The sequence below is a fragment of the Apium graveolens genome, chromosome 3 (assembly GCF_009905375.1).
Source record: "Apium graveolens cultivar Ventura chromosome 3, ASM990537v1, whole genome shotgun sequence".
NCBI lineage: Eukaryota > Viridiplantae > Streptophyta > Magnoliopsida > Apiales > Apiaceae > Apium > Apium graveolens.
In genome coordinates, this window is record NC_133649.1 from 309,237 (window position 1) to 370,184 (window position 60,948).

Below are 60,948 nucleotides of genomic sequence, written 5' to 3' on the forward strand. Positions count from 1 at the left end.
AATTTGAATATCAACACGTCAATATTTGTTATCCTTTCACTATTAAAGATGGTAGCTGATAGTTCCATAACCGAGTTTTCAATTATTATTCACAAAGGGTATTTGTTGAAGTCTGTTTCCGTTATCTTGAGCTCTTTATAGAATAGTCATTAATGATCGTCAAAAATTGTGAAAGGAGAACATGCCTAACAATGAAAATTACACAACCAAAGAACATGTTAGGTGACATAATTTATAGGAATTTATCAATTCATATATAACATAGTTGAAGATATCAATTGCAATCACAAACTACTAAAATGCAGGAAAAAATAACATCTAGGCTTTTTAAAAATATATGCAACTTAATACATAACATTTTTCCAGAATCAATTGCATTAGCAAAGTCATAAATTGAAAAAACGGGGCAAACCATGTATTTTTCGGACATAAACAAATTCATCACATTGTTCAACATGTATTGCTGCATGTAATTCCTTAAATTAAAGTACATCTAGATGAGGTGTTTTAAGCATCAACCAATGCACCAATTTGACTTATTTTTAAAAAGTATCAAAATGTAGCAAGTAAATACATTACATGCTTAGAAACTTTTACTGCAACCTAAACTTCATAAAATGGATCTCCATGTAATTTTTGCAAGTACAAATTAATTCCTTTTTTGGAATAATTTTTTTAAAGTTATACAACATATAACTGATGACAGAAATGCTTTAACAAATGACAAGATCATTGCAAACCGATCCTCCTAAACTGCAAGGAGCTCTCGATTTTCCTCAACCATAACTAATACAATAGTTTAAGTTAATTATTGCAAAGTTCGCAACCTAGTGACTGAGTACACAAATGTTTTGACAAGATTGTTGCAACCTGAACTTCCTAAATTGTAAGAACCTCTCGATGTAATTTTTAAAAACATAAACCAATAAAATAGTTCTAGTTAACTATTCAAAATTGTGCAACCTAACGAATGAATTTACAAATCGTTTAACAATAAAATTGAAACCTGAACCTCGTAAATTAGAAGGGCATCTAGATGATCCTTTCGCAACCATAAATTAATGAATTACTTTTACACTTTCTTTTTAAAATTATGCAACTTATTTAAGAACTGAATAACTACTTTTCTAGACACATCAATCGCAACAAAAAAAAAGCTAAAATGAAACATCATTTAGCTTAGACACTTAAAAACATAATCTAATTAAAGAAATTTGTTACACATTATTCAAATGTATGCAACTTAATAACTCAATCATATTGAAAATCAAAAACCTCTTATACAACTAAAATAATCAATTGCTCAAACTCAACAATAAACTTCATAATCCTTTCATAATACAAAACAAGTATATCTACAATTTTCATATAAAATCAGTAATTAGAAGTTACCTTTCTACGATTTGAATAAATTTGAAGAAATAGTTTGACTTTCGATATCAATGATGAAGTACAGATAAATTGTCAATTGATTTTTAAGTTTGTCTTCTATGAATATGTACATAATCGAAAGAATCTATGATGTTTGTTGACGAAAAAGACAGTTGCAGATTGTTGATGATGAAGAAATTGTGGAACGAAGTGTACGGAGGAAGTCCAATTTTCTAATTTTTTATCTTCTTGTATTGTTGTCGTATTTGTGCAATATAAATTGTTTATTAACGTAGATTTGCAAATACTTTTAAAAACTGTAATTATTTTTGCAAAACTTTTTTTTTTAGTATATTTATGAAAAATCCCCTAAAAATATAATTAAAAACAGGAAAATGAAAGAAAGAGAAGTCTATATGAACATATCAAAATATGATTTGTAAATCTCTTCTACTCAACAACTCAAGTATCTTCCACACAATATTTGAACAAAAACAATAAAAACGTATATTATTTATATGGGTTATTAAATTAATATATAAATATGATTAAAAGCTCAAGATATGAAACTGAAATAATAATATAAAAATTATTAATAAGAAAATATTTAATATTATAATTGAGAAAAATATATAAGAAATTTATTTTTATTAAAAAGTATTTATTCAAAAATATCTAACAAAATATCTCTTAAAAATTGTCACTAAACTACATTATTGCAAAACTAATATAATATCAATGTTATAAAATTCGGGAATCGAAAGATATCGGTCGAGGTACCGATTAGAATTTATCGGAGATCTGGGATTAATCAGATGCACTTTATATTTTAAATTATATTTAGTTTTAATATCCTTATTTTAGTAGTAATTTATAAGTTAATACACATTTATCATATTATATAATTATCATTATTTATGTTTAATTAAAATTCTATATTACCGATTAAGAAAAATACATAAATATTAATCGTATTTCAAAAATCGAATCGGTATCGTGCCTTTTCGAGAATTAATCGATAAAATCGGGAATCTTTAGAATCATGGATAATAATGTATATTCGACAAAAAGAATGTATAATAATGTAAAACATAGGTCCTTATTATATGATATGCATAAAATGGATCTTATCCAGATTTTTGATAGTTATTGTCCATTTACTATCAGTTTATTATGGATCGTTATATCTTTAAAAAAATTGATCATGACCGTTAGAATTAAAATAAATAAATAAATTGGAATGAACTCGCTAAACAAGAACTTGTTAAAAATTGTTTCGTAGACAAAATTATTTATACCAATAATTTAGTTTATCAGTTTTTAAGTTTTGGGAAAAATAATTTACTTGTCAATAAGGCTTTTCCTGATAAAATGAATTAATTGTAACTAAATTTAATATTATAAGATGTCGTTCATATAATTTTTATTCAATTTAACATTAATTAATAAGATTTTCCCTATATTTTGTTTTTGTAAAAAATTATAAGATTTTTAATTTTATATGAAAAAAAGAAAGTACTATTTACAAGTAGCATCAATTGAGCATAAAATAAAAGTTGATCTAAAATTTGATATTACAACTCATTGCATAAGTATTTTTTTTTCTTTTTTTATTGAAGTATGTGTTTCTTTATTTTTTTGTCTAAGTATGTATTCTTTCTTATTTTAACATTAATTAATAATTTATTTAATAGTTAATATTAATGTCAGTCTATAATAGTTAACACACCTAATTTATTGTCGGAGAAATTAAGAAAAGTAAACAACTTTCCATGTAGTTGCTTACTTGGCACAGGTAATATTATACCAACGGCACTAGGAACGACACTAGGACTAACAGCGGAATAACTAAGATTTATTACAAATAAACAAATTGTATTAAATTAAATAAGAATCCAAATAGAAGTTCTCAAACCCAGCCCATAAACCCAGCTCACGTACTATATAAACATTAATAATTTTGAATCATTAACAACATTAGAGAATTGTCGCAGACTCACGATGGACAGAGAGGAATGTGACATTTGCGAAGGACTAAAGGTAGGGTTTCGCTTTGCGCCCAATATCTCATCCCTATGATCCAAAAACAACCACTCCCCTGCGATCGTATCATCAAACAAGCTGATGTTTACGGAGCCTCGACGCAATGCGAAGTTTTCAGAGACGATGATCTCTTCTGGCAGTCAGCATCATCCGGCAAGAAGAAGACTATTTACGTGTTCACTAAGTTGTCCAAGAACGGTAAGCGTGTTTCGAGGAGAGCTGGTCGTGGCACTTGGGTTGGTCAGAGTAATAAAAAGATTAAGGACAAGAAGAGTATTGAGGTTCTTGGAAGCAGAGGAGCTTTTAAGTACAAAATAGACAAGAAGGTGAGTAGTAATGGTGAGAGTGATGATAAGTGGTGCATGTATGAGTATACTCTGGATGATAAATTTTCGAAAAAACTTAGTTTACCAGAATCAGTTCAAGACTATGCGATATGCGAGATTATTAAGCGAGGTGATGATAATGCCAGCGAGTACTCTGTTAATCTACTGGAATCATCTAATCAATATGATACTGATTCTTCAGTGGTTATGGGCGAAGTTAATCAGATACTAACAGATTGACAACGAGTTCCCAACATTATTGATACTTATTCTCTCATGCATGTGGGCGAAGTTAATCAGATAGTCCCGGTTGCACAAGGAGTTCCCAACACTGATCACGAGCCTTGGTTCGATGCTGATTTTTCAATGCCTATGGGTGAATTTAATCAGATACTACCTGTTGCAGAAGGAATTCCCAACATTGATGACGAGTCTTGGATTGATGATATTGATTTTACAATGCCTATGGGTGAATTTGATCAGATACTACCTGTTGCAGAAGGAGTTCCCTACCTTGATCATGAGCCTTGGATTGATACTTATTCTTCGATGCCTGGGGGTGAAGTTAATCAGATACTACCAGTTGCACAAGGAGTTCCCAACATCGATCACGGCCCTTGGATTGATACTGATTTTTCAATGCCCATGGGAGAATTTAATCAGATACTACCTTTTGATCAGCAAGGAGTACTTCCCAACATTGATCACGAGCCTTGGATTGTCGATGACAGCAATTATTCGCAAGCAGAAAATCCTCAACATGTTATCAATCAGAATAATCCTAATATTTTAATGCTTCCTGGAGAGACTGATCAACCAATCCGGGTTGCAGAAGGAGTTATCCACAATGTTCCTGCACCGGATTATCAACCTGAGACTGTAATCGGGAACAATCAATCATCAGCGACTATTCCATTGATGGATGAAGGTGAGCTCGAATCACTAGTTTCGCTTTTTGCTTCATTACCAGGGGAAGATTTCGACGACTACATGCAGAGAAGCTCGATGAAGTGAATTTGACAAACAAGAAAGTAAAACAACGGAACCAACTACACAAAACAATGTTTGTTTAGGGTTCTCTTAAGTAGTGCAGTATCTTTTTCCTACATTAGGAGTTTTTTGCTTTTGAAATACTTTTAGGTTTTCTATTCCAACATTGTTGTAATTGGTGGTGTTATTTAAACTTTCATTTAGCTTTTGCAGTTTCATATTTCTACCTGTTTACATAATTTTCATCTTAAATTTCATGTAATCTCTTGATTCGGTATATCTACTACTCTGCTTTCATTTAATAACTCTATCATGTTTCAAGTTGAAAGCTTTTGTCAAGGACATCAGCAAGGCAACAATTTAAATGCGAACAATCTAATCTTTGCGAAGGCTTGCAAGAGTTATTCCCCCACACTTTGCATTAGGTTTGCTACTTTCTTTTGTGAAGTATATTGTCTCTTCAGGGGCATTATTTCAAACTTTTATCAAGAGATTGATTTTATCTGGATAACCTCTATTCTTCAGGAGGCAAAGTATAAAAAGGATTTTCCATGTAAGGTTTACACGGTTTCTCTTTGGAGGGTAGTGCTTTTCTTACATTCTGCATTTCACAAGTCTGCTTGTCTAGAGCTTGTATTATTTCAAAAGCATACAGCACTGAAATTCCTACCTATCTGTTTCCAACTAAGTTCAACTCGTTTCGGCTACAGAAGGTTCTGAGTTCAGACTCGTTGAACAAAATTAGTTACATAGTAGTATAAAGGCATTGTAGGGGTAAGTGTTTTTATCCGTAAGGTTATGAGAAATAAAGAACTGCCAAAACATCGATTAAAAATTTAATCTACGGTTCCATTAAAGTCGAAACAGCACAATCATTTGATCATGGTACTCCTGTATGTGCTTTAGATTTCATGAAATTCTGACTTCTGAGTTCTGACTCGGAAACAAGCTCCCTACAAAAATAAGGATAATACTGCGTTATTATGAATTTCTCTTCAACAAGTCGACGCTTTAACTAATTACAACTATTCACACCTATGCAATGATGAAAAGTGAAAACAATGCCTTTACTTTGTCAAAGAAAAGATTCCCCTTGTTCTGTATAAGCACTGTTTAATACTAATCAACAACACAATACAAGCAGATTAAGGTATGCAAATGTGTAGCAGCAGCCCACTTTAGGAGAAGGAAGAATTGCAGAAAGAATAAAGCCGATGTAGAACTTATATTCAACGAATGTAGCGATGATTGTCGTATACAAATGACATTCTTGGCGTAGTTATAGTGCATATACTTTTTCTCAGGTAAACGGCCAAAAGAATGGCATTAGGACTAATATGCATTGGTTTGATCCCACTATTTAGTTTTCTGGGTAGGATGTAGTCATATCCTTTGACCTCTATAGTATCGGTATACCTTTTAACATTTTTTCTTAGTAAAAGACGTTTTTACCCTCCGATATTGGCCGATATGTCGTTTTATCTCCGAAAATGGCTAAAAGGAACGATACCTAATACTACAGGGGTTAAAATGTATGACTTCATACTTTTGAGGCTGAATACTTTAGGGGTCAAAAGGTCATTAAGCCTAGGAGTTTTTTGCTTTTGAAATACTTTTAGGTTTTCTATTCCAACATTAAGCGACTCCTGTAACCATATTTTTGTTTTGTTTGGGAGAAGGTCAATTTGTGACAATTAAACCTCATATGCTATTGTGGATATGAATGCAAAGTGTGAGTTGATGGATGAAGTGAGTAAAGTTACTGAGAGGATGAAGGTGATGGATGTTGTTTCTTGGACTGCAATGGTTACTGGGTATTTTGAGGTTGGGAGGTTTGAAGATGCTTTGAGCTTGTTTGAGATGATAAAAGTGGAGAAGAGGTTTGGTATTGACGGGAAGTGGAATAGGAAGATTGGAGAGGATGGATTTTGGTTGCATTTAGGCGATTTTTGCTCTGATTTTAGTTAATTTCATGGTTACTTTTGTGATATTAGTATTGGACCTGCAGGCACACTTATTTTTCGTCATTTGCAACCACTTGCAACTTATTTTGCAACTAAATGTTATTTTCAACATATTTTTTCAAATTTGCATTTATGGTTGCATATATGGTTGCTAGCAGTGGTAGGTATGGTTGCAAATACAACCTTCATCTTTAAGTTAACCTTTGGATAAGAGATACTTCAGTTTATGCCAAGTATCTCAACACTGATCACAATAACAAGTTATGCTATGTAAAAGATTCCTTAGAAGAGGGTCACATTTTAGATTCTGATACAGTAATCTCCCATGAACAAAAGTGTCAAATAGGTAAAACCATAATTAGTAGTTGATTGTTCCAAGTATTAAAACAATAAAATGATATGCAATGTGGAAACTAATAAGTAAGCACACAAAGAGGGATTAGTTAAAGTACCTATGATAATGATCATCATCAAAATCATAACCAATGGCCTCTTCAGAGCAATTAGTTAGCATCTTTAAGTTATGCTTTTTTCATCAATGCTATTTTTATGTCTGATCATACATACCCCAAGTATCTCAACACTGACCACACTAACATTTGAGTAATTGTTTAGAGGTTCACCAATTCCATAATTGGGTTTTAGAAATTGAGTAAGACTGTAACATTTGCGGTTACATCTAAAGTTACATAATTTACGTATTAGATAAATTTTTAATTTTTAAAGTTGCATATGTGGTTGAAATCTAGGTTTAAATTATTTCTATAAGGTTAATTTACAGTTATGGTAAGATTATATTTAGAGTTCCATAATGGTTATATTAGATATTAATAATCTAGTAATTTTTATTGTTGCATATGTTGTTGAATTTTAGGTTTCAAACATGTATATAAGGTTGCATTAAACATGTTATATTTAGGATTGCATAAGTAGTTTCATAAAAAGTTACAAACAATATTGTATGTTGCTTTTTATAACAACATAATATTAAATGTATTGCATTTGAGGTTTCTTTGAGTTGCAAATGTAATTGAGGTATCTAGTTGAGATTTCTTTGAGTTGTATTTGCAGTTGAATAATGGGTTTATAGTTTCGTATTTATATGAGTTGCACCAGTAGTTGAATTTTGGATTTCTTTGAGTTACAAATATAGTTGCAGTTAAGGTTTCTAGTTGAATTTGAGATTTATTTGAGTTGTATATGCAGTTGCTCATAGTTGCTCATAGGATCTCTCAATGATATTGTCGCAACCGTAAACTAGTGAACTAGTTTGAAATAAGTTTTAGAAAATGCACAACCTAACTATTGAATACACCAAAATCTTCGATGTAAGTAATATGACCAAGAGCAATTTCAGATAAATCTTAAATCAAATTTAGAACCAAATTATAATTTAATCTTGGACCCTAATTTAATAGTTTTGTAATATTTAGAGTTCAATAATTCCGTACTGGGTTTTAGAAACTTTTATAAGACTGTAATATAACGTACAGCGATTTTATAATTTATAATTTAACCCTAAACCCTACAATCCAAACATTTTATGCTAAACATTGAGTTTCATAATATGTTTACATATTAAATTTTAAATATTTTGTAATTTCATATGTGGTTGCAATCTAGGATGAATATCATGTGTATAAGGTTGTATAATATGTTTAATATCAAAATCTATCACATTAGGTTGTTTATCATGCATGCTTTTTTATTAGACTTAGAGTGTATGGAGAGGTTGCATTGAGAGTTACATAAGTGGTTGCATAAATAATGTCACAAACATTATATGCAATGTTGCTTTTGTGGTTGCATTGAGAGTTGAATCATGTACATAAGGTTGCATAAAGAGTTCAATATGTAGAACTATCACAAGATGGTATAGTACAAATGCTTTCATAAACCTTTTAATCATATTTCTTATTCAAATAAAAATGAAGCCAAAACTGAATTTGTGTTATACAACATGAAACAACTATTTTATGCCAATTGGTGTTTCCTTGGCTTCATAAATCTGAAATTTTGATAAATCTCGATGGTGTTTGTCAATGATCACCTCGTCTTTCTTGTGATGTATAATATATTCTTCTACTGTTTTTCAGTTGGTATTTGTAGTATTTCTACGAAAACTAGGTTCGCGTAATCTACTTAATCTCCAATCATTATGGTATTTACTTCATCACTGATATCATTTGTTGCGTTTGATGGTATAACCCATTATATTTGAATATCAACACGTCAATATTTGTTATCCTTTCACTATTAAAGATGGTAGATGATAGTTCCGTAACCGAGTTTTCAATTATTATTCACAAAGGGTATTTGTTGAAGTTTGTTTCCCTACTTGAGCTCTTTATAGAATAGCCATTAAAGATCGTCAAAAATTATGAAAGGAGAACATGCCTAACAATGAAAATTGCACAACCAAAGAACATGTTAGGTGACATAATTTATAGGAATTTATCAATTCATATATAACATAGTTGAAGATATCAATTGCAATCACAAACTGCTAAAATGCAGGAAAAAAATAACATCTAGGCTTTTTAAAAATATATGCAACTAAATACAGAACATTTTTCCAGAATCAATTGCATTAGCAAAGTCATAAATTGAAAAACGAGGTAAACCATGTATTTTTCGGACATAAACATATTCATTACATTGTTCAACATGTAATGCTGCATGTAATTCCTTAAATTAAAGTACATCTAGATGAGGTGTTTTAAGCATCAACTAATGCACCAATTTGACTTATTTTTAAAAAGTATTAAAATGTAGCGAGTAAATACATTACATGCTTAAAAACTTTTACTGCAACCTAAACTTCATAAAATGGATCTCCATGTAATTTTTGCAAGTACAAATTAATTCCTATTTTGGAATAATTTTTTTAAAGTTATACAACTTATAACTGATTGCACAAATGCTTTGATAAATGACAAGATCATTGCAAACCGATCCTCCTTAACTTAAAGGAGCTCTCGATTTTCCTCAACCATAACTAATACAATAGTTTAAATTAATTATTGCAAAGTTCGCAACCTAGTGACTGAGTACACAAATGTTTTGACAAGATTGTTGCAACCTGAACTTCCTAAATTGCAAGAACCTCTCGATGTAATTTTTAAAAACATAAACCAATAAAATAGTTCTAGTTAACTATTCAAAATTGTGCAACGTAACGATTGAATTAACAAATCCTTTAACAATAAAATTGAAACCTGAACCTCGTAAATTACAAGGGCATCTAGATGATCATTTCGCAACCATAAACTAATGAATTACTTTTACACTTTCTTTTAAAATTATACAACTTATTTAAGAATTGAATAACTACTTTCCTAGACACATCAATCGCAACAAAAAAAGAAGCTAAAATGAAACATCATTTAGCTTAGACACTTAAAAACATAATCTAATTAAAGAAATTTGTTACACATTATTCAAATGTATGCAACTTAATAGCTCAATCATATTGAAAATCAAAAACCTCTTATACAACTAAAATAATCAATTGCTCAAACTCAACAATAAACTTCATAATCCTTTCATAATACAAAACAAGTATATCTACAATTTTCATATAAAATCAGTAATTAGAAGTTACCTTTCTACGATTTGAATAAATTTGAAGAAATAGTTTGACTTTCGATATCAATGATGAAGTACAGATCAATTGTCAATTGATTTTTATGTTTGTCTTCTATGAATATGTACATAATCGAAAGAATCAATGATGTTTGTTGATGAAAAAGAAAGTTGCAGATTGTTGATGATGAAGAAATTGTGGAACGAAGTGTACGGAGGAAGTCCAATTTTCTAATTTTTTATCTTCTTGTATTGTTGTCGTATTTGTGCAATATAAATTGTTTATTAACGTAGATTTGCAAATACTTTTAAAAACTGTAATTATTTTTGCAAAACTTTTATTTTTTTAGTATATTTATGAAAAATCCCCTAAAAATATAATTAAAAACAGGAAAATGAAAGAAAGAGAAGTCTATATGAACATATCAAAATATGATTTGTAAATCTCTTCTACTCAACAACTCAAGTATCTTCCACACAATATTTGAACAAAAACAATAAAAACGTATATTATTTATATGGGCTATTAAATTAATATACAAATATGATTAAAAGCTCAAGATATGAAACTGAAATATTAATATAAAAAATGTTAATAAGAAAATATTTAGTATAATAATTGAAAAAAATTATAAAAAAATTATTTTTCTTAAAAAGTATTTATTCAAAAATATCTAACAAAATATCTCTTAAAAATTGTCACTAAACTACATTGTTGCAAAACTAATATAATATCAATGTTATAAAATTCGGGAATCGAAAGATATCGGTCAAGATACCGATTAGAATTTATCGGAGATCTGGGATTAATCAGATGCACTTTATATTTTAAATTATATTTAGTTTTAATATCCTTATTTTAGTAGTAATTTATAAGTCAATACACATTTATCATATTATATAATTATCATTATTTATGTTTAATTAAAATTCTATATTACCGATTAAGAAAAATACATAAAGATTAATCGGATCTCAAAAATCGAATCGGTATCGTGCCTTTTCGAGAATTAATCGATAAAATCGGGAATCTTTAGAATCATGGATAATAATGTATATCCGACAAAAAGAATGTATAATAATGTAAAACATAGATCCTTATTATATGATATGCATAAAATGGATCTTATCCAGATTTTTGATAGTTATTGTCCATTTACTATCAGTTTAATATGGATCGTTATATCTTTAAAAAAATTGATCATAACCGTTAGAATTAAAATAAATGAATATTTTATAACCAACGATAATTAGGTATTTTATATTAAATAGAATATCCTACCCTTTCAATGATTTAAACAAAAAATAAGTAGGTATTCTAAACCGAATATAATAATAATGCAAAATTCGTAATTACTATTTTCTTCAAATTCTAGATCATATTTGTTGAACAAAATTTATAAACCATCACTGAATTAAACATTAATTCGTGAGATTCGCATGAGCTGTAAATCGTAAAAATCTGATGTACAAAACTCAAGATAGAGCCGAAATAAAATCAAATGAAACTCAGTAATTTTTTTGTTTGTTTAAAATTTAATATATTTTTTTACTATTTTAAATTAATGAACAATTGTTAAATAAAAAGTAAAATATTCGTGCATTGCATGGCGAAACATTAAAAATTTGGTAGTCGGTTAGTCGGTACCGTATTTGAGTTTATATAATACTTGAATTTGATCATATAATGGGTGTGAGGATAAAATAATTTAAAATTAAATTAAATATGATTCACATACTTTTGAACGAGGATAAAACTTAGCGTTTAATTAAAAAATAATTATATTTTGTAAACACACATAAAAATAACAATAATACTATATGTTTCAATTTGAAATATTTCTTTTCAAAGTTATATACATTTAAATAAAACTATCAAATTATATTCTTATATAAATATATATAAGGGGCTTTTATCCAAATTTTTATTAGTTATGAAACTGTACAGATTTAATATGGACACTTAGATCTTTTTGTAAATATATGAGTATATATGTATAATTATTCATATCTTAATCATATAAAATAAGAGTAAATAAATTTCGCAGCCTAAAAGTTGTCATTCAATTATTATTTAGAAAAATATAAAAAAAATTGCATCGCATTGGTTAGTAATAAAAAGAATAAGACGTGAGGAATGAACTCGCTAAACAAGAACTTGTTAAAAATTGTTTCGTAGACAAAATTATTTATACCAATAATTTAGTTTATCAGTTTTTAAGTTTTGGGAAAAATAATTTACTTGTCAATAAGGCTTTTCCTGATAAAATGAATTAATTGTAACTAAATTTAATATTATAAGATGTCGTTCATATAATTTTTATTCAATTTAACATTAATTAATAAGATTTTCCCTATATTTTGTTTTTGTAAAAAATTATAAGATTTTTAATTTTATATGGAAAAAAAGTATTATTTACAAGTAGCATCAATTGAGCATAAAATAAAAGTTGATCTAAAATTTGATATTACGACTCATTGCATAAGTATTTCTTTTTCTTTTTTTATTGAAGTATGTGTTTCTTTATTTTTTTGTCTAAGTATGTATTCTTTCTTAGTTTAAGATTAATTAATAATTTATTTAATAGTTAATATTAATGTCAGTCGATAATAGTTAACACACCTAATTTATTGTCCCAGCAATTAAGAAAAGTAAACAACTTTCCATGTAGTTGCTTACTTGACACAGGTGATATTATACCCAACGGTACTTGGAACGACACTAGGACTAACAGCGGAATAATTAAGATTTATTACAAATAAACAAATTGTAATTAAATTAAATAAGAATTCGAATAGAAGTTCTTAAACTCAGCCCATAAACCCAGCTCACGTACTATATAAACATTAATAATCTTGAATCATTAACAACATTAGAGAATTGTCACAGACTCACGAACGATGGACAGAGAGGAATGTGACATTTGCCAAGGACTAAAGGTAGGGTTTCGCTTTGCGCCTTCACCACACGAAGTCTTGCTCCAATATCTCATCCCTATGATCCAAAAACAACCACTCCCCTGCGATCGTATCATCAAACAAGCTGATGTTTACGGAGCCTCGACGCAATGCGAAGTTTTCAGAGACGATGATCTCTTCTGGCAGTCAGCATCATCCGGCAAGAAGAAGACTATTTACGTGTTCACTAAGTTGTCCAAGAACGGTAAGCGTGTTTCGAGGAGAGCTGGTCGTGGCACTTGGGTTGGTCAGAGCAATAAAAAGATTAAGGACAAGAAGAGTAATGAGGTTCTTGGAAGCAGAGGAGCTTTTACGTACAAAAGGTTCTGAGTTCAGACTCGTTGAACAGAATTAGTTACATAGTAGTATAAAGGCATTGTAGGGGTAAGTGTTTTTATCCGTAAGGTTATGAGTAATAAAGAACTGCCAAAACATCGATTAAAAATTTAATCTACGGTTCCATTAAAGTCGAAACAGCACAATCATTTGATCATGGTACTCCTGTATGTGCTTTAGATTTCATGAAGTTCTGACTTCTGAGTTCTGACTCGAAAACAAGCTCCCTACAGAAATAAGGATAATACTGCGTTATTATGAATTTCTCTTCAACAAGTCGACGCTTTAACTAATTACAACTATTCACACCTATGCAATGATGAAAAGTGAAAACAATGCCTTTACTTTGTCAAAGAAAAGATTCCCCTTGTTCTGTATAAGCACTGTTTAATACTAATCAACAACACAATACAAGCAGATTAAGGTATGCAAATGTGTAGCAGCAGCCCACTTTAGGAGAAGGAAGAATTGCAGAAAGAATAAAGCCGATGTAGAACTTATATTCAACGAATGTAGCGATGATTGTCGTATACAAATGACATTCTTGGCGTAGTTATAGTGCATATACTTTTTCTCAGGTAAACGGCCAAAAGAATGGCATTAGGACTAATATGCATTGGTTTGATCCCACTATTTAGTTTTCTGGGTAGGATGTAGTCATATCCTTTGACCTCTATAGTATCGGTATACCTTTTAACATTTTTTCTTAGTAAAAGACGTTTTTACCCTCCGATATTGGCCGATATGTCGTTTTATCTCCGAAAATGGCTAAAAGGAATGATACCTAATACTACAGGGGTTAAAATGTATGACTTCATACTTTTGAGGCTGAATACTTTAGGGGTCAAAAGGTCATTAAGCCTAGGAGTTTTTTGCTTTTGAAATACTTTTAGGTTTTCTATTCCAACATTGTTGTAATTGGTGGTGTTATTTAAACTTTCATTTAGCTTTTGCAGTTTCATATTTCTACCTGTTTAGATAAATTTTATCTTAAATTTCATGTAATCTCTTGATTCAGTATATCTACTACTCTGCTTTCATTTAATAACTCTCAAACCCAATTTTCTTTTTCACTATGAGGCGAATATTTTATTTGCAGAAGGTGATAAAGTCTGGACATCATGTACAATGATTCTGGTTGAGGTTTTCGTCGATGGCGGTTGTGACAAACAAGACGTTTTCTGCAACTTCTCTTCACATCATCAAACTCCCAAGAGAATGGAATCTGCAGCAGTTGATAAAGTAAAACTCGGTTATTAATGATTATGTCGAGTGTGGTGTTCATTGCTAGGCTAATAGGGAACACGGTTAGAACCGAACACTAACAGAAAATAAATGAGCGAATGAAGGAAGTAAGACCTGATAAGAGTATAGAAGGGATGCATATTTAGGCATTTTTGATTAGTTTTACTGGTTTTTGTAGTTAAAAGTTGCGAGCAGCCTTGTTCTTTGGAAGATCCATCTCGTGTTAGTATTTTCATAATTATTGGCATTACTTCTATTCCAGAGAAAAGTTTAAGATTATAGCAAGATAACGTGCAACCTATATATCCTCTCTAGCATTCATCCACATGTTATTATAATTAGTAGAGAACTAATCGAAACAATCCACGTGTTTTGAACAAAATAGAATGAAAGATATCATAAAAGAACTGACACCGGAGCAGAGATATGGCTTGATTCAGACTCAGAAAGCCTCACCTGCTGCATTGCTGGCAGTACCTTTGCTCTCCGCCTTTGCTTATCAGAACAGGGATCTTTGAGTGACCCTCGCAAACCCTGTGGCGCCTATGGTACTCCCTGCACTTATTGAGGTCTTCCAAACACCCATCCACTAAACACGAGGACTTTTTTGCGTAACTGAAAGCACATACCTTCTTCGATTCTAAAGGTAATGGCAGTGATGGTAACCCCTTTGGCCCCTGCAATCTGTCCATTGCTCCATCTCGCACATCTCCTAATGTACTTGGTCTTTGATCATAGCAAATCATCACCATTCTTTGACAATCACGCATACGCTACCATTAATTACACACTTTAATTGATTTTCTTTGTTTTGCTTTTTTTTTCTCTTCTTAACTCAACATGTTATAAATCAGAATAATCCTAATATTCCAATGCTTCCTGGTGAGACTGATCAACCAATCCCGTTTGCAGAAGGAGTTATCCACAATGTTCCTGTGGCCGATTATCAACCTGGCACTGCAAACGGGAACAATCAATCATCAGCGACTATTCCATTGATGGACGAAGGTGAGCTCGAATCACTAGTATCGCTTTTTGCTTCATTACCAGGGGAAGATTTCGACGACTACATGCAGAGAAGCTCGATGAAGTGAATTAGACAAACAAAAAGTAAAACAAGGGAACCAACTACACAAAACAATGTTTGTTTAGGGTTCTCTTAAGTAGTGTAGTATCTTTTTCCTACATTAGGAGTTTTTTGCTTTTGAAATACTTTTAGGTTTTCTATTCCAACATTGTTGTAATTTGTGGTGTTATTTAAACTTTCATTTAGCTTTTGCAGTTTCATATTTTACCTGTTTAGATAATTTTCATCTTAAATTTCATGTAATCTCTTGATTCAGTATATCTACTACTCTGTTTTCATTTAATAACTCTATCATGTTTCAAGTTGAAAACTTTTGTCAAGGCAACAATTTAAATGTGAACGATGTAATCTTTTAAAACCTAATGGATATGATCCTAGTTCTATAAGTTTGCTCACTGAAGTAGATTTCCCTATATATTGCCTACAAATTCGATAATGTTATATAAATTTAAGAACTTTTTCTACTGATACAACATGACAGAGTTCACAATGTTAAAGACAATTTAAAAATCTCAAATTATCGGCAATTGAGCGTAATGCTACAAAAAGTGAAGAATTAGAGAGTCTAAAAGTGAGGTTTAACCGTACCATCACCGATTTTTTCACAAAATTCTACGACCTCCAAATTTTAAAGGTGGATCCGCCATACCACATGAACGCATATGTATACACGTTTCAGGCCTTCTGGGCCTGATGTATTGATAGTGGCTCTATGGCTGTATACTACTGACACTAAGTTGGTGCCTGGTGGGAGATCAGAATTGGAAAATTGGATGGCTTTGGAAACGTGTATTTGTTTGGGCATGTTTTGGCTAGAGATTGCTATAAATTCCATGATCTCTCTAATCCACAGTCCACAGATCAAAATTTTCCGAAAAGTAGTGTGAGACATGGAGTCATGGAAATATTATATGCAGTCAATAGCATGGTGGAACATGAATACATTCATCCCAGAAATTAACAGTGCTGCACATAATTCAAAATAAAGCAAGCACATCAATTACATTGGCAGAGACATCATTACATAGAATCCTTAACATCACTATTATTCCAACAACAAAAGAACAAGAAACTTATACTGAGGATGTAAAAGCTAGCTTAAGAATTCCCTGAAGAATTAGTCTCAGGTCCACTTCCTCTGGTGGGCGGTCGCCTTGGAGGCGGTTGGAAACGCATTGTCATGTCTTCCTGGGACAGATAAATACAACAAAATTACAGTGAATACTTTCAAAACACTATGTTACTGCAGCAACTATAATGATCATGTCCCCACTCTGTTTTTCTCTCTCATGTTCTCTCTCTCACTTGTGTTCTCTCTCTGGTGCTCTCTCTCTGCACACACACAAATATACATACAGGTTCTTATATTCAACTTGTTCTCAATTAAATTCTGAACTATTCTAGTTTATTGATTCTCGTAATTCACAATTCAATCAGCACAACCTTGTTCTTAGTGATTTATGTGCAGACTTTAAGATTAGGGGGATGGGTTTTTGGGATTTTGCGTTCATGGGTTGTGGTTAAGAAAGGGTTTGTGGAGTGTAATGTGTTTGTTTGTAATGTGCTTACGATGATGTATTTTAAGAGTGGGGTTTTGAGGGATGCGCGGAAGGTATTTGATGATATGTGTCATATAGGGGTTGAGGATGTTGTTTCGTGGAATTCGATTATGGCTGTGTACGTGTAGAGTGGGGGATGTGAAGGGTGCGTTGAGGTTGTTTGAGAGGTGGGGAGAAGGGGGAGTTTGGTGTGAGGGTGGATGCGGTTAGTCTTGTTAATGTTCTTCCTGCTTGTGGGGTTGAGAAAGTGTGGAGGAGAGGGAAGGAGGTTCACGGGTATGCGCTTCGGAGTGGGTTTCTCATGATGTGTTTGTGGGGAATGTTATTGTGGATATGAATGCAAAGTGTGAGTTGATGGATGATGTGAGTAAAGTGACTGAGAGTATAAAGGTGACAGATATTGTTTTTTGGAATGCAATGGTTACCGGGTATTTTCAGGTTAGGAGGTTTGAAGATGCTTTGAGCATGTTTGAGATGATAAAAAGTGGAGAAGAGGTTTGGTATTGACGGGAAGTGGAAAGAGGAAGATTGGAGAGGATGGATTTTGGTTGCGTTCAGGCGATTTTTGCTCTGATTTTAGTTGATTTCATGGTTACTTTTGTGATATTAGTATTGGCCCTGCAGGCGCACTTATTTTTCGTCATTTGCAACCACTTGCAACTTATTTTGCAACTAAATGTAATTTTCAACATATTTTTTCAAATTTACATTTGTGGTTGCATATATGGTTGCTAGCAGTTGTAGGTACGGTTGCAAATACAACCTTCATCTTTAAGTTAACCTTTGGATAAGAGATACTTCAGTTTATGCCAAGTATCTCAACACTGATCACAATAACAAGTTATGTTATGCAAAAGATTCTTTAGAAGAGGGTCACGTTTCAGATTCTGATACAGTAATCTCCCATGAACAAGAGTGTCAAATAGGTAAAACCATAATTAGTTGATTGTTCCAAGTATTAAAACAATAAAATGATAGGCACTGTGGTAACTGATAAGTAAGCACACAAAGAGGGATTAGTTAAAGTACCTATGATAATGATCATCATCAAAATCATAACCAATGGCCTGGTCAGAGCAATTAGTTAGCATCTTTAAGTTATGCTTTTTTCATCAATGCTATTTTTATGTCTGATCATACATACCCCAAGTATCTCAACACTGATCACAATAACATTTGAGTAATTGTTTAGAGGTTCACCAATTCCATAATTGGGTTTTAGAAGCTTGAGTAAGACTGTAACATTTGCGGTTACATCTAAAGTTACATAATTTATGTATTAGATAAATTTTTAATTTTTAAATTTGCATAGGTGGTTGAAATCTAGGTTTATATTATTTCTATAAGGTTAATTTACAGTTATGGTGAGATTATATTTAGAGTTACATAATGGTTATATTAGATATTAATAATCTTGTAATTTTTATAGTTGCATATGTTGTTGAATTCTAGGTTTAAAACATGTATATAAGGTTGCATTAAACATGTTATATTTAGGATTGCATAAGTAGTTTCATAAAAAGTTACAAATAACATTGTATGTTGCTTTTTATAACAACATAATATGAAATGTGTTGCATTTGAGATTTTTTTGAGTTGCAAATGTAATTGAGGTATCTAGTTGAGATTTCTTTGAGTTGTATTTGTAGTTGAATAATGGGTTTATAGTTTCGTATTTATATGAGTTGCACCGGTAGTTGAATTTTGGATTTCTTTGAGTTACAAATGTAGTTGCAGATAAGGTTTCTAGTTGAATTTGAGATTTATTTGAGTTGTATATGCAGTTGCGTAGTTACTCATAGTTGCTCATAGGATCTCTCAATGATACTGTCACAACCGTAAGTTAGTGAACTAGTTTGAAATAAGTTTTAGAAAATGCACAACCTAACTATTGAATACACCAAAATCTTCGATGTAAGTAATATGACCAAGAGCAATTTCAGATGAATCTTAAATCAAATTTAGAACCAAATTATAATTCATCTTGGACCCTAATTTAATAGTTTTTTAATATTTAGAGTTCAATAATCCCCTACTGGGTTTTAGAAACTTTTATAAGACTGTAATATAACGTACAACGATTTTATAATTTTTAATTTAACCCTTAACCCTACAATCCAAACATTTTATGCTGAACATTGAGTTTCATAATATGTTTACATATTAAATTTTAAACATTTTGTAATTGCATATGTGGTTGCAATCTAGGTTGAATATCATGTGTATAAGGTTGTATAATATGTTTAATATCAAAATCTATCACATTAGGTTGTTTATCATGCATGCTTTTTTATTAGACTTAGAGTTTATGGAGAGGTTGCATTGAGAGTTACATAAGTGGTTGCATAAATAATGTCACAAACATTATATGCAATGTTGCTTCTGTGGTTGCATTGAGAGTTGAATCATGTACATAAGGTTGCATAAAGAGTTCAATATGTAGATCTATCACAAGATGGTATAGTACAAATGCTTTCATAAACCTTTTAATCATATTTCTTATTCAAATAAAAATGAAGCCAAAACTGAATTTGTGTTATACAACATGAAACAACTATTTTATGCCAATTGGTGTTTCCTTGGCTTCATAAATCTGAAATTTTGATAAATCTCGATGGTGTTTGTCAATGATCACCTCGTCTTTCTTGTGATGTATAATATCTTCTTCTACTGTTGTTTCAGTTGGTATTTGTAGTATTTCTATTAAAATTAGGTCTGCGTAATCCACTTAATCTCCGATCATTATGGTATTTACTTCATCACTGATATCATTTGTTGCGTTTGATGGTATAACCTATTAAATTTGAATATCAACACGTCAATATTTGTTATCCTTTCACTATTAAAGATGGTAGCTGATAGTTCCATAACCGAGTTTTCAATTATTATTCACAAAGGGTATGTGTTGAAGTCCGTTTCCCTTATCTTGAGCTCTTTATAGAATAGTCATTAAAGATCGTCAAAAATTGTGAAAGGAGAACATGCCTAACAATGAAAATTACACAACCAAAGAACATGTTAGGTGACATAATTTATAGGAATTTATCAATTCATATATAACATAGTTGAAGATATCAATTGCAATCACAAACTGCTAAAATGCAGGAAAAAAATAACATCTAGGCTTTTTAAAAATATATGCAACTTAATACAGAACATTTTTCCAGAATCAATTGCATTAGCAAAGTCATAAATTGAAAAAACGGGGTAAACCATGTATTTTTCGGACATAAACAAATTCATCACATTGTTCAACATGTATTGCTGCATGTAATTCCTTAAATTAAAGTACATCTAGATGAGGTGTTTTAAGCATCAACTAATGCACCAATTTGACTTATTTTTAAAAAGTATCAAAATGTAGCAAGTAAATACATTACATGCTTAGAAACTTTTACTGCAACCTAAACTTCATAAAATGGATCTCCATGTAATTTTTGCAAGTACAAATTAATTCCTTTTTGGAATAATTTTTTTAAAGTTATACAACATATAACTGATGACACAAATGCTTTAACAAATGACAAGATCATTGCAAACCGATCCTCCTAAACTGCAAGGAGCTCTCGATTTTCCTCAACCATAACTAATACAATAGTTTAAGTTAATTATTGCAAAGTTCGCAACCTAGTGACTGAGTACACAAATGTTTTAACAAGATTGTTGCAACCTGAACTTCCTAAATTGCAAGAACCTCTCGATGTAATTTTTAAAAACATAAACCAATAAAATAGTTCTAGTTAACTACTCAAAATTGTGCAACCTAACGACTGAATTCACAAATCCTTTAACAATAAAATTGAAACCTGAACCTCGTGGGCATCTAGATGATCCTTTCGCAACCATAAATTAATGAATTACTTTTACAGTTTCTTTTTAAAATTATGCAACTTATTTAAGAACTGAATAACTACTTTTCTAGACACATCAATCGCAACAAAAAAAAAGCTAAAATGAAACATCATTTAGCTTAGACACTTAAAAATATAATCTAATTAAAGAAATTTGTTACACATTATTCAAATGTATGCAACTTAATAACTCAATCATATTGAAAATCAAAAACCTCTTATACAACTAAAATAATCAATTGCTCAAACTCAACAATAAACTTCATAATCCTTTCATAATACAAAACAAGTATATCTATAATTTTCATATAAAATCAGTAATTAGAAGTTACCTTTCTACGATTTGAATAAATTTGAAGAAATAGTTTGACTTTCGATATCAATGATGAAGTACAGATAAATTGTCAATTGATTTTTATGTTTGTCTTCTATGAATATGTACATAATCGAAAGAATCTATGATGTTTGTTGACGAAAAAGAAAGTTGCAGATTGTTGATGATGAAGAAATTGTGGAACGAAGTGTACGGAGGAAGTCCAATTTTCTAATTTTTTATCTTCTTGTATTGTTGTCGTATTTGTGCAATATAAATTGTTTATTAACGTAGATTTGCAAATACTTTTAAAAACTGTAATTATTTTTGAAAAACTTTTCTTTTTTTAGTATATTTATGAAAAATCCCCTAAAAATATAATTAAAAACAGGAAAATGAAAGAAAGAGAAGTCTATATGAACATATCAAAATATGATTTGTAAATCTCTTCTACTCAACAACTCAAGTATCTTCCACATAATATTTGAACAAAAACAATAAAAACGTATATTATTTATATGGGCTATTAAATTAATATATAAATATGATTAAAAGCTCAAGATATGAAACTGAAATATTAATATAAAAATTATTAATAAGAAAATATTTAATATTATAATTGAGAAAAATATATAAGAAATTTATTTTTATTAAAAAGTATTTATTCAAAAATATCTACCAAAATATCTCTTAAAAATTGTCACTAAACTACATTGTTGTAAAACTAATATAATATCAATGTTATAAAATTCAGGAATCGAAAGATATCGGTCGAGGTACCGATTAGAATTTATCGGAGATCTGGGATTAATCAGATGCACTTTATATTTTAAATTATATTTAGTTTTAATATCCTTATTTTAGTAGTAATTTATAAGTTAATACACATTTATCATATTATATAATTATCATTATTTATGTTTAATTAAAATTCTATATTACCGATTAAGAAAAATACATAAATATTAATCGGATTTCAAAAATCGAATCGGTATCGTGCCTTTTCGAGAATTAATCGATAAAATCGGGAATCTTTAGAATCATGGATAATAATGTATATTCAACAAAAAGAATGTATAATAATTTAAAATATAGGTCCTTATTATATGATATGCATAAAATGGATCTTATCCAGATTTTTGATAGTTATTGTCCATTTACTATCAGTTTATTATGGATCGTTATATCTTTAAAAAAATTGATCATGACCGTTAGATTTAAAATAAATGAAAAATTTTATAACCAACGATAAGTAGGTATTTTATATTAAATAGAATATCCTACCCTTTCAATGATTTAAATAAAAAATAAGTAGGTATTCTAAATCGAATATAATAATAATGCAAAATTCGTAATTACTATTTTCTTCAAATTCTAGATCATATTTGTTGAACAAAATTTATAAACCATCACTGAATTAAACATTAATTCGTGAGATTCGCATGAGCTGTATATCGTAAAAATCTGATGTACCAAACTCAAGATAGAGCCGAAATAAAATCAAATGAAACTCAGTAATTTTTTTGTTTGTTTAAAATTTAATATAATTTTTTTACTATTTTAAATTAATGAACAATTGTTAAATAAAAAGTAAAATATTCGTGCATTGCATGGCGAAACATTAAAAATTTGGTAGTCGGTTAGTCGGTACCGTATTTGAGTTTATATAATACTTGAGTTTATATAATATACGGGATTGTTTTTTTTATTTATGTTATTCATGATATTTTCTCAAAACTTAAATAGAGACAGTTCGTTCATTGGTGTAATGACATTGGAATAAGACAAAATAATATATGTTATTTATTCTGAATAAAACAAAATTATACTATTGGACGTGATTAATATAAATTTAAAACAAACTAAATATAACTTCTTAAATTTAGTCGGTGCAATGGATTTCGGTTTAAAATAAAATAATGACTACTTAGCTAAAAAATTATACTCATTATGTCCCCCTAGTAGTATATATTGGAGGACGGGGGCTTGACACACATTTTAAGACTCCTTTAAATTATAGATCCGTAAACAGTTTTTAAAATTTTTTTTGTTCCGATTAAAAATTTGTTGTTTAAAGTTTAATAAAAAAAATCAAAAATAAATAATAAAATTATACTTTATATTCACTTTAAAATCCGTGTCGAATATTGAAAAAAGACTGTATTCCGTCAATCGAAATAATAGCACCTGGTTAAAATAAAATAACTTAAACTATTCATCGGACTAAAAAATTATACAACCCATCCGCGGTAAAATAATATTAAAATCAAAATAAAATTCAACCAATTTATACAAAATAATATGTACTATTCATATGAGTTAAACAAAAGTCTATATTTATCTGGGTTTAAACTAAATTAAAATCAAATTAAATATTATTAGTTGAATTTGATCATATAATGGGTCTGAGGATAAAATAATTTAAAATTAAATTAATTATGATTCACATACTTTTGAACCAGGATAAAACTTATCGTTTAATTAAAAAATAATTGTATTTTGTAAACACACATAAAAATAACAATAATACTATATGTTTCAATTTGAAATATTCTTTTCAAAGTTATATACATTTAAATAAAACTATCGAATTATATTCTTATATAAATATATATAAGGGGGATTTTATCCAAATTTTTATTAGTTATGACAGTGTACCGATTTAATATGGACACTTAGATCTTTTTGTAAATTTTTATTAGTTATGACAGTGTAGCGATTTTATCCAAAAGAATAAGACGTGAGGAATGAACTCGCTAAACAAGAACTTGTTAAAAATTGTTTCGTAGACAAAATTATTTGTACCAATAATTTAGTTTATCAGTTTTTAAGTTTTGGGAAAAATAATTTACTTGTCAATAAGGCTTTTCCTGATAAAATGAATTAATTGTAACTAAATTTAATATTATAAGATGTCGTTCATATAATTTTTATTCAATTTCACATTAATTAATAAGATTTTCCCTATATTTTATTTTTGTAAAAAATTATAAGATTTTTAATTTTATATGAAAAAAAGAAAGTACTATTTACAAGTAGCATCAATTGAGCATAAAATAAAAGTTGATCTAAAATTTGATATTACGACTCATTGCATAAGTATTTTTTTTTCTTTTTTTATTGAAGTATGTGTTTCTTTATTTTTTTGTCTAAGTATGTATTCTTTCTTATTTTAACATTAATTAATAATTTATTTAATAGTTAATATTAATGTCAGTCTATAATAGTTAACACACCTAATTTATTGTCGGAGAAATTAAGAAAAGTAAACAACTTTCCATGTAGTTGCTTACTTGGCACAGGTGATATTATACCAACGTCACTAGGAACGACACTAGGACTAACAGCGGAATAACTAAGATTTATTACAAATAAACAAATTGTATTAAATTAAATAAGAATCCAAATAGAAGTTCTTAAACCCAGCCCATAAACCCAGCTCACGTACTATATAAACATTAATAATTTTGAATCATTAACAACATTAGAGAATTGTCACAGACTCACGATGGACAGAGAGGAATGTGACATTTGCAAAGGACTAAAGGTAGGGTTTCGCTTTGCGCCTTCACCACACGAAGTCTTGCTCCAATATCTCATCCCTATGATCCAAAAACAACCACTCCCCTGCGATCGTATCATCAAACAAGCTGATGTTTACGGAGCCTCGACGCAATGCGAAGTTTTCAGAGACGATGATCTCTTCTGGCAGTCAGCATCATCCGGCAAGAAGAAGACTATTTACGTGTTCACTAAGTTGTCCAAGAACGGTAAGCGTGTTTCGAGGAGAGCTGGTCGTGGCACTTGGGTTGGTCAGAGTAATAAAAAGATTAAGGACAAGAAGAGTAATGAGGTTCTTGGAAGCAGAGGAGCTTTTACGTACAAAATCGACAAGAAGGTGAGTAGTAATGGTGAGAGTGATGATAAGTGGTGCATGTATGAGTATACTCTGGATGATAAATTTTCGAAAAAACTTGGTTTACCAGAATCAGTTCAAGACTATGCGATATGCGAGATTATTAAGCGAGGTGATGATAATGCCAGCGAGTACTCTGTTAATCTACTGGAATCATCTAATCAATATGATACTGATTCTTCAGTGCTTATGGGCGAAGTTAATCAGATACTAACAGATTCACAACGAGTTCCCAACATTATTGATACTTATTCTCCGATGCATGTGGGCGAAGTTAATCAGATAGTCCCGGTTGCACAAGGAGTTCCCAACACTGATCACGAGCCTTGGTTCGATGCTGATTTTTCAATGCCTATGGGTGAATTTAATCAGATACTACCTGTTGCAGAAGGAGTTCCCAACATTGATGACGAGTCTTGGATTGATGATATTGATTTTACAATGCCTATGGGTGAATTTGATCAGATACTATCTGGTGCAGAAGGAGTTCTCTACCTTGATCATGAGCCTTGGATTGATACTTATTCTTCGATGCCTGGGGGTGAAGTTAATCAGATACTACCAGTTGCACAAGGAGTTCCCAACATCGATCACGGCCCTTGGATTGATACTGATTTTTCAATGCCCATGGGAGAATTTAATCAGATACTACCTGTTGATCAGCAAGGAGTACTTCCCAACATTGATCACGAGCCTTGGATTGTCGATGACAGCAATTATTCGCAAGCAGCAAATCCTCAACATGTTATCAATCAGAATAATCCTAATATTTTAATGCTTCCTAGAGAGACTGATCAACCAATCCCGGTTGCAGAAGGAGTTATCCACAATGTTCCTGCACCGGATTATCAACCTGAGACTGTAATCGGGAACAATCAATCATCAGCGACTATTCCATTGATGGATGAAGGTGAGCTCGAATCACTAGTTTCGCTTTTTGCTTCATTACCAGGGGAAGATTTCGACGACTACATGCAGAGAAGCTCGATGAAGTGAATTTGACAAACAAGAAAGTAAAACAAGGGAACCAACTACACAAAACAATGTTTGTTTAGGGTTCTCTTAAGTAGTGCAGTATCTTTTTCCTACATTAGGAGTTTTTTGCTTTTGAAATACTTTTAGGTTTTCTATTCCAACATTGTTGTAATTGGTGGTGTTATTTAAACTTTCATTTAGCTTTTGCAGTTTCATATTTCTACCTGTTTAGATAATTTTCATCTTAAATTTCATGTAATCTCTTGATTCGGTATATCTACTACTCTGCTTTCATTTAATAACTCTATCCTGTTTCAAGTTGGAAGCTTTTGTCAAGGACATCAGCAAGGCAACAATTTAAATGCGAACAATCTAATCTTTGCGAAGGCTTGCAAGAGTTATTCCCCCACACTTTGCATTAGGTTTGCTACTTTCTTTTGTGAAGTATATTGTCTCTTCAGGGGCATTATTTCAAACTTTTATCAAGAGATTGATTTTATCTGGATAACCTCTATTCTTGACAAATGTTGTCTCAAGAGAATTTATAAATGACTGAGAGCTAAAAGTATGTGACCCGATCTTGTTTGATTTACTTTCCTCCATTGAAGGAGGCAAAGTATAAAAAGGATTTTCCATGTAAGGTTTACACGGTTTCTCTTTGGAGGGTAGTGCTTTTCTTACTGTTGACGGAGGAATTTGGTATCAACAAAGATTGAGGTTTCTCGCCGGAATTAAGATCTGTGACGGTGGTTCTTTGCCGGAAACTTAAGCGGTGTATGGTTGATTGTGGTTATTTTAGGCTGAGATTGATCAGAGTAAGTGGTGGCTCTCTTATCAGCTCTCAACTTCTTACCCTCTCAATGTGCCTACGTACCCTTTATATAGGGATCAAGCCTGACGTAGTTCTCGTAGAACAAGAAGTCTAACGCGTTAAGACTTCTTACTCTTAAACCCAGTAGAAGCCCATCCGATATCCATCTTCTGCTAGCTTTAGGAATGTCCAACTATGAGGCCCAACCGCAAAGGCCCAAGGCTCGTCCGTAATCGCAGGACTTCACGGATAGTGCATCTCCCTGCGCAAGGATAACACTCCGCTACAGCTATCTCCCTTGATTTACGAACGCAGGTATAGCCACGGTTCACCCCAAGTGCCAGACGCGTCCCTGTCCCCCGAATGAGGATAACCCACCAGATAGCAGGACAGGTGATCCCAAGCTCTTGGGTGCAAAGTGCAGGATGACTCCAAAGTTCTCCAACGAGGACACCCGTTGAATACAAAAACAGAGCTCCCAAAGCACACACCAAAGTAAACCCCACATCCCCAACGAGGACACCCGTTGAATACAGGAGGAGGCCTTCAATCATCAGGCATACCCCTGGAGGCCTTCAAGCTTTTCACGGACATCCCCCTCCTTGACCATCTCAAGGAGGGAATTCTTCATAGAGTACCTGCAACAAACACATTAGTAAAAATAATCCTCCATCGCTCCTTTCCATGCAAGCTTTGTCTTGAACTCAACATCAAATGTACACAGATCAAACTCAGGACGCGTCCTTTCTAATTGGGCGCGTCCTAACTCCCACAAATCAAAACCTGTTTCCTCATCAATCGTTCTTTATAGCAATCAAAATCACAGGACACGTCCTAGAGCTTTGGGCGCGTCCTTAACCTCATCAAACTTGCAACATCCCCTCTAAACCATCATACACAGCATTTCGCCTCCTATGACATGTCCTCGCTAACTTAGACGCGCCCTAGAGCGCCCATCACCATAAGATTCCATCTGCCAAGCATTTTCATAAACATTGGCGCGTCCATAAATTCTGGGCGCGTCCTCCCTTGACCATGCACTCTTCTCGCTTCGTAACTTATTTCTTCCAAAGTAGGCGCGTCCTAAGGTACTGGACGCGTCCTCTCTTCCACAATGCAATATCGGGTTTGACTGTCTGTAAGCCGCATTTGACCCGAATCAATCTCAATGCCAAATTTTGGGCATAACAACTACCCCCCAACTTCCATTTGCAGTTAAAAACAAAATTGGAAGTTTTATCCTTAAATCCCAGTACCAAAAGTTGGCTCAAAACAATCGGACGCGTCGTAGCCTAAAGACGCGTCCTGCCCTTACTTTCTGCATGCGGGGTACAGCTGTCGTCCATAGGATCATCCTTCTATAAATACTCTAATCTCCATCATACCACCACCATCATCTCTCTCTCTCACACACAACCGCCATTGCCGCATCGTTAAACAGGAGCTTCGAGGGCCACATTCCGGTGATCTGTTCAACCATTCCCCTACTTTTTTAGCTCAACTCATTCCTCAACTCAAAAGGTACACAAATTTCCTCTCATTTCTTTATTTGACTGAATACATTAATCTTAATGAGCAAGAAACTATTCGTATACTCCATGCTCATATAAACTGTTCTTCATGTCTGCTTGTATGTATATATGTATGTATAGGTAAATATAACATGTTTAGCTTCCCTGATCTCCCAACAACATATTTCTAGAATTTCGTCATATTTTCCCCAAACTGCCAACAGTCGATTAACATTCCGCTATCATAATCATGTAGGACGCGTCTTCCCGTTAGGGCGCGTCCTGTATTTTCTGATTTAAGACAAGTTCAAGTTATCCCAAACAAGGGTAATATAGGGCCAAAGGTTTATTAGGACGCGTCATTGTAGCACACCCCCCTGCGGTGGATTTTCAGGACGCGCCCTCCCAATATCCTTCTTCCATCTTTCCTTTTCTTTTCTTTTTTTATTTTAAAAAATGGACGCGTCCTCAAATTTTTATTCATTCTTTTGCAGCTGGAGGACGCGTCTTCTTCTTCACCATTTCACCCGTTTAAAGCACTCAACAAGCGTATTGGAACCTATTCCCCACACCTGATCTCCTTTAACCCCGACTTTCCCAACATCCACAGGACGAATTCCTTCCTTAGAGCAGAAAGACGCGTCTTCCGTTCTCTCAAATCAAAAAACTCAATAATGTCTGATTCTAGCTCTGACTCCATGGACCATGTTCCCATAATTTCAAGAATGGAAAAGAAGGGAGTCAAAAGGAAAAGAACTCCAATTCTCCATTCAAGGGCTGCCATCGAAGATTGGACGGACGACGAAATTATCCCTACTACAAGCCAAAAACCTCAAAGAATGGCTATTTCTGATATGGACGCGTCAAACACACAGGACGCGTCATCTTCCCAGGGCGCGGCTCCTTCCGAAGACTTGTCCCCACACAGTGTAAGCGAATTCGAAAGAAGGATTCCTGATCCTGAGACATATCCCATATCTCCTCAAAAATCTGATCCTCCCCTAGAGCATTGGGAACCTTCAGATGTGGAAATAGATTGTGACTGGGCGAGGCTCGGTACCCTTACTGAAGCAGAGAAGAATGCCAGAAGGAAAAGAGAGGGTAAGCTGGCATGCGTAGCTCTTGACTCAACTGCAACCGACTGGGAAATTCAATGGCACATGAAGTACTATGACATGGAGGGCATCTGGGCGCGCCCTCTTCGAACCATGAGGCCGCATATTTTTAACGTCGGGAATCAAAGGATCCCCCGAATGGTGCTTACTCCAAAGCTGATTTCCCTAGGCGTGGGCGCGCCCTTACATCCATTCATTAAGAGAATTCTGAAATGGTACGACGTGGCTCCAGTCCAACTATCACCAAATTCATATAAACTAGCCTGGGCTCTGTACATTATGTACCATAATTTGAGGTTGGGCGCGCCCTCAATGAAAGAGTTCAGCTTCTTTTACAGCATCAGGAAATCAATTCCCGGGTACCATTTTCTGGTAGTCAACAAATGGTTGAACAACAAAGGATTTAATGAAGGCAAAATTAGCCACGAGAGAGACTGGAAGGAACCATTTTTCTACATTTATGACGTCAAAAGGACGCGCGTTCGCTTCAATTTGGAACCAAGTGAGTTCAATGCTCTGGACGCGTCCTCACTTTCAAGACGCGCCTTCCCTTTTATAATCCTTTTCTTTATTTTCCTTGTTGTAACCTATCATTCCTTCTTTTAGACAAAAGGACCCAGAAAGAGCTTACGGGAAAGAAGAAGAAGAGAGCAGAGAAGGTTTTGCAGTATGCCGAAAAACATTTCAACCTCAGAGACATGATTACCGAAGAGAATTTGAAGAAAATAGGAGCTTTGTCCCCACGAGTGGGTTCTCTCTGCAAATTTCGAGATTTCCACAATGGGAAACCCATCCTCACCGCTTCTGAAAAATCCAAAGGGCTCCAAGCCACAGAAATTATTCAGCCAGACGTCAACAAGAAAGTGGATTTAGAGCAAGGTAAGAAATCATTATATATAAGACGCGTCACGACTTTAGGACGCGTCATATTTAGCTTGACCTATAAACGTTACTATATATGCATTATCACTTTGGACGCGCCCTACCCCCCGGGCGTGTCTCATTATCACAGAAAACGTCTTAGGCAAGACGCGTCATTCTCACACCCATTTATACATCTTTGCATTCATCCATATCTGTCCTGCATGTAGATTTTATATCACGTTATGGGCGCGTCCTTCTTTCAGGACGCGTCTTTTTGCACATAACTAATTCCTTTTTATGTTTATACCGCAGATATGGCTTCACTCCCCAAAGGATTCGCAATTGGGGCTTCTAAAAAACTAAGGGCAAGGAAACAGGCTCCTACAAAAGTTGATCCACAGGCAAAAACCCCACCTCCTGCAGCAACTCCTTCTCCTCCTCCAAAGATAACTGAGACTCCCGTGTTTGACATTCCTGAGAAGGAAGAGGACGCGCCTTCTAAACGCCAAAAGATCATTCCTGACGATCAATCCTTTGTTCTCAGATACCTGGGCGCGTCCTCTGTTGGGGATTTTTCAGAGGAGGAAGTCAGAGGCTGGACTTTCAGAACGGAGCAACAAACAGAACAAGCCATGGTGAAGGCTGCTGCTGAGCTTCACCTTCATGCCAGACAGAGTGCCAACATGGCGGCAAGGCTCAGGGCGCGCCTTGCTGTTACTGATACTGCAAAGAGCCAGGCCGAAGACAAGATCAAATCTCTGGAAAAACACATTGCCTTGCTCACTCAAGAAAAAGATGCTGAGATTAGACGCCTGGAAGGGGAGAGGACGCGTCTTCAAGCAGATAAGGCTGTTTTGGAAGGCAATGTCACTACAATGGAAAAACAAGTGGACAGCGTCATCACTCTGAACTCCACCATGCAGCTGGAGCTCGACATCCTGAATGATGATAGGCTGCATGGGTGGACAGAGGAGAAAAAGCTAGTTTACCAGCATGGTTTCCAGGCTGGGTTTGAAGAATGGTGCTCTGGGTTTATTGCCAACGACCCAGAGTATACATTCTCAAAGTTTGATGCAGATACCCAGATATGGGTAAACGACTTCAGGGTAAGGGCCGCAGACTCCATCAAAAACAAGAGGATTTTCCTGGGCTTAGAGGAGGAGGACGCGTCCCCTGCTCCTCTCCAAACTCAACCTCCCCCTCAAGAAGGCCAAAACAAACCAGATGACGCGCCTCCTTTCTAGGACACGTCCTTATTTACTTGAACTATTTAAGGGTGCAGGCCCCTTGAAGCCTTGCAAATTGTAAAAACTATTTCTAAGCATTCACTCATTCTGCACCTCTTTTTTTTTTTTTTTTTTTTTTTTTTTTTTTTTTTTATAAATCCTTTTTGCTTTATTCATGCATATTTTTACTCAAGTCTTTTACTTTACCATGCATATGGGCGCGTCCTACTCTTAGGACGCGTCTATTTCATTCACATGCTTATCGCCCACATACATCAATTTGGGCGCGTCCTTCCCATTTGGGCGCATTTTTATATTTTCTTGTCTGCAAAAATATATGAGCACAGTACCATATTATACACAAGTTTGATCAAGGCACAAAGCTCTAACGGGCGCGTCCTAAGCAGCAGGACGCGTCCTGAGACCAAACACAGGATATCCTGGGGACATTTAATATAAAGGAGCATCAACCAAGATAACTTGGGCGCATCCTTAAAATAGTACATTTCACTTGAGTTTCATTGTTCTCTTTGTCATCCATTACTTGTTATTCACACAAAACCTTTAACTGAGGGCGCGCCCTACATCTAGGACGCGTCATGGGACCAAGCAAACTGAGCAAAAATCCTCTTAGAAAGTTTCAAAATTTTATTTATAATACGCTCTGGTGTCAAAAGTGCACCAGTCCCACGGCTACTATGCTTTGTGGGGAAATTATTTCTAAAAATTGACCCTTCAACTAGTCCCAAGGTAAGTAGTACATGCACTACCCCCCTAGGCTAGGAGGAATTTATTTAATTCTAGCCTATAAACTGGGCATAAACCAAAATAATAAAAGAAATATGCAAGGGGCCAAAGCCACGCCTTACTGGTAATACTTTCGGAGATGTTCCGCATTCCAAGCTCGCGGAATCAGCTTCCCATCCATGTCTTCAAGGTGATAAGTCCCCTTCCACAGGATAGACTTTATTCTGTACGGTCCTTCCCAATTAGCTCCAAACACTCCATGTTGGGGGTTCTTCGTATTGGGCATCACTTTCCTAAGTACCAAATCCCCCACCTTCAGCAACTGTCCTTTTACCTTCTTGTTATAATACCTTGCGACGCGCTGCTGATATGCTGCTAGCCTTAGCTGAGAATTTTCCCTCGTCTCCTCTAAGAGATCTAAATGAAGCCTTTGATTAACCTCAGCGTCCTCTTTCCCGTAACAGTCTCTGCGAAGTGATCCCGATCCAACTTCCACGGGGACCATAGCTTCGTAACCGTAAGTCAGCATAAACGGCGTTTCTCCCGTAGTAGATCGCGGTGTAGTGTTGTATGTCCACATCACCTTCGGGAGTTCTTCAGGCCAATTCCCTTTACGTTCCTCCAGCTTGGTTTTGAGGGTATGTTTTATTATTTTGTTAACAGCCTCTGTTTGTCCATTGCTTTGAGGATGATAGACCGCCGCAAATTCCTTCTTGATTTTCAACTCCTCACATAGCTGTCGCAACTCCTTGCTATCAAATTGTTTTCCATTGTCGGAGACCAGCTTGTAAGGGATTCCAAACCTGCATACAATTGAGTTGAAAACAAAATCTCTGATTTTCTTTGCGGTGATAGTAGCCAGTGGCATAGCTTCCGCCCATTTAGTAAAGTAATCGACCGCAACCACTGCATATTTGACGTCTCCTTTAGCTTTCGGCAATTCTCCGATAAGATCGACTCCCCACATGGCGAACGGCCATGGGCTTGCCATAGGCGTCAAGAGTGTAGCCGGCATAGACGAGTAGTTTGCAAAGCGCTGGCAGCGATCACATGCCTTGACGAAATTTGTAGCATCTTCTCTCATTGTGGGCCAATAATACCCTTGGCGCAACACTTTCATTGCCAACGAGCTACCCCCCGAGTGATTGCCACAGATTCCTTCATGCACCTCTCTTAGGATGTAATTTCCTTCTCCTTCTTCAACACACCTGAGTAGAGGTTGGTTGAACCCTCTCTTGTATAGGACTTCATCGTATATCACATATCTTGCGGCTTGATAACGGAGTCGACGAGCCATAAACTTATCTTCGGGGAGTGTTCCCTTGCGAATGTAAGCTAGAATGGGCGTCATCCATGTTTCTTTGGGAGCTTCATCCACTTGCATAGTTTCTATCTCTGGGATACTAGGAACCTCCTGGATTTCAAGAGGGATGGATCCTAACAACACAGCCTCTTGTTGTGACCCCATTTTTGCCAAAGCATCCGCATTACTGTTTTTCTCCCGCGGAACGCATTCCAATCTAACTTCTTTGAACATTCCAATCAGGCGCTGTACACATCTCAAGTATAATTCTGTTCGCGGGCCTCGCGCTTGAAATCCCCCATTCACCTGATTCACTACCAACTCTGAGTCACTTCTTGCAATTAAGTTTCGCACCCCCATTTCCAGAGCGATTTTCAGGCCATTAATCAGCGCCTCATACTCCGCATCATTATTAGTTGCATAAAACTTGAAATGAATTGCACTCATCAGGTGGTGGCCTTCCGGAGATACAAGTACTATGCCCGCACCTGCTCCTCCATTGTTAACCGCCCCATCCACATGCAAGATCCACCAAGGATGCGGAAACTCCTCCAAAGACTCCTCGGCATGAGGTGGATATAGCATCACCAAAGCTTTATCATCAATTTCAGAATCAAATTCCAGCAAGAAATCGGCTAAGGCTTGCCCTTTTATCGCTGTTCGAGGCACATATTCCAAATCAAACTGTCCCAGCTCCACAGCCCATTTCAGCATTCTGCCTGATGACTCTGGTTTGTGCAGGACCTGCCGCAGCGGGTATGCTGTACGAACTTCAACTCTATGGGCTTGAAAATACGGCCGCAATTTTCTTGACGCAAGAATCAGGGCGTAAACCAGTTTCTCCATACTTGTGTAGCGAGTTTCCGCATCGTGTAACCGCTTGCTCACGTAGTACACTGGTGATTGCTGCCCGTCTTCCTCTCTTACCAGAACTGCACTGATCGAATATTCAGACACTGCGAGGTACAGTATTAGATTTTCCCCCTCCAATGGCTTTGACAACATGGGAGGATGTCCCAGTTGCTCCTTGATTCTTTTGAAAGCCTCTTCACATTCTGACGTCCATATAAAGTCTTTCCCAGCTATTTTAATCGCCTTGAAAAACTCCTTGCATCTATCAGACGACTTGGAAACAAATCGATTTAACGCGGCGATTCTCCCAGTCAAACTCTGCACCTGTTTCACATTGGTAGGTGACTTCATATCCAACAATGCCTTGATCTTCGCGGGGTTGGCCTCAATTCCCCTGTGGTTGACAATGAACCCGAGAAACTTTCCCGATTCCACGCCGAACACACATTTTTGCGGATTTAATTTCATACGAAACCTCCTCAAGATATTAAACATCTCCGTCAGGTGCTTGATATGGTCAGTTGTCACCTTAGATTTCACCAGCATATCGTCTACATACACTTCCATGGTTCTCCCGATTTGGTCTTTGAACATCATGTTTACCAGCCGCTGGTAGGTCGCGCCAGCGTTAATCAAGCCAAACGGCATTCCTATGTAACAGTATAACCCCCTGTCTGTAATAAAGGATGTATGTTCTTGATCGGGGCCATACATCGGAATTTGATTGTATCCGGAGTATGCATCCATAAAACTCAACAACGCATGCCCTGCCGTCGCGTCAACCAACTGATCAATTCTTGGCAGCGGGAAGCTATCCTTTGGACATGCCTTATTGAGATCCGTGAAATCCACACATGTCCTCCACTTCCCATTCGGTTTCTTCACCAGTACTGGATTTGCAAGCCATTCGGGGTAGAACGATTCTTTGATCAACCCCACTTCCAACAACCGGTCTATTTCTTCTTTTAATGCTATCGCCCTTTCTCCACTTACTGGGCGGCGTTTCTGGCGTATGCCCTTGCAATTCGGGAGGATATTCAAACGGTGACACATTACTTCCGGGTCGATCCCTATCATATCTGAATGACTCCATGCGAAAACATCGAGGTTTGCAATTAGAAAGCGGGTAAGACCTCCTCTCATCTCCTCATCCAACTGAGATCCCACTTTCAAAACCCTGCTTGGGTCATTTTTATCAACTGGAATAGATATTGTGTCTTCGGCCGGTCCCGTTTTTTCAATAGGCATAGGGATCCTGGGATCCAAATCGAAATCAAAGTCTCGGGGGTCTTCAATTTCCACTTTTTCACCTGAGGGCGCGTCCTCGTTTGGAGGAGCATCAACCTCAACTTCATTCAAGGGCGCATCCTTCTTTTGAGGAGCATCAACCTTGCAGTTATCGCCGAGACCTTGCAAAATCTCACTTCTCCCTTCCAACTTTTCCCCGTTAACCTCTTTCTGCGTGATTCCCTCTGTATTACTCACCATCACTTCTTCTACACTACGGATTTTCGAAACACGTCCCTGCGTCACAAAAAGGTTCCTAGAGGTATTGGTTTCTTCCTTTCCGGGGTTCTCAAGAAAATAGTGGGCATGGACCTCTCCACTCGGTTTTGTATGAATATCTTCTATATCTTCAAATGGGAGACCTTTCCCTTCATACCTTCTTCTGCGAAATTCCTTGACAGCCTTGTGATAGCAGTCACGTGACTCATACTGTGACCCTCTCAGGCTGCCAACTCCGTTTGGCGTCGGGAATTTTATCATCAAGTGGTGTATCGAGGTTATCACCCTGAACGCCCGCAACCAAGGCCTGCCGACCAGTACGTTGTGCGCGGAATCCTGATCTAGCACCTTAAAATCTATCATTTGAGTAACCGACAAAGCCCCTTCCCCAAGCGTGACGGGAAGCCTGACTGAGCCCATAACTCTCACTGCTTCCCCCGTAAAGCCATAGACGTGCGCATCTTCAAAATACATGTCACTATCTGGGAAACCCAGCTTTTTGTAGGTGCTATAGTACAAGATGTTTGTAGAACTCCCATTATCCAGGAACACTCGATGTACGTTCATTGCCCCAATAAGCATGGTAATCACCAGCGCATCGTTGTGAGGATGATGCACCCACCTAGATTCTTTTTCCCTGAATGTAATATCAGCGGACTCCCCCTTAAAGACCTTCGGGGGTCTATCTTCCAAGCTGTGGATGTTAGTGAGCGGTGGATGTCGCGCTTCCCTCGCATTTCTCTCAAGTGCTCGATTACTGTCACCAACAAAAGGGTGTCCTCCAAAAATTGCCCTGATGCTGCCGGCCCTCTGAAACTTGACCTCCGCTGTTTTCTCAACATCCCCCGCCCGCGGGGGTTGTTTTTCATCTTTACCCTTGTCATCAAGTCCCCTGCGTCGCTTCACCTTGTCGATCCATTCTCCTAGGTGTCCAGCCTTGATCAATTCCTCAATCTCATCCCGCAAGTGACGACACTCGTGGGTGTCATGGCCAGTAGACTCATGGTAATCACAGTACTTCTTTTTATCTCTGCTTTGCCACGAAGTTAGACGGTCGGGCTTCTTGAAGATTCCCCTGTCCTTATTTACCTCGAAGATATGATCAATGGACGCCGCCAGCGGGGTATAATTGCTGACTCTTCTCTCGTAGTTCGATGGTGGGCTCCATTCTCTTCGCGAGCTCACAGAGTTTACCCTGTTAGGGCTTCTGGCGTTTCGCCGATAACCCGGACTTACAGATCTGTCCCTTCTCTTGGATCGCCCCTTGGAGTTATAGGTATCATCATTCTTTTTTGTTTCTGCAAGCGACTGCTCGATTGCTTTGAACGACTCCGCCTGTGCGAGTACATCAGCCAATGACACTGGGTCTTTCCCTTGTAGGTGTTTCCAGAAATCCGTCCCCACACGCAACCCAGCTATAAGCAATATTTTCAATGTTTCGTCAGTTGCACCCCTCACCAAAGTAGATTCTGCATTAAACCTCTTAAAATATGAAGTCAAACTCTCTCCTTCCTTTTGTTTCACATTAGCCAGCGTGGTAACAGGTGGTGTGTACTTCACCGCGGCTTGGAATTGTGTCAAAAACAAAGTTTTCATCTGTTCCCAGGATGTAATTATACCTGGACCCAGCTTTTGGAACCACTGCTGAGCGCCTTCTCTGAAAGTGGCTGCCAAGAGACGGCATCGAGCCAAATCAGGTACTTGATATACATCCATTTCAATGTTAAAACGCCCCAAGAACTCCACAGGATCAGAGTTCCCGTGGAAACGCAAGTCGTTGGTTGTGTTCCGGTATCCCGCGGGCAATTGCGCCTCCCTCACAATAGCAGCAAAAGGAGAAGGAGCTTGCGCTGTCGCCGTTACTCTTCCTCCCTCAAGATGGTTGAGTAACCGCTTGAGGTCGTTCACATTAAACGTTCCTACCCCAGGAATGGTTTGAACATTAGGCTGCTGGGGCTGCTCCGCGACTTGCTGAAATTCCCCTTGATCACCCCCCGGGTGTGGCGGAGGATCTCGCCGCCCCTCACCTTGAGGCTGCGGTGGTGGCATATTACCATTTTGGTTCTGAACGTTTTCCCGTACACGAGGTTCATCCTGACCGTGCCGCGGAATTTCGTCATTGTTCTGCATTCTTACTTGAGTCCGCCCGCCGTCCTGGTCATGAGGACGCGCCCCAGACCTATTACCAGTGACGCTGTGGGAAGCTACGGGGATAACGACGGGGATTTCTCCGGCGGAGTGTGTTCCACCTCTCCTACCATTGTAAGGGGCTCTTCCGTATTGATATCCCATTCTTCCCCGTCTATTCCTCTGATATCCCCGGTAGTAATTCCCGGGCCTTCCTCGCGGGGGGGCACGCTCGTGCTCGCGGTGCCGCGCCCCGTCATCCCTTTGGAATGCAGGGGGCACACGCGTTGTGTCACGGGGCCTCGCCTCTCCGGCGTTTCCTTCCCTTTGCCATTCTAGCAGCAACATTCTCAAATCGTCATCCTCCAACCTTATGCCAAGCCTCATTTTCAAGGCTGAAAGATCCCTTCCTTCCTCGTCTTGGTTTTGAGCGTTCTCCGCACGACGACGCTCGTCCATCGTACGCCCAGACCTATGTGGGTGTGGCACTACCTGGTTGCCTAGGCTAGGCATTTCTCTGCCTTCAGTGTCCTCATCCGCAAGCTCCACAATAGGTTCTACATCATCCGAATATTGCAAACGCCGTGGAGTGATTCGCGTGTGATCCCCGCTCCCCTGTGTATCTCCCTCAACTACAGGGGCTTTCCCCAAGGCATGACCATGACGGGGGAAACGACGACCTCTCCTCGTCTTTCGGCGCTCCACCGTACTCAGTCTTGAGTTAAAACTGTTAAGAGTATCCCCCATGTGATACAGTTGCTCCAATATATCAGCGTTGCTGATGAGAATTGGAGGTGTTCCCCCCACATCTGGAGCCCTCGGTGGATCCGCCATGTTTCTGGGAACGTAAGGTTCGTGGCGAGCATAGCGCCCCCCGCCTTCTTCTTCAGACCTGCTGTCACTTCCATCATAAGAACTTCCATCACGGCTGTAAGACATCTTTTCCTCCTAAGATTGCGATCTTAATTTTCCCCCTCCTTCTAGCGCCAATTTGTTGACGGAGGAATTTGGTATCAACAAAGATTGAGGTTTCTCGCCGGAATTAAGATCTGTGACGGTGGTTCTTTGCCGGAAACTTAAGCGGTGTATGGTTGATTGTGGTTATTTTAGGCTGAGATTGATCAGAGTAAGTGGTGGCTCTCTTATCAGCTCTCAACTTCTTACCCTCTCAATGTGCCTACGTACCCTTTATATAGGGATCAAGCCTGACGTAGTTCTCGTAGAACAAGAAGTCTAACGCGTTAAGACTTCTTACTCTTAAACCCAGTAGAAGCCCATCCGATATCCATCTTCTGCTAGCTTTAGGAATGTCCAACTATGAGGCCCAACCGCAAAGGCCCAAGGCTCGTCCGTAATCGCAGGACTTCACGGATAGTGCATCTCCCTGCGCAAGGATAACACTCCGCTACAGCTATCTCCCTTGATTTACGAACGCAGGTATAGCCACGGTTCACCCCAAGTGCCAGACGCGTCCCTGTCCCCCGAATGAGGATAACCCACCAGATAGCAGGACAGGTGATCCCAAGCTCTTGGGTGCAAAGTGCAGGATGACTCCAAAGTTCTCCAACGAGGACACCCGTTGAATACAAAAACAGAGCTCCCAAAGCACACACCAAAGTAAACCCCACATCCCCAACGAGGACACCCGTTGAATACAGGAGGAGGCCTTCAATCATCAGGCATACCCCTAGAGGCCTTCAAGCTTTTCACGGACATCCCCCTCCTTGACCATCTCAAGGAGGGAATTCTTCATAGAGTACCTGCAACAAACACATTAGTAAAAATAATCCTCCATCGCTCCTTTCCATGCAAGCTTTGTCTTGAACTCAACATCAAATGTACACAGATCAAACTCAGGACGCGTCCTTTCTAATTGGGCGCGTCCTAACTCCCACAAATCAAAACCTGTTTCCTCATCAATCGTTCTTTATAGCAATCAAAATCACAGGACACGTCCTAGAGCTTTGGGCGCGTCCTTAACCTCATCAAACTTGCAACATCCCCTCTAAACCATCATACACAGCATTTCGCCTCCTATGACATGTCCTCGCTAACTTAGACGCGCCCTAGAGCGCCCATCACCATAAGATTCCATCTGCCAAGCATTTTCATAAACATTGGCGCGTCCATAAATTCTGGGCGCGTCCTCCCTTGACCATGCACTCTTCTCGCTTCGTAACTTATTTCTTCCAAAGTAGGCGCGTCCTAAGGTACTGGACGCGTCCTCTCTTCCACAATGCAATATCGGGTTTGACTGTCTGTAAGCCGCATTTGACCCGAATCAATCTCAATGCCAAATTTTGGGCATAACACTTACATTCTGCATTTCACAAGTCTGCTTGTCTAGAGCTTGTATTAGATGCTCTTTAGGAATAATTAGGACCATATCCTTTCCTTTCTCTCTGCATTTCAAAAGCATACAGCACTGAAATTCCTACCTATCTGTTTCCAACTAAGTTCAACTCGTTTCGGCTACAGAAGGTTCTGAGTTCAGACTCGTTGAACAAAATTAGTTACATAGTAGTATAAAGGCATTGTAGGGGTAAGTGTTTTTATCCGTAAGGTTATGAGAAATAAAGAACTGCCAAAACATCGATTAAAAATTTAATCTACGGTTCCATTAAAGTCAAAACAGCACAATCATTTGATCATGGTACTCCTGTATGTGCTTTAGATTTCATGAAGTTCTGACTTCTGAGTTCTGACTCGGAAACAAGCTCCCTACAAAAATAGGGATAATACTGCGTTATTATGAATTTATCTTCAACAAGTCGACGCTTTAACTAATTACAACTATTCACACCTATGCAATGATGAAAAGTGAAAACAATGCCTTTACTTTGTCAAAGAAAAGATTCCCCTTGTTCTGTATAAGCACTGTTTAATACTAATCAACAACACAATACAAGCAGATTAAGGTATGCAAATGTGTAGCAGCAGCCCACTTTAGGAGAAGGAAGAATTGCAGAAAGAATAAAGCCGATGTAGAACTTATATTCAACGAATGTAGCGATGATTGTCGTATACAAATGACATTCTTGGCGTAGTTATAGTGCATATACTTTTTCTCAGGTAAACGGCCAAAAGAATGGCATTAGGACTAATATGCATTGGTTTGATCCCACTATTTAGTTTTCTGGGTAGGATGTAGTCATATCCTTTGACCTCTATAGTATCGGTATACCTTTTAACATTTTTTCTTAGTAAAAGACGTTTTTACCCTCCGATATTGGCCGATATGTCGTTTTATCTCCGAAAATGGCTAAAAGGAACGATACCTAATACTGCAGGGGTTAAAATGTATGACTTCATACTTTTGAGGCTGAATACTTTAGGGGTCAAAAGGTCATTAAGCCTAGGAGTTTTTTGCTTTTGAAATACTTTTAGGTTTTCTATTCCAACATTGTTGTAATTGGTGGTGTTATTTAAACTTTCATTTAGCTTTTGCAGTTTCATATTTCTACCTGTTTAGATAATTTTTATCTTAAATTTCATGTAATCTCTTGATTCAGTATATCTACTACTCTGCTTTCATTTAATAACTCTCAAACCCAATTTTCTTTTTCACTATGAGGCGAATATTTTATTTGCAGAAGGTCATAAAGTCTGGACATCATGTACAATGATTCTGGTTGAGGTTTTCGTCGATGGCGGTTGTGACAAACAAGACGTTTTCTGCAACTTCTCTTCACATCATCAAACTCCCAAGAGAATGGAATCTGCAGCAGTTGATAAAGTAAAACTCGGTTATTAGTGATTATGTCGAGTGTGGTGTTCATTGCTAGGCTAATAGGGAACACGGTTAGAACCGAACACTAACAGAAAATAAATGAGCGAATGAAGAAAGTAAGACCTGATAAGAGTATAGAAGGGATGCATATTTAGGCATTTTTGATTAGTTTTACTGGTTTTTGTAGTTAAAAGTTGCGAGCAGCCTTGTTCTTTGGAAGATCCATCTCGTGTTAGTATTTTCATAATTATTGGCATTACTTCTATTCCAGAGAAAAGTTTAAGATTATAGCAAGATAACGTGCAACCTATATATCCTCTCTAGCATTCATCCACATGTTATTATAATTAGTAGAGAACTAATCGAAACAATCCACGTGTTTTGAACAAAATAGAATGAAAGATATCATAAAAGAACTGACACCGGAGCAGAGATATGGCTTGATTCAGACTCAGAAAGCCTCACCTGCTGCATTGCTGGCAGTACCTTTGCTCTCCGCCTTTGCTTATCAGAACAGGGATCTTTGAGTGACCCTCGCAAACCCTGTGGCGCCTATGGTACTCCCTGCACTTATTGAGGTCTTCCAAACACCCATCCACTAAACACGAGGCCTTTTTTGCGTAACTGAAAGCACATACCTTCTTCGATTCTAAAGGTAATGGCAGTGATGGTAACCCCTTTGGCCCCTGCAATCTGTCCATTGCTCCATCTCGCACATCTCCTAATGTACTTGGTCTTTGATCATAGCAAATCATCACCATTCTTTGACAATCACGCATACGCTACCATTAATTACACACTTTAATTGATTTTCTTTGTTTTGCTTTTTTTTTCTCTTCTGAACTCAACATGTTATAAATCAGAATAATCCTAATATTCCAATGCTTCCTGGTGAGACTGATCAACCAATCCCGTTTGCAGAAGGAGTTATCCACAATGTTCCTGTGCCCGATTATCAACCTGGCACTGCAAACGGGAACAATCAATCATCAGCGACTATTCCATTGATGGACGAAGGTGAGCTCGAATCACTAGTATCCCTTTTTGCTTCATTACCAGGGGAAGATTTCGACGACTACATGCAGAGAAGCTCGATGAAGTGAATTAGACAAACAAAAAGTAAAACAAGGGAACCAACTACACAAAACAATGTTTGTTTAGGGTTCTCTTAAGTAGTGTAGTATCTTTTTCCTACATTAGGAGTTTTTTGCTTTTGAAATACTTTTAGGTTTTCTATTCCAACATTGTTGTAATTTGTGGTGTTATTTAAACTTTCATTTAGCTTTTGCAGTTTCATATTTCTACCTGTTTAGATAATTTTCATCTTAAATTTCATGTAATCTCTTGATTCAGTATATCTACTACTCTGCTTTCATTTAATAACTCTATCATGTTTCAAGTTAAAAACTTTTGTCAAGGCAACAATTTAAATGTGAACCATCTAATCTTTTAAAACCTAATGGATATGATCCTAGTTCTCTAGGTTTGCTCAGTGAAGTAGATTTCCCTATATATTGCCTACAAATTCGATAATGTTATATAAATTTAAGAACTTTTTCTACTGATACAACATGACAGAGTTCACAATGTTAAAGACAATTTAAAAATCTCAAATTATCGGTAATTGAGCGTAATGCTACAAAAAGTGAAGAATTAGAGAGTCTAAAAGTGAGGTTTAACCGTACCATCACCGATTTTTTCACAAAATTCTACGACCTCCAAATTTTAAAGGTGGATCCGCCATAGCACATGAACGCATATGTATACACGTTTCAGGCCTTCTGGGCCTGATGTATTGATAGCGGCTCTATGGCTGTACACTACTGACACTAAGTTGGTGCCTGGTGGGAGATCAGAATTGGAAAATTGGATGCCTTTGGAAACGTGTATTTGTTTGGGCATGTTTTGGCTAGAGATTGCTATAAATTCCATGATCTCTCTAATCCACAGTCCACAGATCAAAATATTCCGAAAAGTAGTGTGAGACATGGAGTCATGGAAATATTATATGCAGTCAAAATAAACAGTGCTGCACATAATTCAAAATAAAGCAAGCACATCAATTACATTGGCAGAGACATCATTACATAGAATCCTTAACATCACTATTAATCCAACAACAAAAGAACAAGAAACTTATACTGAGGATGTAAAAGCTAGCTTAATAATTCCCTGAAGAATTAGTCTCAGGTCCACTTCCTCTGGTGGGCGGTCGCCTTGGAGGCGGTTGGAAACGCATTGTCATGTCTTCCTGGGACAGATAAATACAACAAAATTACAGTGAATACTTGCAAAACACTATGTTACTGCAGCAACTATAATGATCATGTCCCCACTCTGTTTTTCTCTCTCAATTTCTCTCTCTCACTCGTGTTCTCTCTCTGGTGCTCTCTCTCTCCACACACAAATATACATACAGGTTCTTATATTCAACTTGTTCTCAATTAAATTCTGAACTATTCTAGTTTATTGATTCTCGTAATTCACAATTCAATCAGCACAACCTTGTTCTTCACTACAAGAAAAATGTCATCAGACAACACCCATCAGACAACGCTTGACCAAAAAAGTGTTGCCCAGAAATTTTACACAACAGTTTTTTAAAAACCAGAAAACAGGTGTTGTGTGAATCCCTTTACTACAATAGGTTTAAAACTGTTGTCTAGCATATCGTATCAGACAACCGTTTTATGAGATAAGGTGTTGTTTAAATAAAAAGATTTCATCATTCCTACAATGCTTTAAAAACTATTGTCTAGGTAATCGACACAGACAAGCCTTTCTAAAGATATGTTGTGCAAATGAGGTAGTTTGTACAACAGTTTAATTTTGCATTGTCTGAAAGTAATGGAGACAACGTTGTGAAACACCGTTGTTGGAATGAGACAAGTGTTTTCTCAATGGATTAGTTAAGCTGGAATCAAATAACGTACTTCCATTGGTGAGCTGGTATAATGAGAGACGTTCATTAAGAGGAGATGAGGTGGCACCATGTGATTGGTGAAAAAACATTCACTTGGATTGCTGAGTTGGTGTAATAAGAGCAGTTGATTGAAAGTATATTTAATATCAGCCATTAGATTAAAAAACGCTGTTACGTTTACACAACAGCTTTTGTTCAAATAAATGTTGTCAATGTTCATCTAAGACAACCTTTTTTCATAGAAAACCGTTGTCTGTAAGTCTGATTCTTGAAATTTCTGAAGCATTACTTGTGATGAGGTGGCACCATGTGATTGGTGAAAAAACATTCACTTGGATTGTTGAGTTGGTGTAATTAGAGCCGTTGATTAAAAGTAGATTTAATATCAGTCGTAGGATTTAAAAAAGTTGATCATCTAAAACAACGGTTTTTTTTCAAAAAAACTGTTGTCACTATTTATTTCAGACAAGACTTTTTCAAAGAAAACTGTTGGATGTTGCCTCGTACTAGATTTTTTTCCATACCCGATTAAAGAGATAAATTTTTAAAATGATTTTTTAGATGATCCAACCGTACGGATGTTAAGAAATACTTATTTTAGTCAAATGAAAAAAGTATTAAAAAATTTCAAATTCATCTCGAATGTCAAGATTAGAAAAATCTGGTAAAATCACTACTTCCCAACACGGGATTCGTTCCCGATGAACAAGATAAATTTTTTAAATGATTTTTTTGGCGATCCAACCGTACGGATGTGAAGATATACTTATTTTAGTCACATGAAAAAAGTATTAAAAAATTTCAAATTCATCTCGAATGTCAGGTTTAGAAAAATCTGGTAAAAGCACTACTTCCCAACATGAAATTCGTTCCCGATGAACAAGATAATTTTTTTTAAATGATTTTTTCAACGATCCAACCGTATGGATGTTAAGATATACTTATTTTAGTCACATGAAAAAAGTATTAAAAAATTTCAAATTCATCTCGAATGTCAGGATTAGAAAAATCTGGTAAAAGCACTTCTTCCCAACACGGGATTCGTTCCCGATGAACAAGATAAATTTTTTAAAAGATTTTTTCACACTTGTTTGTGATGAGGTGGCACCATGTGATTGGTGAAAAAACATTCACTTGGATTGCTGAGTTGGTGTAATAAGAGCAGTTGATTGAATGTATATTTATTATCAGCCATTAGATTAAAAAACGCTGCTACGCTTACACAACAACTTTTGTTCAAATAAATATTGTCAATGTTCATCTAAGACAACCTTTTTTCATAAAAAATCGTTGTCTGTAAGTCTGATTCTTGAAATTTCTGAAGTGTTGCTTGTGATGAGGTGACACCATGTGATTGGGGAAAAAACATTCACTTGGATTGTTGAGTTGGTGTAATTAGAGCCGTTGATTAAAAGTAGATTTAATATCAGCCGTAAGATTTAAAAAAGTTGATCATCTAAGACAACGGTTTTTTTCAAAAAAACTGTTGTCACAATTTATTTCAGACAATAATTTTTCATAAAAAAACCGTTGGGTGTTGCCTCGTACTAGATTTTTTTCATACCTAATGAAAAAGATAAATTTTTTTAATGATTTTTTAGAGGATCCAACCGCACGGATGTTAAGAAATACTCATTTTAGTTTCATGAAAAAAGTATTAAAAAATTTGAAATTCATCTCGAATGTCAGGATTAGAAAAATCTGGTAAAAGTACCCCTCCTGACAACGAGACTCGTTCCCGATTTACAGGATTAATATTTTAAAATGATTTTTCGACGATCCAACCGTACGGATGTTAAGATATATCGATTTTAGTCATAAGAACAAATTATTAAAAAATTTGAAATTCATTTTGCATGCCAGGATTAGAAAAATTTGGTAAAAGTATCCCTCCCAACAACGAGACTCGTTCCCGATTTACAGGATTAATTTTTTAAAATGATTTTTCGACGATCCAACCGTACGAATGTTAAGATATATCGATTTTAGTTATAAGAATAAATTATTAAAAAATTTGAAATTCATTTTGCATGCCAAGATTAGAAAAATTTGGTAAAAGTACCCCTCCCGACAACGAGACTCGTTCCCGATTTACAGGATTAATTTTTTAAAATGATTTTTCAACGATCGAACCGTACGGATGTTAGGATATATTGATTTTAGTCATAAGAAAAAATTATTAAAAAATTTGAAATTCATTTTGCATGCCATGATTAGAAAAATCTGGTAAAAGTACCCCTCCCGACAACGAGACTCGTTCCCGATTTACAGGATTAATTTTTTAAAATAATTTTTCGACGATCCAACCGTACGGATATTAGGATATATCGATTTTTGTCATAAGAAAAAATTATTAAAAAATTTGAAATACATTTTGCATGTCAGGATTAGAAAAATCTGGTAAAAGTACCCCTCCCGACAACGAGACTCGTTCCCGATTTACAGGATTAATTTTTTAAAATGATTTTTCGACGATCCAACCGTACGGATGTTAGGATATATCGATTTTAGTCATAAGAAAAAATTATTAAAAAATTTGAAATTCATTTTGCATGTCAGGATTAGAAAAATCTGGTAAAAGTACCCCTCCCGACAATGAGACTCGTTCCCGATTTACAGGATTAATTTTTTAAAATAATTTTTCGACGATCCAACCATACGGATGTTAGGATATATCGATTTTAGTCATAAGAAAAAATTATTAAAAAATTTGAAATTCATTTTGCATGTCAGGATTAGAAAAATCTGGTAAAAGTACCCCTTCCGACAACGAGACTCGTTCCCGATTTACAGGATTAATTTTTTAAAATGATTTTTCGACGATCCAACCGTACGGATGTTAAGATATATCGATTTTAGTCATAAGAACAAATTATTAAAAAATTTGAAATTCATTTTGCATGCCAGGATTAGAAAAATTTGGTAAAAGTACCCCTCCCGACAACGAGACTCGTTCCCGATTTACAGGATTAATTTTTTAAAATGATTTTTCGACAATCCAACCGTACGGATGTTAAGATATACTGATTTTATTCACATGAAAAAAGTATTAAAAAATTTGAAATTCATTTTGCATGCCAGGATTAGAAAAATCTGGTAAAAGTACCCCTCCCGACAACGAGACTCGTTCCCGATTTACAGGATTAATTTTTTAAAATGATTTTTTGACGATCCTACCATACGGATGTTAGGATATATCGATTTTAGTCATAAGAAAAAATTATTAAAAAATTTGAAATTCATTTTGCATGCCAGGATTAGAAAAATCTGGTAAAAGTACCCCTCCCGACAACGAGACTCGTTCCCGATTTACAGGATTAATTTTTTAAAATGATTTTTCGACGATCCAACCGTACGGATGTTAAGAAATCTCATTTTAGTCACATGAAAAAAGTATTAAAAAATTTGAAATTCATCTCGAATGTCAGGATTAGAAAAATCTGGTAAAAGTACCCATCTCGACAACGAGACTCGTTCCCGATTTACAGGATTAATTTTTGAAAAGCATTTTTCGATGATCCAACCGTACGGATGTTAGGATATATCGATTTTAGTCATAAGAAAAAATTATTAAAAAATTTGAAATTCATTTGCATGCCAGGATTAGAAAAATCTGGTAAAAGTACCCCTCCCGACAACGAGACTCGTTCCCGATTTACAGGATTAATTTTTTAAAATGATTTTTCGACGATCCAACCGTACGGATGTTAAGATATATAGATTTTAGTCATAAGAACAAATTATTAAAAAATTTAAAATTCATTTTGCATGCCATGATTAGAAACATCTGGTAAAAGTACCCCTCCCGACAACGAGACTCGTTCCCGATTTACAGGATTAATTTTTTAAAATGATTTTTCTCAGACGTTGTCGTATAAACTATGTACAACAGGCTTTTTAAAAATACCGTTGTGTGATTCAACAACGGTTTTTTTCTTGGAAACCGTTATTGACATTGTTTTTAAATAACCTTTTTTGGTTATAAACCGTTGTATGAATTTGGCACTATTTATTTGGTTGATATTACATCCCACAATTGTTTTATATTAAAAACTGTTGTGTGACTTTTGTTAAGACAACACATTTTATTTTTCAGACAATTATTTTTAATGCCATATATTTTATTGACTTTGTTAATATATATTCCTTAAACTGTTGATGTTAATATATATTGATTTTATTCACTTAAAAAATATTTTAAAATTTTCAAATATATCTTTCTTGAAATTATAACGAAAATGTAGTGAAAGTGGTAGTTCCTAAAATGGATTTCGTTCCTGCTTAACAAAATAATTTTTTGAAATGATTTTTTTCTAATATCTAACCATATGGATATTAATATATATTTGTTTAAGTGAATTATAAATTAATGAAAATGTTAGATTGAATTTTATTACATTAATATGTAATATAAAATTTTATGTAATAATTTATAAATTCAAAAAAATATCTTGCATAACTTTACAAGAAGATTCTAGTTGAAGTACTACTTTCTCAAACTAGACACGTTCCTCATTAACAAAATGATTATTTAAATAAATTTTTCGACGATCCAACCATACGGATGTTAAGATATATTAATTTTGATTATCTTCTTATAAAATAAAGTAAAAAAATTATAAAATAATACATATAAATAAAAAAATATCTATTTACCCCTATTTCACCTTAAACCCCACTTTTTCATTTTCCCCTTGTTTAAATTTTCATTTCCCCCTTCACCCAAATTTCACTTTTTAGGCCATTTTTTCATTCCATCTCCTCTATTTTTAGTTTGCCCCCAAGTGAAAATTTTATTTCCCCCTTATATCTCCCCCCATTTTGTTAACCCCGTTTATATCTCCTTCTCATCGGTGTCTGCTCTCACCCCTCTATTTTCCCTGTTCTCTCTCTCCCAACTCTCCCTTCTCATCACTGACTCTCTCTCTCCATCTCCCCATTCTTTCTGTCCCAACTCCCCCTTCTCATGGATCTCTCTCTCTCTATCTCCCCATCTTTTGTTCACTCATTTCCCCTTTACATGGTAGTCCATCTCCCTCTCTAAGCTGTAACTCCCTTTCTCTCATGTTCTCTCTCTTTGAACTTCCTATGCGGCCTCTCTTTCCATCACACCATCTGTGTAATTAAAACCTAATTTTTAACACCTCAATTTACTCTAACCTCTCACCTCTCTAAATCCAAACCCAAACTCCAATTCAAATCTTAGAAACTAACCCCTAACTCGAGTTATTCAAAAGCTCGATTTCAAACGCAAACCCTAGTTCGATTTTTGGGTTAAAGGTATACACTTGTCTTATTTCTTTTTTAAATGATTTTATTTTCATTGCCTTGGGTTTTATATTCTTTTCATATATTATTAAAGGAGCTCATATGTTCAATTAATGTATTAGTATTAAAAACCTACTAATTTGTTATGTCATGTAATTTTATACTGCAATTTTTATTTCATCCATTTTGCAGGTGGTCCTATGATATTAATTAATTTTTGATTGCTCACTCTTATCAGTGTATGTATGTTTTCTTAGCTGCTGGATAAATTTTAGTTATATGATTGCTCAATTCACATATTTTATTTCAATAGATTCTTGATTTTTGGATGCTTTTAATATATGATTTGTTCTTATCTTGATTTTATTGCTTTTAATTAATATTTTTTGCTTCAGATTAAATAAATTTTCATGCTGTCTATTCTAAACAAAGTTATATGATTGATTTAAGAAATTATTGGTTTTGCAAGTACTATGATTCAAGATTGCATGTATCTTAACTTTGTTCTATTTTTATCAAACTATTGGTTGTTTGTAGTACCTGGTAAACAAGTTTGAATGGGATGCGGAGAGATTATATAAACTTTGTTGATATGTTTAACCAAGCCCATGTATAGATTGTTGCTAGAGGAGGAAAGAAGTTATCTAGAGTTGCAACTGTTGTAGGGGTATTGTCTCAATAGAAAGGATGATACTTGTTGGAAGCCAACATCCACACCAGGAACATAGAAGACAAGATGTGAGTGATGGGTTAGAAGGTGTAGTCGAATCTTGTGATTTGGTGGAGGTCTTTATTAATTGTCTTATGTGAATACAAAATAAAATAGAAGCTTACACAACTCTCGTGTATCAACAACATATACTTTTTTTGCAGGTTGAACTTGACTAACCAAAGATTGCCAAGTTGGTATCGTTGAAGAGTGTATTGAAGATTCTTGTGTGAACTGTACAAAGATAACTGCTAGAAGAAAATGGAGTTTGTAAAAGTGATCATTAGGTTTGAACTTTTTGTTTTAAATTAAACCTGAAGTATTTTATTATTTGCATAAATTGATACATGGAATTGAATTTATGAAGAGAGGAAGTTTTAGTCACGAGGAGCTTAATATTTTTGTTTCTCTATTGGAATTTGCCGGACAAAATAAGACCCGAGAGCAAAGACCACGAGAATGTCTTGGACAACTGCCAACCACAGGAAAATCAATTATTAATCTTCAAGCCATGGAAATCAAAATTTATTGATGATATGAACCTATTACAGGGGATTCAAAAGCTAAAAATTCATTGGAAAATATAGTTGGATATAGTTGAGCAAAAAAGGTATTTATAGTTGGCATATTAGTGCGTATACTAGAGAAAGCGTCATGTGTGTTTGCACATGTAAATGTCACCTGAATTTCTAAAGAAAGTTAACTCAGATTTTTCATTTTTATATGTTTTAACAAGCAATATAGAGTCCCGAAGTACATGTACTCGAATGGTCTTATTTTTCTTAAGATAGAACTTGGTTATACTTAGTTGGTTTTTAGTTGAAATGGTGTAATGGATGGTTGGTTGATTGCTGGAGTAATGGAGGGTTGGTTGTTTGCTAGTGTAATGGTGATGACTTGATTGTAATCTCAATGGTTTTTCTTTGGATTTTAAATTTGATGGCATATTAATTTTACAATGTTGTTTTATTTGCTTTGCATTTGGAAACCATTGTCTGAGGGGATTTTAGCCCGTAAGTTATCCAGTTAAAACATTGTTATAGTTTGTTTGACACAATAATTTCAAAAACTAAAAGCTTGTTATATTGACTTTCGCACAATACCAAACTGAATAAAAAACCCTTCTCTATAAAACTAATTATGTTCAGACAACACCATTTGTTATAAAAAAAATCATATCTTAAACACTAACTCAACACATTGTAAACTAAAAGACAAGTGTGAAACTAAATCACACAACACAAGAAATAGGACAAATCTTGTATGAGAAGAGTTCCTACAACACAAAACAAAATGCAAGTGTTGTCTGTAGAATTTTACTACAAGAGCTATTTAATTCATTTGTGTTGTGTGTTGATCTGTAGAACAACCATTTGAGGACAATAAGAGTTGTATTACTTGTTTTGTTCTTATATTATTATGGACACACTACACAACCGTTTCCAGAACACTTGACTAATACAGATGTTTACAATATAAGTTACAAGAATGCGTTGTCTATTCTGGATGTAACACAACAGGTTTACTACTCTGGTCGTTGTCTGTGCTCATTCACACAACAGTTTTTTCCCGTTGTCTGATCCATGTAAGAGACGGCGGCTCAATAGTCAACGGTTTTTCAGGGTATCAGATAACGGGCAAAAACCGTTGTGTGAGCCGATTTTCCTTGTAGTGCTTAGTGATTTAAATGCAGACTTTAAGATTAGGGGGATGGGTTTTTGGGATTTTGCGTTCATGGGTTGTGGTTAAGAAAGGGTTTGTGGAGTGTAATGTGTTTGTTTGTAATGTTCTTACGATGATGTATTTTAAGAGTGGGGTTTTGAGGGATGCGCGGAAGGTATTTGATGATATGTGTCATATAGGGGTTGAGGATGTTGTTTCATGGAATTCGATTGTGGCTGTGTACGTGTAGAGTAGGGGATGTTAAGGGTGTGTTGAGGTTGTTTGAGAGGTGGGGAGAAGGGGGAGTTTGGTGTGATGGTGGATGTGGTTAGTCTTGTTAATGTTCTTCCTGCTTGTGGGGTTGAGAAAGTGTGGAGGAGATGGAAGGAGGTTCACGGGTATGCGCTTCGGAGTGGGCTTTCTCATGATGTGTTTGTGGGGAATGCTATTGTGGATATGAATGCAAAGTGTGAGTTGATGGATGATGTGAGTAAAGTGACTGAGAGTATAAAGGTGACAGATGTTGTTTTTTGGAATGCAATGGTTATCGGGTATTTTCAGGTTAGGAGGTTTGAAGATGCTTTGAGCATGTTTGAGATGATAAAAAGTGGAGAAGAGGTTTGGTATTGACGGGAAGTGGAAAGAGGAAGATTGAAGAGGATGGATTTTGGTTGCGTTCAGGCGATTTTTGCTCTGATTTTAGTTGATTTCATGGTTACTTTTGTGATATTAGTATTGGCCCTGCAGGCGCACTTATTTTCCGTCATTTGCAACCACTTGCAACTTATTTTGCAACTAAATGTAATTTTCAACATATTTTTTCAAATTTGCATTTGTGGTTGCATATATGGTTGCTAGCAGTTGTAGGTATGGTTGCAAATACAACCTTCATCTTTACCTTTGGATAAGAGATACTTCAGTTTATGCCAAGTATCTCAACACTGATCACAATAACAAGTTATGTTATGCAAAAGATTCCTTAGAAGAGGGTCACGTTTCAGATTCTGATACAGTAATCTCCCATGAACAAGAGTGTCAAATAGGTAAAACCATAATTAGTAGTTGATTGTTCCAAGTATTAAAACAATAAAATGATATGCAATGCGGTAACTGATAAGTAAGCACACAAATAGGGATTAGTTAAAGTACCTATGATAATGATCATCATCAAAATCATAACCAATGGCCTCGTCAGAGCAATTAGTTAGCATCTTTAAGTTATGTTTTTTTCATCAATGCTATTTTTATGTCTGATCATACATACCCCAAGTATATCAACACTGATCACAATAACATTTGAGTAATTGTTTAGAGGTTCACCAATTCCATAATTGGGTTTTAGAAGCTTGAGTAAGACTGTAACATTTGCGGTTACATCTAAAGTTACATAATTTATGTATTAGGTAAATTTTTAATTTTTAAAGTTGCATAGGTGGTTGAAATCTAGGTTTAAATTATTTCTATAAAGTTAATTTACAGTTATGGTGAGATTACATTTAGAGTTACATAATGGTTATATTAGATATTAATAATCTTGTAATTTTTATAGTTGCATATGTTGTTGAATTCTAGGTTTAAAACATGTATATAAGGTTGCATTAAACATGTTATATTTAGGATTGCATAAGTAGTTTCATAAAAAGTTACAAATAACATTGTATCTTGCTTTTTATAACAACATAATATGAAATGTGTTGCATTTGAGATTTCTTTGAGTTGCAAATGTAATTGAGGTATCTGGTTGAGATTTCTTTGAGTTGTATTTGTAGTTGAATAATGGGTTTATAGTTTCGTATTTATATGAGTTGCACCGGTAGTTGAATTTTGGATTTATTTGAGTTACAAATGTAGTTGCAGATAAGGTTTCTAGTTGAATTTGAGATTTATTTGATTTGTATATGCAGTTGCTTAGTTGCTCATAGTTGCTCATAAGATCTCTCAATGATACTGTCGCAACCGTAAGTTAGTGAACTAGTTTGAAATAAGTTTTAGAAAATGCACAACCTAACTATTGAATACACCAAAATCTTCGATGTAAGTAATATGACCAAGAGCAATTTCAGATGAATCTTAAATCAAATTTAGAACCAAATTATAATTCATCTTGGACCATAATTTAATAGTTTTTTAATATTTAGAGTTCAATAATCCCCTACTGGGTTTTAGAAACTTTTATAAGACTGTAATATAACGTACAACGATTTTATAATTTTTAATTTAACCCTAAACCCTACAATTCAAACATTTTATGCTCAACATTGAGTTTCATAATATGTTTACATATTAAATTTTAAACATTTTGTAATTGCATATGTGGTTGCAATCTAGGTTGAATATCATGTGTATAAGGTTGTATAATATGTTTAATATCAAAATCTATCACATTAGGTTGTTTATCATGCATGCTTTTTTATTAGACTTAGAGTTTATGGAGAGGTTGCATTGAGAGTTACATAAGTGGTTGCATAAATAATGTCACAAACATTATATGCAATGTTGCTTCTGTGGTTGCATTGAGAGTTGAATCATGTACATAAGGTTGCATAAAGAGTTCAATATGTAGATCTATCACAAGATGGTATAGTACAAATGCTTTCATAAACCTTTTAATCATATTTCTTATTCAAATAAAAATGAAGCCAAAACTGAATTTGTGTTATACAACATGAAACAACTATTTTATGCCAATTGGTGTTTCCTTGGCTTCATAAATCTGAAATTTTGATAAATCTCGATGGTGTTTGTCAATGATCACCTCGTCTTTCTTGTGATGTATAATATCTTCTTCTACTGTTGTTTCAGTTGGTATTTGTAGTATTTCTATTAAAATTAGGTCTGCGTAATCCACTTAATCTCCAATCATTATGGTATTTACTTCATCACTGATATCATTTGTTGCGTTTGATGGTATAACCTATTAAATTTGAATATCAACACGTCAATATTTGTTATCCTTTCACTATTAAAGATGGTAGCTGATAGTTCCATAACCGAGTTTTCAATTATTATTCACAAAGGGTATGTGTTGAAGTCCGTTTCCCTTATCTTGAGCTCTTTATAGAATAGTCATTAAAGATCGTCAAAAATTGTGAAAGGAGAACATGCCTAACAATGAAAATTACACAACCAAAGAACATGTTAGGTGACATAATTTATAGGAATTTATCAATTCATATATAACATAGTTGAAGATATCAATTGCAATCACAAACTGCTAAAATGCAGGAAAAAAATAACATCTAGGCTTTTTAAAAATATATGCAACTTAATACAGAACATTTTTCCAGAATCAATTGCATTAGCAAAGTCATAAATTGAAAAAACGGGGTAAACCATGTATTTTTCGGACATAAACAAATTCATCACATTGTTCAACATGTATTGCTGCATGTAATTCCTTAAATTAAAGTACATCTAGATGAGGTGTTTTAAGCATCAACTAATGCACCAATTTGACTTATTTTTAAAAAGTATCAAAATGTAGCAAGTAAATACATTACATGCTTAGAAACTTTAACTGCAACCTAAACTTCATAAAATGGATCTCCATGTAATTTTTGCAAGTACAAATTAATTCCTTTTTTGGAATAATTTTTTTAAAGTTATACAACATATAACTGATGACAGAAATGCTTTAACAAATGACAAGATCATTGCAAACCGATCCTCCTAAACTGCAAGGAGCTCTCGATTTTCCTCAACCATAACAAATACAATAGTTTAAGTTAATTATTGCAAAGTTCGCAACCTAGTGACTGAGTACACAAATGTTTTGACAAGATTGTTGCAACCTGAACTTCCTAAATTGCAAGAACCTCTCGATGTAATTTTTAAAAAGATAAACCAATAAAATAGTTCTAGTTAACTATTCAAAATTGTGCAACACTACAAGAAAAAAGTCCATAGACATCGGTTTTTGACCGATGTCTATGCTGTCTGGCAACCGATGTTGATGTCGGTGATGTCTATTCTAGACATCGGCCATAACCCGATGTCTTTACTAGCTTAGACATCGTTTCTAAAAAAAAACTGATGTTCATGCATTGTTTTTTTACAAAAAATGTTAGAAATAAATAATTTAATAAATAAATTACACTTATTACAACAGATTAAACATATAATGAGTTATGTTTTTTACCACATAGACATCATATATTTTCTTTTAGGTGATGTAAAATCAGATATTAAACATCGATTTATTCAGTAAAATGCGATGTCTATAGTTGCACATAAACATCAATTATATGCCAAACAAAGTGATGTCTGTTCAATTTACACTTGAATATGTCTATCTTTGACATCAGTTTTTTTTATCAAAAATGATGTACATTAACTTTTTTGACATCAGTTTTTCTTCTTTAAAAGTAATGTATAATTATTTTTGAGATATCAGTATTTATTCATTAAAAGTGATGTACAATTGTTTTTTGACATCAGTATTAATTCATTAAAATACGTGTTTGCATCTCAGTATTTCAGCACTATTTTTATTTTTGAAGTTAAATGCTGCAATTGGAAGATCTGAGAATTAATATATATTTGAAATTCTACACTGCCAGTGCAAACTACAAAGATTATTTGATGAAATATTTACAAGATTTTCAGCAAGATCAAATCAACCAAATCAAGAGTCACACTAGTTCCCCCTGTTATGATACAAAGTTGTGCGCACTAGTAAGCTGGTTTTGCAACAACTTTACTTTGATGCTTGAGGACTTTGTAATAGAGCAGCTATATCCAGTCCATGACTCCCACTCCGTTGTAGTCCCTCCACAGTGGATAAAAGTGAGTAATCTGCGGGTTTCACAATAGCTCTTTGTCTCAGAATATGGAGGTGATCTTGATTTGGAAGCAACTCGACATCATAGTTGAAGAGTAAGATTGTTGTTGCACTTACATTGAGGTTTTCGGGAGCAGGGAAGATCTTTCTTTAAGCACCAAGCAACTCTACAAAATAAACTAAGCTAGTTCATGGCGTGCTTATAAAAAACTAGTAGATATCATATCTATAGAAACTTACGAATTGTTATTTGAAGATGACATGCTGGATACAAGATTCTTGTAAAAGATACAAAAGGAATTTAAAAAAATATTGATATTTAGTTTATAGAGTATATGAAGCAGGAAGAAACCTACACATTAGATGGCTGGCAGTTATATTCAGCTATCCGTGAAAAATTGTTGTAAGATACATCACTGCAGCCAATACAATTATGAAATTTGTGAATACGATAAACATGGAACTTAATAATGATCCATCCTGGCATGTGGTTTCTCTAAATCTAGATGATATATTGAACTGAAAGCTGTGTAAAGAACTAACAAATTTTCTTTGCTGCCAGAAATCCAACTTGGTATCTCTCCAGTCAATGAATTGTGATTCAGATACCTACATTCGATTACAAGTTGGTGTCACACTTCTGAGTACATTATTTTGCAAATTACATAGAGGCTAAAGTAAACATGTATAGGAAAGAAGATAAATTATGCAAGTCCAGCTATCCGAGTTAGTTGCATGTGTTCCTGGAAGGTAATAATTTCTTATAATAAGTATTTGAAATAAATTCACATACAGATATTGTATACTAAGGTCGTTTAAGAGCGCCATTGAATCTGGTATTTGGCCAGTCAACCGATTAAAGCTCAGATCTCTGCAAACAAATAAAATAAAACTCAAAATGATTAAATTTTGATATATTTCCTAGCATACATGTTTCTGCAGGTTTTTGCATTCAACATGGCACATCACACGCTACACAAGCATATAAAGCTAATTTTTAGGACCTAACTGTAAAAGTAGAACAATACTTTTGAAAATCCAGAAGTACCCTCATAATTTATAATGTTCTTCTTTATATGCATAGATAGAATAGTGTAACTAAATTATTATAAGGAGAGTCTCTGAATGTGCTAATGAATTCTACATAGTAATACTTAAAAATATAGGTCTCTGTTGTGTGCTTGTATCGACTAATGCATCTGTGAAAACATATATAGTACATTGTAATCCCTCACACGCGCATGCACAGACATACATTGTGAGGAACTCCATTACCAGAAATTAGTTCCGGATTGAGCAATAATAAAAGTTAGCTTACAGGGTTTTTAGTTGACCAAGTACTCCAAAGTATTCTGGAATTGCACCATTGATCAAGCAATTTCTTAATATCCTGCAAAAGAAAGAAATGTTAACTAATTTTTTCAGGGAAACACATCTGCATCAGACAAAATTTATGTACGACTTACAGCACATGCAAGGATTGCATATCTTTTAAATCTGGGATAGTCGATTTTCTTCCAGTCAGATCAGATATCCTCCTATCAACAGAAAGCATAGAAGTAATCAACTGATCTCAAAAGTCCAAACCAAAAATCAACTACAATGATAGAAAGTCATGAAGGTATTAAACATTGGCTAGATATTTGAGCAGTTCTTACAGTTCTATTAGATTTCTCAGACGGGAGATGCTCAAAGGAATTGGACCCTCCAGTCCTATTCCCTGCAAGTCCCTGCACAAAATTTGAAGTTTATTGAGAGGTATATGTAACCGTAGTTTCTAGAATATGTACTAACAACCAAGTAGAACCAAACTGAAGCATAATCGACCAAAATTACTCACAGTCTTGTCATATTTGTCCAGTTTCCAATGAAATCGGGTATCTTCCCAGAGAAATCATTCCCATCTATCCTACTGCAAGGAGTAGTTAATTTTAAGACTCTGTTAAACTTAGAAATATACAGTATAGATGAAGTAGTACTTACAAATCCTCTAGATTCCTCAGGTTGCCAAATGTTTCTGGTATTGTTCCATTTAATTTATTTGCAGAAACAACGCTGTGAAGATTGTTTGCAAGATTTCCATCAATAGATAAATAATGATAGAAGTGTTAAAGCATCATGTAATTATGTTTTAATTATGATAAAAATGTGAACACATTATGTAATAAATAAAAGCCCTCCATGAAGAACCCTTTAGGCATGTAATTATAATTCTTACAATCTCCTCAAGCCAATCAAACTTCCAAAGTTTCGAGGAATAGGCCCTTCAAGTAGATTATCTTCCAAAAACCTGAAAAGTTCAGCTCAGATTAAGTCAACCAAAGGTTATACTTGAAATCCAAGTCATATAGATCACATTTTCACTTACAGCTCCTGAAGAGTAGCGATGTTGGCTAGTTCCTGAGGAATCGAACCTTGGATACGATTCCCCAAAAGGGATCTGCAGAAAGGAGAGTTCTAATTTACTACAACTCTAAGAGGTCATGCTAGGAAGCTTAATTTAAAGATATGTTTAGTTCACTACACTGCACAAAAAAATGCAGACAAGAAATTAACAAGCAACACAACAAAACCATACAGAAAGACAACGCGAAGCTGACCAAAAGCTCTGGGAATGGTTCCTCCGAGGACTCAGAGGCATGAACCTCGAGTGAGAAGAAGGCCCAGATGAGAAATTCACATGATCACCAAACCTATTCATTGGGGAGCTTAATCATGTATTAGTCTTATTATAAGATCTGAAGTTTCCCACATCATTCATCCCCGCGAATCCTGTTAATAAGCATCAAGTTCTTAGCAGCCAATACAGAATCATTGCTACAATAATACAGAAATCAAAATACTGAAAGTAGTATCCATATTTAAGTTTTAACTAACAACATGTTATTTTTAGACACATACAAGACTCAACCAAAACTAAACCAGGTCATAGTGTTCAACAAAATTTTTGTTTTGTCAACTACAGAGCATGGCACATACATCTGTTTCAACTTTTCACAAAATTAAAGCAACATGAGCTATTTCGAACATAAATATGTGATAAATCATTAATCAGTGACAACATTTTACAGGAAAGATCCAGCAGACGAGCACAAACAAGCTTTTAGATGTTCATTCCTCTAGATCCAAACTAAAAGGCAAGTAAAAGGTCATAATATAAAACTAAAATAAACAAAAAGATCATAGATTGTATCAGTTTTCTTTCACATGTACTTTAACTATCACATACATATGTAGTTCCTTTTTTATGCAACCAATCAAAATTATTCTAGTAAATCTAAAGCTCATCATCAGA

At 35.0% G+C, this 60,948-nt stretch overlaps 1 protein-coding gene and 2 long non-coding RNA genes across 5 annotated transcripts; 2 read left to right on the top strand and 1 right to left on the bottom strand.

Moving 5' to 3' along the window:
- Positions 1-30,703: 30,703 nt before the first annotated feature.
- Positions 30,704-32,064, top strand: LOC141711216 (uncharacterized). The gene is made up of 2 exons (XM_074513625.1): positions 30,704-30,835; positions 31,133-32,064. Exon 2 carries the CDS (start codon positions 31,135-31,137, stop codon positions 32,062-32,064), a length of 930 nt encoding a protein of 309 aa, XP_074369726.1. The 5' UTR covers positions 30,704-30,835; positions 31,133-31,134.
- An 18,373-nt stretch (positions 32,065-50,437) lies between these two features.
- LOC141710484 (uncharacterized) lies at positions 50,438-51,499 on the top strand. Its single transcript, XR_012570945.1, has 4 exons — positions 50,438-50,514; positions 50,695-50,741; positions 51,040-51,259; positions 51,376-51,499. It is a non-coding gene; the product is annotated as an uncharacterized LOC141710484 (long non-coding RNA).
- Positions 51,500-59,013: 7,514 nt separating this feature from the next.
- On the bottom strand, positions 59,014-60,441 carry LOC141710485 (uncharacterized). Of its 3 annotated transcripts, none has more exons than XR_012570948.1 (7): positions 60,254-60,441; positions 60,022-60,093; positions 59,872-59,943; positions 59,637-59,708; positions 59,494-59,565; positions 59,120-59,191; positions 59,014-59,043 (listed from the first exon to the last, which is right to left on the bottom strand). It is a non-coding gene; the product is annotated as an uncharacterized LOC141710485 (long non-coding RNA). The 3 variants fall into 3 exon arrangements; XR_012570947.1 differs by having other exon boundaries at positions 60,232-60,440; XR_012570946.1 differs by lacking the exon at positions 60,254-60,441 and having other exon boundaries at positions 60,022-60,195.
- Positions 60,442-60,948: the final 507 nt, after the last annotated feature.

Bases quoted from the DNA above. Each gene is read 5' to 3' on its own strand.
- LOC141711216 (XM_074513625.1), top strand. From the start codon at position 31,135: ATGGCTTCACTCCCCAAAGGATTCGCAATTGGGGCTTCTAAAAAACTA.